The sequence below is a fragment of the Nycticebus coucang genome, chromosome 7 (genome assembly GCF_027406575.1).
Source record: "Nycticebus coucang isolate mNycCou1 chromosome 7, mNycCou1.pri, whole genome shotgun sequence".
NCBI lineage: Eukaryota > Metazoa > Chordata > Mammalia > Primates > Lorisidae > Nycticebus > Nycticebus coucang.
This window is the reverse complement of record NC_069786.1, coordinates 67805674-67877762: the sequence shown is the minus strand read 5'-3', so window position 1 is coordinate 67877762 and position 72089 is coordinate 67805674. Positions and strand designations below refer to the sequence as shown.

Sequence of the window (72089 nt, the reverse complement as noted above, 5' to 3'; positions counted from 1 at the left end):
CACATGATAATTAGTCTTCAGGTTGTTCTAGGTCATCGTCAAGACTGTATTGTACCTGTTGTTAGACTAGAGGGTCTTGTGTATCTTTTTGCATTTGGCATGCTGAGCTCTGATTGGTAGATTGGTAGAATGGTCCCTCCTGCCAGGTGTGAGCAATTGTTTGGGCCAGAATCAAAGTGGGCTGCACGAAGATGGGGGCCTAGATCCCGCCCCCAACTTGTCCTCCTTCCCAGGAGATCCCAATTTCTATCTACCTAACATTTTACTTACTATCTAACAATCTCAGGCATACTTAGAACTTTTACATCTCAGAGATGTGAAAGAATCTTCTTTTACATTGAAAATTAAGCAGTATCACTTCAGAGATTCCTGAAGACTACCATCTATCTTATCACCCTTTGGCAGGCTTAGGTTCTCAAAGAGCTTCCAAATCTGGCACAGTAAGGCTGAGTAAACAAACCAGAGCCTAGTTTCTGGGAGTCTGGGGATATTTTTGCCTCTGATTATCATTACCTTAGCATTCCTTTTCACCAACGCCTGGTCTATTAGACAAACCTAACTCTTTCAGCCGATTGTCAGCTAAAGAATCTTTAAACCCACTTACACCTGTAAACCCCCTGCCCTTCTTTGAGATGTCCCAACTTTTCCAGCCAAGATAATGTTACACCTTCTAGGTATTGATTTATGGCTTTAACTGCAATTTCTATCTCCCTAAAATGTATAAAACCAAACTGTAACCCCACCACAGCAAGCCCACTTGCTCAAGGCTTCTTGGGTGTGGCTCTGGGTTATGGTCCTCTAATTTGGCTCAGAATAAACCTCCTTAAATCATTTTACAGGGTATGACTTCTTTTCCTTTGACTGCATTATCACTGAAGACCACAATTTACCTTAGGTTTCCCTTTTTTGTGGTGTACATTCTCTATGTTGGACAAGTGTATAATTACATATATACGTCATTATACTATCCTACGGAGCATTTTCACTGCCCCGAAACTCCTCTGCTACACCTCCTCGTCCCCTTCAACTTCCCCCAACCCCCATTCCTGGCAACCACTTCTCTTTTTGGAGGCTGTGGGTTGGCAGCCGTGGAGTTGCTGCCACCTCGTGGATATTATAGGTAGTGCAACCAGCAAGGCTGCCCCAGCAGCGCCCAGCGAGTCTAGTCTGTCACTTCACTGCGGTTTCAACTGAGCTCACCTACTACCCGAGATGACGGGTCTGCACAGTTTATTACGGGTTGTGGTGTTTATTAATCCACAACAGTTTTGGTTTTGATAGACTACCTAAAATGAAGGCTAATAAAAGACTCTGGGATGTAGACTCGGTAATTTTGTTGACTTGAGAACAAAGAAGGAAGTCAGTAAATAGTACCTGGATGCTCTGGTAATTACTCCATCTTATAAATTACTGTTTTCTCTTATTCCAACCCACAGACTGTCATTCCAGGAGGTATGATATATTAATTTTTAGCTAAGCAATATCCGCAGGGAGTAATCAGAGTTGGCACTGTACAGGTGTTTTTCCAATGAAAAAGGTTACTATTGGAATTATTTATAAACAACATCAGAGCCCTGAATATTAACAAAGTGATTTTCATCTGATTACTAAGTATCAGATGAAATGTGCCTCAAATCATCCCATTCTGACTGACATTTGAAAGGTCATACGTTATCCAAGAAAGAAACTACTCTGCCCCTCAAGGTGCTGTTAACCTTCCTTCCTGTCCTTTTTCTTTTTCCTTTTAAATGTTATTATTATGAGCCAGGCATAGTGGCTCACACCTGTAATCCTAGCACTCTGGGAGGCCAACATGGAGGATCAGTTGAGCTCAGGAGTTCAAGACCAGCCTGAGCAAGAGTGAAATCCTCTCTCTACTAAAAATAGAAACATTAGCCAGGTGTTGTGTTGGGTCCAGTAGGACCAGCTACTTGGAAGGCTGAGGCAGGAGGATCGCTTGAACCCAGGTGTTTGAGGTAGCTGTGAGTGAGGCTGATGCCACAGAACTCTAGCCTGGGCAACAGAGTGACTCTGTCTCAAAAAAATCTTTTTATTATTATAGAATAGTTAAGTCCTGCACACTGGTATGAACCTGATATTGATCATGCTTGCCCCTACCGCTCAGCTTAAAAAGCACATTAACCACACAAGCCAAGCTCTTGTGCCTCCCACCCAATTACTTACAGTTTCCACTACCCTAAATTTTTTGTTTATCATTCACATGTGTTTATGCTTTTATCAACACCCATGTGTCCATAAACATACAAAGTATTGGTTTCATGTTTTTAAAACTTCAATTAAATGGTATTTTTTTCTGTAGCATGAATTTTTTCATTCATTGTTATGATCCTGAAACTCATCCATCATGTTAGTTTCCTAGAGCTGCTGTAACAAATTACCACTTGAGGTGACTTAACACATCAGAAATTTATTGCCTCACAGTTCTAGAGGCCAGAGATCTGAATTCAAGTCATGGCCGGGCTCCCTCTGGGGCTCTCAGGGAGCATCTATTCCCCACCTGTCCCAGCTTCTGGTGGCCCCAGGCTCGTGACTACGTAACTCCAGTCTCTGCTTCTATCTTCATGGGACCTCCTGCTCTCTGCATCTTCTTCTCTTATAGCAGCGGTTCTCAACCTGTGGGTTGCAAGTCACAGGAACTGCATTAAAGGGTCGTGGCACTAGGAAGGTTGAGAACCACTGTCTCATTGGATTTAGGGCCTACCTATGAAATCCGGGATGATCTGATCTTGAGATCCCTCATTACATCTGCAAAGCACCCAGGCAATAGTGGCAGAGGCAGGTTTCTGACTCAGCATTTTGACCAACTCTCCCAACCACTGGAATTCACCACTCCAGCCTCAGAGAGCTGTCATTTCTGGTTATGATGGGCATGTACTGTGGCAGTGGAGCTAACGTTTAGCTTACATAAGTGAGAACTAGCTAGTACTGGGGGGCTACAGAGTGAGGAACGGCACGCAGGCTAGGGAGGCAGGAAGTGTGGGTTCTGGAGTCAATCATCTCCTGACCCCCAAGCTCCAAGAAATAGGGTGCTACTTTGTCCCTGTTCTTCAAAGTCACTTGCCCTGATTTAGCAGGCAGGGTGTAATTACACGTGTATTCTCTCTCTCTCTTTTTTTTTTGACCAGGGCTGGGTTTGAACCTGCCACCTCCAGCATATGGAGCTGTTGCCCTACTCCTTTGAGCCACAGGCACCACTAAGACAGGGTGGCAGTAAGAAGAGTAACTGGGTTTGAGTTGGGAATGCACAGTGGAATTTTTTTTTTTTTGTAGAGACAGAGTCTCACTTTATGGCCCTGGGTAGAGTGCCGTGGCCTCACACAGCTCACAGCAACCTCCAGCTCCTGGGCTTAAGCGATTCTCTTGCCTCAGCCTCCCAAGTAGCTGGGACTACAGGCGCCCGCCACAACACCCGGCTATTTTTTGGTTGCAGTTTGGCTGGGGCCGGGTTTGAACCCGCCACCCTCGGTATATGGGGCCGGCGCCCCACCGACTGAGCCACAGGCGCCGCCCACAGTGGAATTTTTTAAATGCACATATTTTTATTACTAAATACTATTAAAGAAAATTTGAAAATAAATGCTCTTAACCTGGTTAATCTACTCCCTTTATTTCTCATCTGCATATTTTTACAGTTGTAATCCTTGGACTCTAGCTTTGTAACCTACACTATGGCATCACTTTCCTCCTTGCTACATGGCTTTCATGAATGACTTTTTCAAATGACAGGTACTATAGTTCATAATACTGTATTGTCTACATGAGATTTACTAAGAGAGTCTATCTTAAGTGTTCTCACCACACACGTTTGTAGGTGACAGATATGTTAACTCACTTGATTGCAGTAATCATTTCATGATGCACATGTATATCAACCATCGGTGTGTACTCCTTAAATATCTATGATTTTTGTCAGTTCATATAATAATTCTTAATAAGTCTGGAAAAAATAAAATTACACGTGTATTCTCTCTCTCTCTTTTTTTTTTGACCAGGGCTGGGTTTGAACCTGCCACCTCCAGCATATGGAGCTGTTGCCCTACTCCTTTGAGCCACAGGCACCACTAAGACAGGGATTCTCATCTTCAGCTTACAGTTGCAGAAACAAAAGCTCAGGAGACTGACTTGCTGGAGTAAGTGAGAAAGCTGGGACCATAAGCAATTGTAATTTACAACGTGCAAAATGTTGCAGATGCTACCATATTTTATTTGGATACGTGGATATTTTTAGTAGGCATTTGAATATCACATCTGGTTAACTGTTGCTGCACATGAAACCACCCCTAAACTTCATGCCTGCAAACAATGACTATATTTATTTTGCTCAGGAATCTGTAATTTGGGCATGGTTAAGAGGGGCAGTTTGTCTTTTCTGTCCATGGTGGTGGCTGGGACCACCTGAAGACTCACTTGCCCGCAGTAATTGGCACTCCTTGATGCTGGCTTTCAGCTGGGGCCCAAACACCTACACATGACCTTTCTGTGTGGTTTCTTGGCATCCTCACCACGGATGGGTTCCAAGGGTTCCTTAGAGAGAAGAGAATAAGGCAAAAACCATGTTCCCTTTTATGACTTCTCTGAGAAAACACACAGTATCATTCCTGCCATATTCTGAGCAGGTCAGTAAGGTTCCTGCTATTCCAGGGAAGGGGAATTAGGCTTCTCCTTTTGAGGGGGAAGAATATCAAATAATTTGTGCATTTTGAAGCCGTCACTATTCACCCATAAATACATAAATTATTTACATTCTCTCCCATATGCAAAATATACTCCCTCCCTGCCCCAGGCCCCTTAAACATTTTATCTCCTGTGGCATAAGGTGCAGGATCAAAGTTGAGAATCTTGATGTATAGGTCAGGTCCAGGAGCAGAGAGCCCTTGAGTCCTGTTCCCCAGGTACAGCTCCTTGAGTGTAGCTCCGCTCCGTGTGAACACCTGTAAAGCAAAAGACGAGCTGGCTGCCCTGCTGCGCTCAATATGCTGTGTGATGGTGGATCAAGTGCAGGGTCACTGCTGTAGACACTTCGGTTGAAAAAGAGGAGAAATGGGGGACACAGAAAAGTCACTGGTGCACAGAAACTCTGAAATGCAGCTGTTCCTTTATGGGGCTCAGTCCTCCTTCCTGGACGTTGCCCACCGCGGCTTTCGGCTTCCCTGGGCTCTGGGTCCCACCGTGGCAGCCACTCTTCCTTTTCCATCAGAAGCAGCTCATCTTTGCCGCTTTGTAGCTTTCTGCTTCCTGCTATTAGAAGTCTAAGAGCTGGAGGTTGCTGTGAGCTGTGTGACACACGGCACTCTACCCGAGGGCGGTACAGTGAGACTCTGTCTCTGAAAAAAAAAAAAAAAGAGAAGTCTGGGATCTGAAGGCCTGAATGTCCCTTCAGTCCACGCTGATTAAAATTCTTTTAAAAAATGTAGCAGCTTCTCAAAAGTCAGTTTATAACTAACTCCATTAGGCAAAATCCACAGCAACAAACCTGCTTTAGCCCTTTTCTACCTCGTAGTCTCCTAAAGCTACTGATAACGCAGGCTTTTTGTCTTCATGAAAGGGTCTGTGAAGCAACATCTTAATCTTTCTCAGGTCTCAAAAACAAGTTTTATAGTCACACCCTTGACTTAACCTTTGGGCCGTGTTCCCCTGACAGCATTCTGAATTTGATCTTCACCTGGAAGTCAGTTCATTTGCCGTATGAAGAGGCTAGGAAGGACAAGCTGCTTTATGTTCAATTCCAGCACTCCCCGGGTTCTGTATATTTACAGTTCTTTCTTTCGTTTCTCTTGCCTTTTCCTATACTCAGTGACAAAAACCAGGAACCTTCGACACGTCCTCAAAGTCTCCTTGGAGAGGTCATTCAGTTAAATTGGTATATTTTCTATTCTTTGTGTTACCACAGGTGACAGTGTTGCCAAACTTTTTTGCCACTATATGACAGCTCCCAATAACATGTTCCTCACTTTCCTGTAAGCCCCAACCAATAACTTCTTCAAGAGCTGTGAAGCTTCCACTAACAGTCTCCTGAGAACCCATCCAGCCCTTCAACCACTGTCACATGTTTTAGGACTTTTTTTTGTTAATTTTTTTTTTTTTTTGCAGTTTTTGGCCGGGGCTGGGTTTGAACCTGCCACCTCTGGCACATGGGGCCGGCACCCTACTCCTTTAAGCCGCAGGTTCTGCCCAGGACTTTTTTATGATATCTGACTCTGTTGCTGCATAACAAACTGCTCCCACATTTAATAACTTAAAATAGTATCAACATCCATTTGTTCACAAATCTGCAAGTTGGGAAGAAGTTGAAGGGGAGAGTTTATCTCTGTTTTATTTATTGTCAGTGAGGGTGGTGCAAAGCTAGAGGCTAGCATAATCTGAACACTCACTCATGTGTCTGGGGGCTGAAGGTGGTGTCAGCTTGGAGTTCATCTGGAACTTTTGTCTGAACACCAACATGTGACTTTCCATGTGGTTGCTTGGTTGTCACATCAAATGTTGAGGTGGTTGTACATCCCAAGAGCAAGTATCCAGAGGGGCGGGGAAGAAAAAGAACCAAAAAACCTAGTCTCAGCAGCCCAGCTTTCCATTCTTTATAAGTGATTCACTAAGCCAGGCCCACATTCAAGAAGAAGGATATTGGGCTCCATCTTTTGAAGAGAGGAACGTCAAAGAATTTGAGGACCTGTTTTAAAACCACCAATGATAAGGTATTCCTTGCTCCATTTTACAGATGTAGAAGCTGTCATTCAGAGAGACTTACTTGCTGACGTTCTCACAGTTAGTATGTGATAAGGCTTAGGACCACAGAGTGATTGTAATTTAGTTATTTATTTTTTTCTGTTGGCTCCTTGATCTTGGAAATTTATATATTACGTAATACGTAGTGTACATTCTATAAAGCATTATAATGCTGGACATATTACTTATGATCTCGGTTGGGCTTTCCTTGATTCAAGGAAGAGAGCTCATCAGGCAAATGGGTTATGAATCAAGGAACTTTTAAAATATATATTAATAAAGCATGGGTTTATTTTGCTAATAAGTGTTAATGAACAAATCAAACTGTCCTAATGGTCAGAGACATCTTTGGCCCTGATTTCAGAGCATCTATCTGGGTTCTATATTCCTATCAACCCTCCCTATACTTTGACATACGATGTCCTTTTACCTCACCAATTGGCTAAGGCAGTTGAGCTCAGGGAAGCTCTTAGACAGAGGGCTCTTTGGTGTCTCACAAAGATGCAATGCATGTGTTGGCCAAGTTTTGCCCAAAGGTATTTTTGGTTTTATAGCCTTACAGGAGCATGTTGCCAAATAGTTTGTTTTTTAGCTGTTTATTACTAACAGATCTTTTAATTTTCTTAATAGCAATTTGTTGTACATTGAGGAAAAATAATCAATTCCACAAAACTGTGCAATGTGTAAAGATAATCAGTTATGATATACCAGGACAAACCATTGTGCCCAGAAATGTATCTAAGTATCTTCTGAGAAGCATGAAAACAACTTTCCCTGGCAGTATCATGTCCTTTATGGTCGTGTTTAGTTTCTGTCATTTTCCCAATGGAACTACACACCAGTCTTTCTTTTTTTTAGACAGGTTCTCACTTGGTCACCCTTGATAGAATGTCGCGGTGTCTTAGCTCACAGCAACCTCAAACTCTTGGGTGCGAGTGATCCTCTTGCCTCAGCCTCCCAAGTAGCTGGGACTACAAGGTCCCCACCACAATGCCCAGCTATTTTTTAGAGACGGTGTCTCACTCTGGCTCAGGCTGGTCTCGAACCTGTGAGCTCAGGCAAGCCACCACCTTGGCCTCCCAAGTACTGGGATTACAGATGTGAGCCACTGCGTCTTGCCGCCAGTCTCTATTGATTTGGCCCATATTCCCTATAGCTGTTAAAAATCTAGACCTTAACCATTCTGTACATGCAACATCAGATCTTCAAGGACAAAGCCATTTAGCCTAAGCTCTCCCTCTCTTGCAATAATAGCAAACACAGAAACATTATCTGGCATAAATAGTTGTTGCTTGACAAGATTAATGAATCTTTTCATTCCACATTATAGAAAACAAGGCATTTAGGCTGTCATGCCTGAGAATTTACCACCATGATCGGCAGTTTCGCTTATTGTTTTTTCTCTGAGTTTCTCTCTCAAGCCCCACCATCCAAGCTGCTCTGGACCAAGTGGATTCTGTTCTGGCCCATCTCTCTTTACCCGGTCTATTACTCATCCCTTTCTTGACTCTTTTGTCCTCTTTACAAAACCCACTTACCTTTTATCTTCTCTGGAGTCTTCAATACCTAGGTTACAGAAGGTTTTTTCCACTTGGAGGCCATGAGAATTCTACATAATTCTGTGCTGAAGGATGGAAATGGTGATATAAATTAAATTGGGTGTCCTAGTCTTTAAAGTAACAGGGTCATGGTATTCCAGCATGAGCTCAGGGCAGTGTCTCTGAGCAGTCCTGTGCACACAGGGGATCCTTAATAACTAATGGTGAGTAAATGGGAAAGGAATTGCTTTTATAAAGGATGGAGAGACTAAGTGACTTGTCCAAGGTTAATTCTGGATCATGATAAAGTTCTTATGAGAACCCAGATCTTCCCATTTTGTCCAGGTCTCACAATTTTATCTTGCCCAGCTTCTAGCAATTTGTATTACTGTTGGAAAACTTGGGAATGTTTATGCCTCTGCCAATCTGGAGATTAACAATGCTGCAAAGCCAGTAAGTCCTCGGGCCAATCTGGTATCTGACTAATGCAGACTCTTAGCAAATGCTTTGGTTCCTCTTTCTTGGACTTAAGAAAGCATTTAGTCTGATTTAAAAGGTGTTCTTGGGCTGGGCATGATGGCTCACACCTGTAATCCTAGAACTCTGGGAGCCAAGGCGGGTGAATTGTTTGAATTCAGGAGTTCAAGAGCACCCTGAGCAAGAGGAGGACCCTATCTCTACTAAAAATAGAAAAACTAGCTGGACTTTGTGGTGGGCGCCTGTAGTCCCAGCTACTTTGGGAGGCTGAAGCCAGAGGATCACTTGAGCCCAGGAGTTTAAGGTTGCTGTGAGCTGTGACACTAAGTCACTCTACCCAGGGTGACAGAGTAGACCCTGTCTCTAAAATAAATAAATAAATAAAAATAAAAGGTGTTCTCTTCAAATTCTTTTTTTTTTTATTTTTGCCATTTTGCTTTTATTATTTATTTTTTAGATTTTATTTTATTTATTTATTTTTGTGTGTGTGTGGTTTTTGGCTGGGGCTGGGTTTGAACCTGCCACCTCCAGCATATGGGACCAGTGCCCTTCCCCTTTGAGCCACAAGCGCTGCCTCAAATTCTTGCTAAATTAGACTAAACAAAGATTTAGAAGAGGTCAACCAGGAAGATGGGTTTCTGATAATACATATTTTTATAGACTTTTGATATTTTTCTTAGTACAAAAGTAATACAGAAATTATGGAAAGTACAGGTAAAACAAAAAGAGATGTAACATGCCCAGTATTCTACTCTGTCCCAAAGACAACTATTTTTAACTAATTGCCTATTTTCTATATTATACTTCCAGTTATGTGTGTGTATGTGCACATTCATATTTACAAACTGTTTTACAGACTGTTTATTTTACTTAAGAATATTTCATGAACTTTCCATATTGCTAATTACAATATAATTTAACATTTGATGACATAATTTTCATATACTGTAACATCGTATTTGGCCATTGTCTTTTAGACATTGTTTCCAAAGACAAGAAATCTTTAAAAGACTATCTGCCGGGCTGCACCTGTGGCTCAATGAGTAGGGTGCCGGCCCCAGCCCCATATACCAAGGGTGGCGGGTTTGAACCCAGCCCTGGCTAAACTGCAACAAAAAAACAGCCAGACGTTGTGGCGAGCTGAGTAGTCCCAGCTTCTCAGGAGGCTGAGGCAAGAGAATTGCCTAAGCCCAAGAGCTGTAGGTTGCTGTGAGCTGTGACCCCATGGCACTCTACCGAGGGTGACAGAGTAAGACTCTGTCTCAAAAAAAAAGACTATTTGCCACACAGACCCAATCACTGCAGCAGTGATTCTCAGTCTCTATTTGTACCCCAATCCAGTGGTCTAATGGGAGAGAGAGAGAGAGAGAATGGAAGTAGGAAGTTAGGTAAGGAAGGGATGATTTTTTTTTTTAAACAGGGACTTTAGTTTTATTTTGTCTGTTCATTTGCAAAACACTTAGGACCAACACAAAAAAGGGAATATCTCCAGTGGGAAAAAATTACATTAAATGGGGGCAGGGCTGTAAGGGATTAGTGCCTTAGCCCCAAGAAGCTATAGCAACTCTAGTCCAAGGACTTGAAAACATCTTGAGAGGGTATCATAAGAGAAAGGAGAATGCAAATTTACTGAGGCAGAGGGCCCCGGAGCGGGCCACAAGGGGGAACTGGAGGCCAGGGACTTGGTCTGGGTGAAGGGAGAGGTCCCCTCTGGTAGCCATAGGGTGGGGGCATGAAGGGCCAGTGTGTCTATGAGGGGCCATCAGTGAGGAGGTCCACGCATACCATGTGCGGGTATAGGACCTGGGTGACCCATGGGAGACCCAAATGGAGGCCCTCGGGGTGGGGAGGCATGCCCATTGGAGGAGGTCTAGGATGAGACATTCCAGGTGGTAGTCAAGGTGATGGCTGTCACCCAGAGCCTGGGTGCCCTGCATGGGGGCATCTTAAGCCATGAGGGCCGTGGTGTGCCAGTTGCATCTGAGACATCCCTGGATGGGGCATCCCACCTCGAGGAAATGGGTGAGGATGTGAGTGTCCATGGCCAGGATGTCCTGCTCCTGGGGTTCCTGCTGATGGGGGGCCATGTCCTCCAGCTCCAGGAGGCACAGGTGGTGGAGCCATGGCTGGGGGTATCCCAGGTGGGAGGGCTCCAGGAGGTGGCACTGGGGGTGGGAAGGAGCCAGGAGGAGGCATGCCTGGTGATGGAAGCCCAGATCCCAGTGATGATACCACAGGATTGGGAGCAGAAGGTGGAGGCAGTGCATCTGCAAACAGCTGATGGGGGGTGGTCAGCCTAGGAGAGTCGTTCAGCTGCTGAGCCATGACGCTCTCCCTTCTCGAAGGCATAAGACACAGTGACAGGGTGGTTACAAAGATACTGCCCATTCATAGCCTCAATTGCTGCAGCCGAAGCATCAAACGAAGCAAAAAGATAATAAAAAAATGAATTAAAGCATAACCCTTGGAGTAACCTGTGTCAGGGTCCCACATAATCTTGGGGGGTTGTAAAATGACTCCACAGGCACTGAAAGTATCATAAGGCAGCTTCTCATCAATCTCTGGGTCCAGGTTCCCAATGAAAATGTTGGCCCCTACATCCAGATTTTTGCTGTGAGCTGATGCCTTGTTCACACATATTGGTTTCCCATAGAGTTTTATCATGTTCACGATCTTAATGGCATAGTCAGCATCCTCCTCACTCAAGAATTCCACAAAACCATATTCTTGATGCTGACCTGTGACTCTATCCTTTGGCATGTGGGTGTTGACTACTGGTCCTGCCTGGAGAAACAGTTCCCACAGCAGTGGTTCATTAACCTTCTCATCCAGACCCCATGTATACGGTGGCATCCTGGTTCCGCTGGGAGATCGCCTGGCAACCATGGCGAAAGAGCTCCCACCGTCTCCCAGAAGGGATAATTTTCTTTCCAGGGAGGCCCAAATCATCATCACCACCATACACGTCCTTGAGTTAATTTTCACTTTGGCTTGCTCTTGGTGTGAGTAAGGTCACGCTTAAAGTTGTCGCTGCTCTCTTGCCTCAGTGCTCTTTTATTTTCCATCCTCCACCTGGGTGTCCAGTGGGTTCACTGTGCCCAGGAGCTCCTAAGTCTGTTCAAGACCCCCAACTTAGGGCAGTGCCTGTGGCTCAAGGAGTAGGGCACTGGCTCCATATGCCAGAGGTGGTGGGTTCAAACCCAGCTCCGGCCAAAAACTGCAAAAAAAAAGCCCCCAAAAACAAACAAAAAAAAAACCAACTTAGACACTAGAGGGGAAACAGTGAATTCTGATAAGAGGGGGAGCTGGGTCGTGTGATGGAGGAGGACAAAGATGCTTCCTACTCTCTCCTTCATGCCAGGTAACCACACAAGGGGAGAAAAGAGTCCCCAGTGAGCCCAGGACCCAGCCCTGCCTGTCTGTGTGTGCCAGGGCTGAGCTGGGTCCTGGTCCTCTGGAGTTCATCCCTCCAGCCCTGGGCCACAGGACAGGGACCCATTCAGGAAATCTCATCAAAATCCTAACTTTAAAAGGAATTTCAGACCTCATTCAGTTCAACTTTCATCCAATGTTGTGTTTTCCTTTTCACTTTCATTTCACAAGAAAGAAATTCATGACAGGCCTCGTCTAGCCTTAATATTATAGATTTATATATATAATATTTATCTGGACTAGACTGCAAACTAAATTTCTACTATCACATTAACCAAACTGACAAATTACTTTATCTAAGATTCAGACCCTGAGGCTGAGGACCAGATAGATATTCTTCAAATTGAAGCAGAAAAAGCTCAGCCTAGAAATCTCCCAGTTACATAGCAGTAGATATTGAACCAAAGATTGCCAAATGCACTTGACACGGTTTGGACATTTGTCCCCTCTAAATCCCATGTTGAAATTCGATCTCCAGTGTTGGAGGTGGGGCCTGGAGGCAGGTGTTTGGCTCCTACAAGCAGATCCCTCATGTATGACTTGGTGCCATTGCATGGAAAGGATCCTGGCCATACTCTTCTCTCCCTTGCCAGACAACACACCTGCTCCCTTTTTCCTTCTGCCATGACTGGAAGCCTCCTGAAGGCCTCACCAGATGCAGAAGCTGATGCCATGCTTTGTCTATAGGCTGCAGAACCACGAGCCAAATAAATTTCCTTTCTTTATAAATTACCCAGCCTCAGGCATTCCTTTATAGCCACGGTTCTCAACCTGTGGGTCGCGACCCACAGGAACTGTATTAAAGGGTTGCGGCATTAGGAAGGTTAAGAACCACTGCCTTATAGCAATGCAAATGGACTAATACAAAAATCAATCAGAAATCCTCCTCCCCTTCCAAAACTGCCACCCTAATGATTCACCAATCAGATCCTGTCAGAATGCTTTTCCTTTTATTCTACAGAACTCTTTCTCCTGTCACACCGCTTCAAGTACTTTCCAGAAGGAAAGTGAGGATAGCAAACTTGCTGACTATAAGCGAATCTATAGATGTCCTTGGTCTTTTTCATAAAACAAAAATGTAATCTTATCCAGACTGGCAGTGTAAATGAGCATTGCTCGGTGGGCTACCTTCAACATGGACAGAGGTTGGTGCAACTGATAATCAGAAAAGAAAGTCCATGTCACTCTAAGAAGAACGGTGTGTCACCCTGGATCTTGTCTAAGAGGGCTGCATAAAGGGCTGACAGCTCTTTGAAAGGAGAAAAACTGCAGGTAACCCCAGATGTCTAGATGCTGGCTGAGGCCCAAGAAAGGGAGCCAACCTGGGCCTTTTGCTCACCCAACCTAGCCTGGTGCAGGGGTAAGGAGAGGCAGGGGCCTTAGATGGCTTTTTTTAGGTGATGCCTGATCTGCGTTTTAGAGAAGATGCTGAATTTAGCAAGGTGGAGAAAGCAGGGTGAGACATTGAGCTATGTTTTACCAGATCCTGACTACCTTGTGAGTTATTTCAGGACAGAGATTGCTCCTAACTCTAGCAAGGAACCTGCTCAGAATTATTTGCTATGCCAGTATAGTACGGTGGCTAGGTAGTATGGACTAACACTTTAGGTACTATGTGTACTCTGGACTAATAACTAATATCAGCATCACAAGATCTCGTCCTTTGGGGTGGTGCCCGCGGCTCAAAGAGTGGGGCACCAGCCCCATATACCGGAGGTAGTGGGTTCAAACCTGGGCCCGGCCAAAAACCGCAACAACAACAATTAAAAAAAAAAGAAAGAAAGAAAAAATCTCGTCCTTTCTTTTCCCTCTGCTTCCTTTTTCTGTTTCACCATCTTCTTTCCTGAAAGGGAATCGATTTTTGTGCTAAAGAGGAAAATTATTCCAAAGACATCACAAGAGACAAGATTCATATGCGCCAGTAGGTACTAGATGGTTATTGTACAATTAATTTACTCCTAGGAGATGCATCTAAAGTAACTGTGGGTGAAGTCTCGTCATGTCTGCAACTCACCTTAAAAGCTGTGTGGGAGGGCCGGGCGTGGTAGCTCAGGCCTGTAATCCCAGCACTCTGGGAGGCCAAGGTGGGTGGATTGCCTGAGCTCACGAGTTGGAGACCAGCCTGAGCTAAAGCGAGACCCCCACCTCTAAAAATAGCGGGGCGTTGTGGGCACCTGTGGTCCCAGCTACTCAGGAGCTGAGGCAAGAGAATCACTTGAGCCCCAGAGTTGGAGGTTGCTGTGAGCTATGACACCATGGAACTCTACACCACGGGGTTGACACCGGGGGCAACAAAGTGAGACATTGTCTCAAAAAAAAAAAAACAATTGTGTGGGAGGGAGGAAAGAGAAAGCAAACATGGAAAATGCAAAATGTAAATAATTATTGAACCTGATGGAGAGTGTATATATTTATTATACTACTTTTCAATTGTTCTACATTTTAAAATTAAAAAATGAAAAGTTGAGAAAATGCAAATAAATTATCCTGGAACAAAGTACTGACGCAGTGAGCAGCAGATTCCTTGTCAGAGTGCAGACAAAAAACGCCTTTGCCTTTATGTGATACATTTTGCTTCACGTAACTATTTTTGCATAAATTTGTTTTGTCTGTATCCCCATCTTAAAGTGTCAACTGCCCAAATACAACCTCTTATATGGAATTTTTCTACTGCCAATAACAAACTTTGAAGCGCAGACATTTTTAAGAGAAGATCACAGGGCGGCGCCTGTGGCTCAGTGAGTAGGGCGCCGGCCCCATATGCCGAGGGTGGCGGGTTCAGGCCCAGCCCCAGCCAAACTGCAACAAAAAAAAAATAGCCAGGCGTTGTGGCGGGCGCCTGTAGTCCCAGCTGCTTGGGAGGCTGAGGCAAGAGAATCGCGTAAGCCCAAAAGTTAGAGGTTGCTGTGAGCCGTGTGACACCACGGCACTCTACCCGAGTCTCTACAGTGAGACTCTGTCTCTACAAAAAAAAAAAAAAAGAGAAGATCACAATCATTTAATTTTCCCTTACCATCCTCACCTTATAATGAAGGGCAAACTCTCACCTTTAATTATAAGGTATTCAAGCAGGTATGATGTCCCTAGCATTTAATAAGGTGAACATTATATTTAAGTGGATAATAAGCAAGGTCTGCAACTTGGCAAAAAGTTGTAAGGGTACCTTGGGTAAGGCTAGTCTTTGACCAGCTTTTCCCAAAGCAAAGCAGTCATTCTGCAGCTGTTCCAAGTCAAACAACAGAAAAGAAGCTCTCTGGTCAAGTAATTTAGGGAAATAATATATATAATGGGCAGCACCTATGGCTCAAAGGGGTAGGGCGCCAGCCCCATAGTCCGGAGGTGGCAAGTTCAAACCCAGCTCCGGCCAGAACTGCAAAAAAAAAAAAGAACATACTATATACAAAATGCTGTATATTATATTCCCTATCTCAAAGAATCACATTATATATTGGCAATTAAAAGTGCTGCAAAGTTCAAGCTCCTGATAATGGAGGCACAGTTTTTATTGGACAAACCCTCACACAAGATAACAACTAAAAATTCTGAGTAAATTTTTTTTTTTAAAGGACATGAAAACTGGGCAGAGTGGCCCACAAATGTAATCCCAGCACTTGGGGAGGCTGATGTGGTAGAATAACTTGAGGCCAAGGGTTTGAGACCAGTCTGGGCAACACAGCAAAACTCCATCTCTGAAAAAAATAAATTACAAATTGCCACTGAAGTCTTCTTCATAAAATCTTTTCCCAGGCCAATATCTGCAAGCATTTTCCCCACGCTTTCTTTGAGGATTTTTACTGTTTCATGCCTTAGATTTAAATCTTTTGTCCATCTTGAATCAATTTTTCTGAGCGGAGAAAGGTGCAGGTCTAGTTTCAGTCTTTCACATGTTATCCAATTCTCCCAGCATCATTTATTGAATAGGGATTTTTTTCGCCCATGTATGTTATTTTTTATTTTTTATTTATTTATTTTTTTAAACAGAGTCTCACTTTGTCACTCTTGGTACAGTGCCATGGTGTTGTAGCTCACAGCAAGTTCAAACTCTTGGGCTCAAGCAATCCTCTTGTCTCAGCCTCTACAGTAGCTGGGACTACAGGGGCCTGCCACAATACCTGGCCATATTTTAGAGACAGGGTTTCGCTCTTGCTCAGGCTGGTCTTAAACTTGGGAACTTAAGTGATTCACCAGCCTCGGCCTCCCAGAGTGCTAGGATTACATGCATGAGCCACCACACCCAGCCCTCAGTTCTTGTTTGATTTATCAAAGATTAGGTGGCTGTAAGATGTTGTTAGTTTCATCTCATGGTTTTCTACTCAGTTCCAAATGTCTATATCTTTTTATGCCAATACCATGCTGTTTTGACCACTATGGCCTTATAGTACAGTCTAAAGTCTGGTATACTGATGCCTTTGGCTTTGTTTTTATTACTAAGAACTGCCTTAGCTATATGGGGTTTTTTCTGGTTCCATACAAAATGAAGAATTATTTTTTCCAAATCTTGAAAGTATGATGCATTGAATCTGTAGATTGCTTTGGAAGTACAGACATTTTTAACAATGTTGATTATTCCTAGCCATGAGCATGGTATGTTCTTCCATTTGTTAATATCTTCTCCTATTTCTTTTCTTATGGTTTTGTAATTTTCTTTATAGCAGTCCCTCATCTCTTTTGTTAGGTATATTCCAAAGTATTTCATTTTCTTTGAAGCTACTGTGAAGGGAATTGTGTCCTTGATAAGCTTCTCAGCTTGGCTGTTATTGGCATATACAAAGGCTACTGATTTGTGGACACTGATTTTATATCCTGAGACATCACTGTATTTTTTGATCACTTCCAGGAGTCTTACGGTTGAGTCTTTGGGGTTCTCTAAGTATAAGATCAGATCATCAGCAAAGAGTGAGAGTTTGACCTCCTCTGCCCCCATTTGGATGCCCTTTATTTCCTTCTTTTGCCTAATTGTATCAGCTAAAACTTCCATCACTCTGTTGAATATAATGGTAATAGAGGACAACCTTGTCTGGTTCTAGTTCTAAGTGGAAAAGCTTTCAGTTTTACTCCATTCAGTATAATATTATCTGTGTATTTATCATAGATTACTTCAATCAGTTTAAGAAATGTGCCACCTATGCCTATATTCTTCAGTGGTCTAATTAGAAAAGGATGCTGAATTTTATCGAATGCTTTTCTGCATCTATTGAAAGGATCACTTCTGCATCTATTGAAAGGATCACATGGCCATTGTTCTGAATAGCTTCTGTACAGCTAAGGAGACAACAAACAAAGCAAATAGACAACCTTTAGGATAGGAAAAGATATTTGCATATTATGAATCAGACAAAAGCTTGATAACTAGAATCTACAGAGAACTCAAATTAATCAACATAAAAAGAGCGAATAATCCCTTAGATCACTGGACAAGAGAGATGAATAGAACCTTCTCTAAAGAAGACAGACGAATGGCTAACAAACATATGAAAAAATGCTCATCATCCCTAATTATCAGAGAAATGCAAATCAAAACCACCCTGATGGCCCGGCACCTATAGCTCAGTGGCTAGGGCACCAGCCACATACACTGGGGCTGGAGGATTAGAACCCAGCGGCCTGCCAAACAACAATGGCAGTAACAACCAAAAAATAGCTGGGCGTAGTGGCAGGCGCCTGTTGTCCCCGGTACTTGGGAGGCTGAGGCAAGAGAATTGCTTAAGCCCAAGAGTTTGAGGTTGCTGTAAGCTGTGACGCCATGGCACTCTACCAAGGGTGACATAGTGAGACTCTGTCTCAAAAAACAAAACAAAACAAACAAACAAACAAAAATACCACCCTGAGTTATTACCTAAGCCGACTGAGAATGGCCCACACCACAAAATCTCAAAGCTACAGATGCTGGCATGGATGTGGAGAGAAGGGAACACTTTTATACTGCTGGTGGGACTACAATCTAATACAACCTTTTTGTTTTTTTTTTTTTCTTTTTTTTTTTTGGCCGGGGCTAGGTTTGAACCCGCCACCTCCGGCATATGGGACCGGCGCCCTACTCCTTGAGCCACAGGCGCCACCCTAATACAACCTTTTTGGAAGGAAGTATGGAGAATTCCCAAAGAACTCAAGATAAACCTCCCATTTGATACTGCAATCCCATTACCGGGCATCTACCCAGAAAAAAGAAAATCATTTTATTATAAGGACATTTGAACTAGACTGTCAATTTACAATCGCCAGATTTTGGAAATAACCTAAATGCCCACCAATCCAGGAATGGATTAACAAGCTGTGTTGTATGTATACCATGGAATACTATTCAGCCATTAAAAGAGACGGAGACTTTACATCTTTTGTATTAACCTGGATGGAGGTGGAATGCATTCTTCTTAGTAAAGCATCACAAGAATGGAGAAGCAAGAATCCAAAGTATTCAATTCTAATATGAAGGCAGTAGATGAGCTAATACATGGTGGGGAGTAGGGGACTGAGGGAGTGGGGAGGGAGGAGGAGAGAGGAGCTTGAGAGGTCATGGTATATGACTCACCTCCTGGGGCATGGGATACAATCATAAGAGGGAATTTACCTAACAAATGCAATCAGTGTAACCTAATTCTTTGTATCCTCAATGAATCCCAAGCAATAATAAAAAATATAAGATCAAAACCAAAATAAATAAATAAATTTCAAAAAATAGCTGGGTCTAGTGACACATAGCTGTAGTCCCATCTCAGAAGGCTGAGGCAGGAAGATCTCCTGAGCCCAGGAGTGTAAGTTTGCTGTGAGCTATGATTAGGCTACTGTACTCCAGCTTGAGTGACAAAGTGAGACTATGCCTCTAAACAAACAAAACAAAGCAAGCAAAAAACTACCTGGAAACCAACGAAAGCAGAGAAGCTGAAACACCCTGCTTTCCTCAAGTGTATATTAGATGACAGTATGCAATATTTTATTCCTAGGAGATGCACGCTGAGGTATCTGTGGGCATAGTGATAATATGTATGACAAGACTAAATAAGTATGGAATAAATAATATGCTATTATATTGAAAATTTTGCTATGAGGTTAATTCTAAGTAGATACTAAGAGTATATTGTAATGCAAGAAGGAACCACTAAATATTTAATAAAAAGAAATATAGCTAAAGGCTCGGTGCCTATGGCTCAAGCAGCTAAGGCTCCAGCCGCATGCACCAGAACTGGCAGGTTTGAATCCAGCCCGGGCCTGCCAGTTGACATATCAACATTAGTTAGTTTAGAAGTCAAGAAAAATAATAATACCCGAGATAAGGAAGAGTATTTCTTAATGAAAAAAGGAATAATCGACTGCCCAGCCCTCCCAGGACAGCTGATGTCCAAGTCAAGGGATGACAGCTGGAAGAGTGAGTTCAAGTACATCCTTTTAAAATGTTGTAGCTGTGAAGCTTTCCTTTCTTTGCGAGCTCATTGCATTTAACGTAAAAGAAGTCTAATAAGTGAAGAAGAAACCAGTAGAAGAAAAGAAATAACCAAAATTTGAGCAGAATTAAATGAAATTGAAAACAAAAGAATTATACAACAGATCAATAAATCAAAAAGTTGGTTTTTTGAAAAGGTCAATAAAATAGATAAACCTTTGGCCAACCTAATCAGGAAAAAAGAGTAAAATCTCTAATCTCATCAATCAGAAATGACAAAGACAAAATAACAACAAACTCCTCAGAAATTCAAAAAATCCTTAATGAATATTACAAGGAACTTTATTCTCAGAAATATGAAAATCTGAAGGAAATTGCCCGATACTTAGAAGCACGTCACCTTCCAAGACTCAGCCAGAATCAAGTGGAAATGTTGAACAGGCCTATATCAAGTTCCGAAATAGCATCAACCATACAAAACTCCCTAGAAAGAAAAGCCCGGGACCAGATGGCTTCATGTCAGAATTCTACCAAACCTTTAAAGAGGAACTAGTACCTATATTACTCAACCTATTCCAAAATGTAGAAAAAGAAGGAAGACTACCCAACATGATCTATGAAGCAAACATCACCCGGATTCCCAAACCAGGAAAAGACCCAACAAGAAAAGAAAATTATAGACCAATATCACTAATGAATATAGATGCAAAAATATTCAACAAGATCGTAATAGAATCCAGTAAAACATCAAACAAATTATACATCACGACCAAGTCAGTTTTATCTCAGGGTCTCAAGTCTGGTTCAATATATGTAAATCTATAAGTATAATTCAGCACATAAACAAATTAAAAAACAAAGACCATATGATTCTCTCAATTCATGCAGAAAAAGCTTTTGATAATATCCAGCATCCCTTGTGATCAGAACACTTAAGAAAATTGGTGAAGGGACATTTCTTAAACTGACAGAGGCCATCTACAACAAACCCACAGCCAATATCATATTGAATAGAGTTAAATTGAAATCATTTCCACTCAGATCAGGAACCAGACAAGGCTGCCCATTGCCTCCACTGCTCTTTAACATTGTAATGGAGGTTTTAGCCATCGCAATTAGGGAAGAAAAGGTGATCAAGGGTATCCGTATAGGGACAGAAGAGATCAAAATTTCGCTCTTCACAGACAATATGATTGTATATCTGGAAAACACCAGGGATTCTACTACAAAATTCTTAGAAGTGATCAAGGAATACAGCAGCATCTCAGGTTACAAAATCAACATTCATAAATCGGTAACCTTTATATATACCAACAATAGTCAAGCTGAAAAAACAGTTAAGGACTCTATTCCATTCACAATAGTGCCAAAGAAGATGAAATATTTGGGAGTTTATCTAACAAAGGACGTGAAAGATCTCTATAAAGAGAACTATGAAACTCTAAGAAAAGAAATAGCTGAGAATGTTAACAAATGCAAAAACATACCATGTTCATGGCTGAGAAGAATCAACATTGTTAAAATGTCCATACTACCCAAAGCAATATACAATTTTAATGCAATCTCTATTAAAGCTCCACTGTCATACTTTAAAGATGTTAAAAATAATAATACTTCATTTTACATGGAATCAGGAAAAAACCTCGAATAGCCAAGACATTACTGAGAAATAAAAACAAAGCAGGAGGAATCACGCTACCAGACCTCAGACTATACTATAAATCGATAGTGATCAAAACTATCATGGTACTGGCACAAAAACAGAGAAGTAGATGACTAGAACAGAATAGAGAACCAAGAGATGAATCCAGCTACTTACCGTTATCTGATCTTTGACAAGCCAATTAAAAACATTCCATGGGGAAAAGATTCCCTATTTAACAAATGGTGCTGGGTGAAATGGCTGGCAACCTGTGAAAGACTGAAACTCGACCCACACCTTTCACCATTAACTAAGATAGACTCTCACTGGATTAAAGATTTAAACTTAAGACATGAAACTATAAAAATACTAGACGAGAGTGCAGGGAAAACCCTTGAAGAAATAGGTCTGGGTGAGTATTTTATGAGGAGGACCCCCCCAGGCAATTGAAGCGGCTTCAAAAATACACTACTTTGACCTGATCAAACTAAAAAGCTTCTGCACAGCCAAGAACACAGTAAGTAAAGCAAGCAAACAGCCCTCAGAATGGGAGAAGATATTTGCAGGTTATGTCTCCGACAAGGGTTTAAAAACCAGAATCCACAGAGAACTCAAATGTATAAGCAAGAAAAGAACAAGTGATCCCATCTCAGGCTGGGCAAGGGACTTGAAGAGAAACTTCTCTGAAGAAGATAGGCACAGGGCCTACAGACATATGAAAAAATGCTCATCATCCTTAATCATCAGAGAAATGCAAATTAAAACTACTTTGAGATATCATCTAACTCCAGTCAGATTAGCCCATATCACAAAATCCCAAGACCAGAGATGTTGGCGTGGATGTGGAGAAAAGGGAACACTTCTACACTGCTGGTGGGAATGCAAATTAATACATTCCTTTTGGAAAGATGTTTGGAGAACACTTAGAGATCTGAAAATAGATCTGCCATTCAATCCTATAATTCCTCTACTAGGTATATACCCAGAAGACCAAAAAGCACATTATAACAAAGATATTTGTACCAGAATGTTTATTGCAGCCCAATTCATAATGCTAAGTCATGGAAAAAGCCCAAGTGCCCATCGATCCATGAATGCATTCATGAATTGTGGTATATGTACACCATGGAATATTATGCAGCCTTAAAGAAAGATGGAGACTTTACCTCTTTCATGTTTACATGGATGGAGCTGGAACATATTCTTAGAAAAGTATCTCAAGAATGGAAGAAAAAGTATCCAATGTACTCAGCCCTACTATGAAACTAATTTTTGGCTTTCATATGAAAGCTATAACCCAGTTATAACCTAAGAATATGGGGAAGGGAGGGAGGGAGGGGAGGGGGGAGGATGGGCGGAGGGAGGCTGATTGGTGGGTACACCTGCAGTGCATCTTATAAGTGAAACTTAGTAAGTGTAGAATATAAATGTCTTAACACAATAACTAAGAAAATGCCAGGAAGGCTATGTTAACCAGTGTGATGAAAATGTGTCAAACGGTCTATAAAACCAGTGTATGGTGCCCCATGATCGCATTAATGTACACAGCTATGATTTAATTAAAAAAAGAAAGAAAAAAGGAATAATCATAATTGTAGCTTGTGGAATATTTAATTTTAAAATATTTAAAATATTCCTCTCTCAGCAAATGCTAAATCAATGAGACAAAAAAAAATCAATACAGCCAATCTCAACACTGTCAACTTCCTTGACTTAATTGACACTTACAGAACACCACACACAACTTCAGAATTCATATCGTATGTGACATGTTCAGCGCAACAGTCCATATTCTGAGGTTTAGAACCAGTCTCATTAAATTTATAAAGATTGAAATCATATAGGATATGCTCTCTGATTACAACAGAATCAAATTGAAAACAGTAAGATATTTCGGAAAACCCCACTATTTAGAAATTAACACACTTCTAAGAGAAATTAGGAAAAAATATATAAATGACTTAAGCTTCTACTTTCCAATGTTAGAAAAAACAGTACACAGTAAACCAGGAATAAGAATAGGTAGAGAGAAAAAAAGAATGAGGATAAGCAAAAATCAATGAACTAGAAAAAAAATAAAGAAAATGGACAATGCCAAGTTGTTCTTTGAAAAAAAAAATTAATAAATTAATAAATCCCTAGACCAAATCAAGGGGAAAAAAACAAGTCACCAATATCAAGAATTTGAAAGAGAATGTTATATGGCTCTTACAATTTTTAAAAAGCAAGCAAAATTTAATAATTTTATCCCCCACGATTTTTCTTGTTTTTAATCCCCCAAGATTTTTCAAAAATATTTTTATTTCAGATTAATATGAGGGTACATATGATTGTTTGCATTTGTAAAGTAAAGTCTGATTCGAGGCCATCACCTGGAAAGTGTGCACAGTTCCCGTTGGGTGGGAACTTGCCAAACCCTCCGCTGCCCTTGAATTTAATTGAGTTTTTCTCTCACGTGAGCATGTAATTGTTAATGTACTAGTTTCAAATTAGTGTTGAGTACATGTGATGCTTGTTTTTCCATTACTGTGATACTTAGGAGATTGTTCTCCAAATCCATCCAGATCATTACAAAAGACAAAATCTATTTTTTTTTTTTGAGACAGAGTCTCACTACGGAGCGCTTAGTAGAGTGCTGTAGCCTTGCAGCTCATAGCAACCTCAAACTCTTGGGCTTAAATTATTCTCTTGCTTCAGCCTCTCAATAAACTGGGACTAGCACAACATTTGGCTATTTTTGTTGTTGTTGTGGTTGTCACTGTTGTTTTTAGCAGGTGCGGGCCAGGTTCGAACCCGCCAGCCTTAGTGTATGTGGCCAGCACCCTAACCACTTAGCTATAGGCGCTGAGCCAAATCTCCATCTTTTTATGGCTGAATAGTATTCCATGGTATACACGTATCACAGTTTATCAATCCATTCATATGTTGAAAGGCATCTGGGTTGTTCACACATCTTTGTAATTGTGAATTATGCTGCTATGAACATTCAAGTGCAAATGTCCTTACGGCAAATTGACTTTTTTTCTTCCGGGTAGATACCTAGTAATCTATCCCCAAAATTGGACCACTTAGTTAAAACAAATTCCTTGAAAAATGCAATTTACCAAAACTGACAAAAGATGAAACAGAACATCTGAATAACTATGTTTATTAAAGAATTTAGATTCATTACCAAAAAATTTCACATAAAGAAAACAGCAGGTTTTACTGATAAATTGTCAATTTAAAAAATACCAATATTACACAAACTCAGAAAAAAAAGGAACACTTCTCAAATACCTTTTGTAAAGCCAGCTTTACCTTGAGCATAACCTAACAAAGATACTAGAAAGAAAGGAAACTGCAGACTAATCTCTCTCAAGGGCATAGAAACAAAGCCCTTAACAAAACATTAGCATATCAAATCCAGCAATATGTGAAAAAGGATAATGCAGAACATTCATGGGAAGTTTAATGCAGGAGAACAAAGTTGGTTCAACCTTCATAAGTCAGTGTATTTCACCATATTAACAGAGTTTTTATTGTTTATAGTTGGGGATTCATTGAGGGTACAAAGAACCAGGTTACGCTGATGGTGTTTGTTAGGTAAAGTCCCTCTTATAATTATGGAGAAAACCCAATGATTATTTTGGTAAATGTATAAAAATCATTTGACACAATTGAATACAATTCATGATTGTAAAAAGCTCAGCAAATTAAAGTCAAGCTAATGAAGAGCATACATAACATATTTAATGATAACATATTGAATGCTTTCCCTTCTATGATAGTAAACAAACTGAGCATGGCCACCTGGCCAAATTAATGATGTTTGCAACATTTTAAAATGTATCAAAAATTTAAGATGGAGTATTTGATGAATAAAGGGATGTATTCCCTTTATTATAGAAATATAATAAAGCAAATATAGCAAATTTTAGACTATAGGTATTACATATGTGCACATTTACTAGTGTACCTACAAATTGTATGAGTTAATATGTGCAAAATTCTATAGTAATCTGCTTAAGCCATATATTTAAAAAGTGTTAAAAATACTTGCTAATTAAGAGAAATCTGAAATGAAATACAGCACTCCTGAAATTAATATAAATCAGTGACAAAATATGATATTGATGCAGGACAAGGCAGCACCATGACCTCTGCCTTAGCCCTGGAGGTGTTAATGCTCCTGGGGACAGAGGAACAGGAACCAGCTTGCTGCAAGGGCGGGACATCTGCGGGGGAGATGCTGGCACCTTACTGTCTCCTCCACGTTTACTTCTGACTGGTCAGTTTCATGGATGGCCCCTTGCTGTCTCCTCCACAAGCACTTCAGACTGGTGGATTTCCTGGCAGTTTCCAAGGCTTGAGAGTTCATTGGACAGCTGGCTGTAACTGACAGGACTCACACCCTAGAAGAACAACCCCCCTGCCACTATATAAACCCCTGAGCAGAGAGCCCAAATGCAGACCTGGAAGAGGGAGCAGGAGAGCTTGTTCCCCTCCTGGGTTCTCTCTGCCAGGAGGTTTGGTTTTTGTAGTTGTTATAATTTTTGGTTTCTGCAAATAAATCCTGACTTACCACTGATCCTGTGGTCCGTCGATTTATTCTTCAAATCGCCGAGACCAAGAACCTGAAATTCCGGTATCAATATAACTTACAAAAATTCAACTCATACACAATATTACAGCTCTATTGCATAATAGGGTATGTAGTATTATGTTGTTACTACAGCCACATGACATAAAATGCCATGAACATTTCCCAGAAGACAAAAAGTAGGTGACAAAAGACTAAATGAGCAGTCATAATAAGATTGAATGAGTTTTGGCTCCACTTGCATGTTAATGATTCTTCTCTTTTATTTGGGGAAAAAAAACCCAAACGGTCCTGGTAGGGTGGCTCATGCCTGTAATCCCAGCACTTTGGGAGACCATGACCAGCCTAGGCAACATAGTGAGACCTCATTGCTACAAAAAAAAAAAAAAAGTTCATTCATTATAAATTATATACCTTCTCAAGAACAATAACTGCAGTTTCCTGTCTTGGCATCCGTGCTCAGTGGTTAGGGAGCCGGCCACATACACTGAGGCTGGAGAGTTCAAACCTGGCCTGTGCCTGCTAGACAATAATGACGATTACAACGACAACAAAAAAGTAGCCAGGTGTTGTAGCAGGCACCGGTAGTCTCAGCTACTTGGGAGGCTGAGGCGAGAGAATCGCTTGAGCCCAGGAGTTTGAGGTTGCTGTGAGCTGCAACGGCACAACGCTCTATGGAAGGCAGCATAGTGAAACTCTGTCTAAAAAAAAAAAAAAATGCAGTTTCCTAACAACTAGCACTTTTAGTAGGTTCTTATCCCATGATTTTGCAACTGCATCTGCTTGGGTTGCACACATCTCTGGCACCCTCCACGGTGACAGAGTGTGGCTCTATTCAGACACTGCATGCAGGGGTACACTATTACAGTTTTGAGACAGTCCTCTGATATCTTCAGCCACATAAAAGGTATGGTATCAGAATACACTTTATAGAGAAATCTGATAGCATTTTCAGTAAAGGCACTTACAAAAATTATCTGCACTGAAAAAGAAACAAACAAATAAGAAACCATGAGAAAGAAACTTTCAGAACAAGGCCTGTAATCGCCCGGACAAATTGATAACACACACACACAGAGTTTCCAAAATAACTTTTATTACTATATAAAAAGATAAGAAAAAATAGATACATTGTTTCTCCCTACAAAATTATAAAATATTCAGGATATTTTGATATTTTTCCATAAATGTATTAAGATAAAAAGGCAAATTTAAAGATAGAAAACTTTTCCTCATAAGATTTTTAGGTACCTTGTGAGGATAAATAATACTAATTCTCTTTCTTTCTGTACTTTCCTATAAGACACAGCAGTTACAGTTTTTGGTGAGAGCTATCTACGAAAGGACATGCTAAGATAAAAATTCCATTATATTGAGATAAAATTAGCATAAAGCTTTACTCCTTCCTTTGTGTTTTCAGATTGGCAGTGGTCGTCAATCAGGGCTGCACTGGAATTTCCAGCTCAACAGGGGAATGAGCCTAATTAAAAATGAGACACACTCTTCATTTTGTCCTTTAGAAAACAGAAGGTATTTGTCAGTATCCCCTCAAAAGTGTAATTGTCTTCTTTGTCATTTCATGGTAAGGGCTGAGATGCTGTTTCTAAACATCACAGCTTAAAGCAAACTATGCAAATAAAGGCAGGAAAGCCGGAGGGTGGATTTGGTTTGACACAAGAAGCACAGGAAGCTGTGCGCTTTTGATGACATTAATTCAAAAAATGTATTCACTGGAATTTCTCAATAAATGCTTTGAGAGAAAAGGCTTTCGTGTTGATTCAAATGAGTGTTAAAATAAAGCTTTCTTTTCTGAAATTAGATTATGGGGTAAGCCAAGCCAGATTACCTGTGCAGATGATATAAACTATAATTATTTGGGGAGGTCTCAATCACTGTTTTGGAATTGATACCTAAGGCTTTGTTCTCCCCTATTCTTTGGGGACTTTTTAATGAGATATTTTGGGGGGAGATGCTTTTGGTAGGAAATATCGCCTTCTGAAAGATAAAGGTATAATTATCACTGCGATAAAAAGCCCATTATAAGAAGAGTCTAAAACAAAAGGGTTTTCTAGATATATTTTACTATGTATTATTTATAAAGGCTGAAAAAGAAAGAAGTTCCTATAATATCTGTAAGATTACCCTTGCATTAGCCTACCTAAAAGATAAAATAAAGGGCTGTGATGAGGGCTGCTCAAATCCTTTGCAATAGAGCTATTCTAGTGCCAAATCCATAATTAACTTTTCACTCTTAACCTCTTTCTTGGCCTATATAAAAAAGAACAGCAGCTTCAATTCTTGGGGCTTAGTCACTGTCCCCCCCCCCAAAAAAAAACAATCCCTGGAATTTTGTGCACCTCTACATAATGAAACATCCATTTATCAAATGGTATGTGACTATGCAATTCCTTTGACTTAGCACCAAGATTGTACCATGCTGTGCCCGTCCTGAATTTAACTGTGCTACTTAACTATATGCCAGGCTTTAGGTTGGGCACTGGGGATGCTTCTGTCACTGTTACCAATTTTGGAAGTAGAATTAATTAAATGAGAAGAAATAGTGTTACAATAGGAGAATCTTGAATGGTTCTCCATGAAGTTTAAGGGAGATGATAAAGTATAGCTCATATTCAGTCTTTGGAAATAATCAAAAGGAAATACACTAAGCACCAAAAATGTTAAGGGCATTTGGTATAAACTATAAGGTTTTTATCCACATTAGATGCTTCCCTGTAAGATTTCATGGAAACCAAAAATAAACTGAAAAATGAAAGGTATCATTTCAGCATAGGTACTATTCTAGGTTTTCATTTAAGTCATCCCAGAATCCAGACAGAGATCTCCACACATGAAAAGTTCTTATCTCTAAGTCTCAATCCACTGATAGGAACCCAAAGCTCAAAATATCCTCCAAATTCCACGAAAATCAGGAAGAACTTTTACTATTGTCCCAGAGAACAGCTGACCATGAGATAGGTCTCTTCTAGTACAAACTCGAAAGTTATTTGGCCCCTAAGATCAAGAAGAACAAAACATTGCATATAATTAATCTCAAAAGCTACAGATGTTCTTTCTGTCTCTCTCAGCTGCTTGAATCAGAGGAAAGCTACAGATAGGCTTGCCCAAATCTTTCTGTTACAAAGACACAATTTAAAGATCAAAGCCACCACCCTGGCTGATTGGCAGTGGCAGGGGCTCCAGGATCCACTGGAGGTGTGGGTGGCCCTTTCCTTAGTTATTTGGGAAGAGAGCCAAAAGGTAAGAAGCACCTCTTTAAAAATAACTCCATTCCGATTTTTACAAATAAAGATGGCTATTATAACGGAAAAAAAAATAAAATAAAAAATAACTCCATTCCACACTGGTCAGTTGAGGTTTATTCAGGGGTAAGTTGATGTAAGTGCAAATTAGTACAAGACAGAAAAGTAGTAGCATAGTGATGTGGTTACGAACACAGACTAAGCAGCCAGATCACCAAGGTTTGAATCTCAGTTCAGCCATGGATGAGCTATGTGACCTTGGGTCCAATTATCCATCTCTCCAGCCTTCAGATGTCTCGCCTATAAAATGGAATAATAACATCTACCTCATGAGGTGTGTCTGAGGACTGAATGACCTAATATCTGTAAGGCACTTAGAAGAGTGTCTGGCATATAGTTCCATGTAAGAACTTCTAAAAATAAGAACAGAAACTTAGGGAAAAGTGCTTTTTAAGATTTGTAGAGCAGTTTTGCTGCTTATACAGGTGTATTTTTATTCTAAGCGGTTTAGAATCTGGGTCCTAAAGCACCCCAACCTCAGGGAAGTCTTGGAACTAAGTTGAGTTTTAGAAAATCTAAGTCAGACTGACCAGAGATCTCTTCAACAACCTATGGTGTGGGCACTGCTCCTACACAGGTGTAGGTTTATATCCTAATATAAACCCTGGTCTTCAAGGCTAATGCAAACCCAAACAAGTGGGGAGGGAACAGAAACCAGGCCCAGAGAGAAAGGAGCCAGATATTTTCCTAATTTTTTCCCCTATATTCTAACCATGATATCTGTGTAACAACATGGTTTAAACTCTGTCCCAATCCCAGATTGTCTCACAATCTGATTTTAAAATTTCGGCACAAGTTATACCTGGTTCTGAACTCACTGGGCTCTCAGAATTAACAGGAAATGACTGCATGAGAAGAGGCTAGGGACGCTGCCAGTTCATCAAATTAACCAACTAATAGACACATTTTGAGCACCTGTTCTGTGCAAGGCTTTGGTTCTCAACGAGAAACAGGTAACTTAACCCCAATTTGTATCTGCTGTTGTTTATATTGATCACAACCTTTCCAATTTAGGTAAGTTCATAGGCCTCAATCAATTCAAATCTTCCAAGAAATCTTTCTTTATAATTAAAAAAAAAAAAACAACGACACTATGTAGCTTGATTACCTTATGGCTAAATAGAAGCAAAATACACTGCTACGTCTCCACACCATTTTACATGGTGGATCTCAGTCCAGCCTCATCAAGGGCTAAATTTCTTTTCCTTGCCGCTGCTTCATTGTTTAATTCTGAATCTGCTTTGTCCATTGTGTGGCCATAGTTGGTTGTCATGGAGACTCCTGCTCCCTCTACAGGGTCTCCATTTGGCTGAAGACGGGTAGAATTTGGTTCTTTAGGACGTTTCCACTGTGGTCTGGAAACTATCCAAAAAACGAGGGCCCCGAACACCAGAATTAGAAGGCCGAGGGTATTTGCGAAAACACCTTCTGGTGGGAATGAACTGTATGGAGGATTTTGCCTATGAAAACAAGAGAAAGTATGTTCAATTACAAATAGGGTGATACAACAACATGCAAAACGGTCTTGAATTTATCTGCTCAAAAAACACAGTGGTATAGCATAAGTGTCAATTTCCTTAAAGCTTGATATTGAGGAGAAATTTAAGTTACGCTATAATTCACTCAGTTGTATATCATAAAATGGTTAAAAATCATAAATATGAAAATAATAGCATCTATAACACCTATATCATTTAAAAATCGTAAAGGATATGAAACAAAAATGTGGGTATGCTGTAACTGCAATTAGTATAAAAACATGTACATTAGGCAGGGGGTGGTGGCTCATGCCTGTAATCCTAGCACTCTGGGGCTGAGGTGGGTGGTTTGCTTGAGCTCACAGGTTTGAGACCAGCCTGAGCAAGAGTGAGACCCCGTTGTAATGCCCTAACTCCATTTTGTACATAGAGCCAGACTTACTCTATTTTGCTAAGGGCTTTCAACACTCCCCCTTTAAGCTCAGCTGAAAGCTGCAGAGGTTAGCAAAAAATGCAAAATCCTGTGAAACCACAGCTCCCCCTTGTAAGCACTCCCCTTACCCTGTAGATCTAACCTTGCAGGTGTTGGCTTTTTTTTTTTTTTTAGAGACAGTTTCACTTTTTGGCCCTTGGTAGAGCGTGTGGTGTCACAACTCACAGCAACCTCCAGCTCTTGGGCTTAGGAGATTCTCTTGCCTCAGCCTCCTGAGTAGCTGGGACTACAGGCATCCACCGCAAAGCCCAGCTTTTTTATTTATTTTTTTGTTACAGTTTGGCCAGAGTCAGGTTCGAACCCACCACCCTCGGTATATGGGGCTGGCGCTCTACTCACTGAGCCACAGGCACCACCCGCAGGTTTTGGCTTGACTCCCCTTCCCCTACCAAAAGCACGGTATAAAAAGCTTCTCCGCCTGCTTCTGGTGGTCGAGAGACTTTGTGGCGTGAGCCTGCTCTTGATCAAGGGCCAGTAAAGGACCCTTGCTTAATTTGGACTCAGTGTGATGGTACTTCTCTATTCCACTTGCTTTGGGTATCACACCATCTCTAAAAATAGCCAGGCATTGTGGTGGGCTCCTGTAGTCCCAGTTACTCAGGAGGCTGAAGCAAGAGAATCACTTGAGCCAACAAGTTTGTGGTTGCTGTGAGCTATGACGCCACAGCGCTCTACTGAGGGTGACAAAGTAAGACTCTGTCTCAAAAAAAACACAAAAAACAAAACCAAAAAAAACCATGCACATCAAAAAGATTGAAAAGGAGTACATAACTTCAATAGTTGTAAGAGTGGTACAATTTGTTGGACTTTTTGATTTACCTTTAACATTTAGTAATATACATATAATATAATAATTTTAAAAATTATTTTAAAATTTTATATTGTTAATACTTAAAAAGATTTTTCTGTGCTTATATTAACATTTTCCCATCAGACAAGTATTTAACATCATATAGGTTAAGCATTACAACTAGGAAGACTGTGCAACTTACAGGGAAAAGACCAGTTTCTCCGTCACTCCCATAAGTGTTGTTACAATTGCTGTTCCAAAGAGGAGAAGTCCAGAATAAACATGTATGGGCATGAAAAATGCTCGAAGAGAAAGTGGAGCCCAAGGAAGCAGAAAGATCAAAATACCTAGGAGAAGCTAAACACACACAAAAATGCAAAAGTTATCATTTAATTTTAAGTTTCAACTACCTTTAAATTATTATTTAAAAAACAATATGTTTACAATGAGAAAACCTTTCATGCAGAACCAAGGAGCATAAAATAAAAAGTAAACTTCCCTATCCCCAGTTCCACTACTTAAAGGCAACACCTATTATATCACCTTTTCATATATTCTTCCAGAAACTTTCTATGGCTATACAAGTATATCATATGTGTTACATATAATTTTTTGTATAAATGGTATCTTACTATATATATTATTCTGCATCTTGGTTTTTTCCACTGATGATATATCTTGGAGATCTTTTCATATCAACAAATGTTTTCCAGTTTATTATCCTTGGCTAAAATTCCAAGGATGTAACATTTATTTATATTGTTTTCTATTCATGTACATTTTTGTTTCCAGGTTTTTGCTATCATTAGCAAGGTACAGTGAACATTCTGGTACTTGTTTGTTTTTATCAATTTCCTAAGGTTGCCAGATAGGAAAGGAAGTAGGAGATTTTTTTTAAATCACTAAACCCAAATACATTAGGACATGTAATTTAGTCAGTTCAACCTAAGAAGCTATGTGGAAAGCAGCTGACAATTTTGTTTCGTGAGGAGGAAATGAATTCTGCAAGAAAGTTATCCTCATTTCCTTGATAATTAAATCCCTAGTGGGATACATTTTTGCAAAGAAGATAGCAAGATTCCTAAATGAACTGAAGTCTGTTATACTTTGACAGTTTCGTTTTGTCGCCTCATGTCCCTGTCCATTAAATAGTCTCCTCTCTTTAGGGAAATAACGATGACATAGTGGCTACTGAATTATTAAGTTTAAAGAATGTTTTTTTCAGGTATCTATTTACAATCTCTCACCCTAACAAAACAACTATTAGAAGAGAGGATAATGGGAGAAAAGCACTGACATTAGTGTTAATTTTTCCTAATTGAGATCCAGGGATAAACAGGGGGCTACCAAAAGGATGGAGGCAGGAGGAGGGGTCCAAAGCTCTCATACACATTCAGAATCAGCTTTTGGTAATGAATGGATAGGCTGGTTTGCATATTTTATTGTTCACCTAATACGAAAAATGCCTGTATGTGGCTGGGTGCCTGCAGGTCAGTGAGTAGGGCACTGGCCACATACACAGAGGCTGGCAGGTTCTAGCCCAGCCCGGGTCTGCTAAACAACAATGACAACTGCAACTGAAAAATAGCCAGGTGTTGTGGCGGGCACCTGTAGTCCCAGCTACCTGGGAGGCTGAGGCCAAAGAATCGCTTAAGCCCGAGAGTTTGAGGTTGCTGTGAGCTGTGACACTACGGTACTCTACCAAGGGTGACATAATGAGATTCTGTCTCAAAAAAAAAAAAAAAATGCCTGTATATATTTGAAATAGTTAAGAGGGTTTCCCCTTAAAGGTTCAGAATATTCTTCAATGTCCTTCATTGAACTTCAGTCATTCTACTAGCAGCAAAGGGCCAGCCAGCTTCCTGATACCATACTGTGTTTTCAAAAATGTGGCTTAGGCAAGTGGCTTGTCAGGGATTTCCGTAAATAATACGTTTCTTACCCATAAAAATATACATTTCTCATATTCCTGTTCTCTTGACCATTTTTATTCCTCAGATTCTTACTGTTTTCTCTCATTTCTTTCATAATTCATCACGTGTTGCTTATAATTCATCACATGTGTCTCTTATAATCTTGTATAATCTTGTAAAGATCTAAGCCAGTGGTTCTCAACTTGTGGGTCGTGACTGTATTAGAGGGTCATGGCATTAGGAAGGTTGAGAACCACTGACCTAAGCAGATAAAATGCCAGAAATTTGCTTACAGGATCCCCAAGCAATTTAACTCCTCTAAATCTACCTTTTATCACTAAAAAAAATTCTTTCAACAGGCTGGGGCGTGGTGGCTTACTCCTGTAATCCTATATCTATAGTAGATATGAAAAATGCCATCTTCAGGTTATATTTTATTTATTTATTTTTTTGTAGAGATAGTCTCACTTTATCACCCTGGGTAGAGTGCCAGGGTGTCATAGCTCACAGCAACCTCCAACACCTGGGCTTAGGCGATTCTCTTGCCTCAGCCTCCCAAGTAGCTGGGACTACAGGAGCCTGCCCCAAAGCCCAGCTATTTTATTGTTGCAGTTTGGCTGGGGCTGGGTTTGAACCCACCACCCTCGGTATATGGGGCCGGCACCCTACCTACTGAGCCACAGGCCCCACCCCATCTTCAGGTTATAAAGGAGCCTACCACAAGATTTACACTTCAAATAACAACAGCTAACTTGTATCATTCTAGTGTGCTAAGCTGAGGGCTAAATCTTTCTGTGCATTATTTGGCTTTGATTCTTATGGTTTTGTAAAGGATCATAGCTTTCATTTATACCTAAGCAAACCAAATCCAGATAAATTAAATAACTTGTTCAAGGTCACCAGCTACCAAATGGATGAATCTAATTCCAACTGAATTCACCTTGATTGCAAACCCTGCTTTTTAAACACTACTTGCTCTCTGAGTTGGAACAGGAAAGAAGCAAGGGGACAAATTTCCTCCCACTAAGCAAAGCCATGAAGATGTGAAATGGTATTTCTGAGAAGCCCAGTTAGCACAAAGAAAACAATAGGAAATAAGAATCTGGATACTTCAGAGAGGAAAGAGAATCTTTAGACAATTAAAAGTGCTTTTATGCCTATAATCCTAGCATTATGGCCTCTGGGAGGCCAAGGTGGATTGATTGTCTGAGCTCAAGAATTTGAGACTAGCCTGAGCCAGTGTGAGATCCTATCTCTAAAAACAGCCAAGCATGGGCAGCGCCTGTGGCTCAAAGGAGTAGGGCGCCGTCCCCATATACCGGAGGTGGTGGGTTCAAACCCAGCCCCGGCCATAAACTGCAAACAAACAAAAACAGCCAAGCATTGTGGTGGGCATCTGATCTGTAATCCCAGCTACTTGGGAGTCTGAGGCAAGAGGATGACTTGAGCCCCAGAGTTTGAGGTTGCTGTGAGCTATGATGCTACAGCACTCTACTAAGGATGACAAAGTGAGACTCTGTCTCAAAAAACAAAAATTAATAAATAAATACGCTTTTAATTCACTCAAGTTAAAAAAATCGAATATATTGACATAATTGGCTAATAATAAAGAAGAGAGAGAATATATTTAACAATAATTTGTTATATATTTTGAAATGCCTTAAAGAGAAGAATCGGAATGCTCCCAACACACAAAAAAGATAAATGTTTGAAGTGATAGATATCCCAATTACCCTGATTTGTTCATTACCATTGTATACTTACATTGAAATATGACATGTATCCCCAAAATATGTATAACTATTATACAGGGTGGACATAAAGGTTTGTGTAACGTAAACCTTTATATGAATAAACATTAATTACTTAATTAAAAGAGGAAAAGCAATATTCATTTCAAAAGATGTAGAAAAGGCATTCAATAAAATTCTACACCCACTCATTTAAAAAAGTAAAATAAAAATTTTCCACAAACAAGGGTAGAAGGAAATGAGAAGGATATATGCACTAGTATTAGACATATTCTTTTCAAAATAAGAACAAGTTAAGTATTCTTATCATTAATTCTATACTTCTTTCTTCTTCTACACACTTCTACATACTTCAATACTTCCACACTCTTCAATCTGGCTAGGAAGGAAAAGATACTGTTGACAATATACTGGCCTTGCAGATAAAGGGCAAGAGCAGAGACGGCTCAATAAATGATGATGGGAAAACAGCTTATACATTTCATAAAAAGTGCAGTTGCATCACATCACATCATACGATAAAGTTAATTCTACATGAATTAAGCACTTAAAGATAAACCTTTAATACTTTTAATAGAAAGCATAAGAGAATGTTTTGACCTCAGGGTGAAAAAAAGATTTCATGAACAAGTCATCCAAAGAAAACAAAACAAAACATGAAATCCTAGAGGTAAAGAATGAATTAATTTGGTTGCATGAAAATTGAAAATTTTTCGTGTGGATGGGGTTGTTGCAATAATAAAATAAAGTGAGATTTTTTACTTATCAAAAATATTAACAAAAGAGCAAACTTAAAACTGGAAGAAGATATAGCACAACGTATAAATGATAAGGAATTTAATACAGAAAACCTACAAATCTTTAAGGAAAAGAAAAACAAACTTATTTTTTATTTGGACAAAAGATACTAAGAAGTATTTCTAAGAAGAGAAAACCCGAGTGAAATGAACATTAAAACATGAAAATGGGCAGCGCCTGTGGCTCAACAAAGTAGGGCGCTGGCCCCCTATGCCAGAGGTGGCAGGTTCAAACCCAGCCCCGGTCAAAAACTGCAAAAATAAAACCATGAAGACATCATTATAGACCCACTATTTTGGCAATAATTTACCAGTTTGAAGAGGATGCAGCTGGCAAAGATATGCCATATGAGAACTCTTATAAATTGTGGGCAGGAATAGATGGAGTCAATCACAGTGGAAACCAATTTGGCATTATCTTTTCAGGTTAAGCATCCAATTCCACTCCTAATTATATGCCCAGAAAAACCCTTACATATGAGGACCAGAAGATGTGTATACGAATGTTCAATGCAGCATTGTTTATAACAGAAAGCAGTTGAAAATAACCCAAATGTCTAACAGCAAGAGAATGAGTCAGTCAGTCTGTGGTATATTTATATAGTGGAATATAAAAGCAAAAATGAATGGACTACAGCTAGAGGAATCAATATAGCTGAATCAGTAGTGTAAAATAATTGCAATAGAAAAAAATATATATATATACATATATAGTACGAGACTTTTTTTTTTTTTTGCAGTTTTTGGCCAGGGCCAGGTTTGAACCCACCACCTTCGGTATATGGGGCCGGCGCCCTATTCCTTTGAGCCATAGGTGTTGCCCAGCAGTATGAGATCTTTTAAAAAAGAAATTCAGTTAACAAAGCAAAATTATTGTACTTAGACCTTTAACTTGAAATAAGCAAAATTAAACACTGCACTATTTAATCAATATTTAATAAGACATTTTTGGTAATTAAACAACATCTTTAATTGTTAATGAGCATCATTAATTAAACAGGTATTATTCAATTAATCACTATTTAAATCATACAACATATTGTTTAATTAATCAATTTATCTAATTATACAACATATTTAGTTAATCAATTTGTTTAATTAAACAACATATTATTTAATTAATTAACAAATGTATTGATTCACAGTATGTGGTAAAAGTATAAAGAGATTCAGAGAATGAGAAAAAGCACCAGGAGAATGGTTCTCTCTAGGGACTGGGGTAGGCAGGGAATTGTGAGATCAAGGTGATGTGGGTAGGTGGCTGGAGTTCTACGCTTTCTAAATAAAAATGAATGTGGAATCATGGGAGCTGATTTTATTAGGTTTATCCATAACCTTTATATACATAAAACAGTTTTTTTTTTGTTTATTGTTGGGGATTCATTGAGGGTACAATAAGCCAGGTTACACTGATTGCATTTTGTTATTTTTTTTTAATGCCCCACAGGTTAGGTCTCAGAAGTTGAGTAAAATTTTACACTTAAAATGCTTTAAGCACGATGTTGGAAGGGTGAAGACCTTTTAGCTTTTTTTGCTTATATTGTTTTATTGTTTGATGCCTTTTTTTTTTTTTTTTTTTTTACTGAAACAACCCATGGATTGGCTTCATTTGTCAGGTAAATCCTGATTTGCTACACAGTGGCTAAACCAAACCCCAGCAGTGCTAAGGTAAGAGGATCTAATCTTGAAAATCTCTCCCATCCCCTTCACGCTATGCAGTAGGTTTGTTTCTGGAATTAGACTGAAAAGGAGTGCAAACTAACCTCCCAAACCCAGGTGAAAGGTCCGCATACAATTACACTTTGTAACTGAAGTGCACAGCGGGGTAGGGTGAAGGATCCCAGAGGGCAGAGCTTCCTGCTCTCCATTAACAAAGTGGCAGCCTCAAGAACCCACAGGTGGAGAGAACTGCTCTTGACTCAGAAAGTGAAACTGCTTCTCCTCTTTTAACTCAAGAAATCTGACACAAAAACATCTCTGTCAAAGCATTTTTTTGTGGCTCATATATTTTTACAACTAAGAACACGAGGGCAGGAATCTTTAGAAATCATAGTAAGGAAAGAGGTTAGCTCCTATCAAAAACAAAGAGCAAGCTTAGAAGTGGTTTCTTTCCATTAGGAAAGAAAAGGTTCTTTCATTTAATTTCTTTTTGAACACATCTGGGTGATCTGTCACTTCTATGGAGAAGCAATACAAACGACTTAAAAATAGCTTTTATATAATAAAAGAATACAGCTGAAATGTCATCCGTCCAACAAGAGGGATAAGAAACTGTTCACCTCATTCCTGAATGAACAGCCAGAAGGCACCAAGAATGACATTCACATCTGTGGGTGAGGGATGCAGTTTGCTGAGTTTTAAAAATTATATATATATTTGTATATAACATATGATTTACTTATATTTAAAACAAAAGAGCAACATGTTCAAGCAAGTCAAACAAAATATGTCTTAAAAATTAATAATTCTCCCCAACCAATCTCATCCTTCTATTGGAAGTAGTTCAGTAGATTCTTCTACAATTTTCCTTATACATCTATACATCTGTGGTTTTCCCTTTCATTTCTTTTTCACAAAAAATGACATTTTAGTATACATAATTTTTTCCAGTTTTTTTTAATGCTGAAAAACATGGATTTCACCCTTGATCAGGAGGTATAGCTACATTTTTTGTAATAACTGTATAATATCCAACAATATGGACTTACCACAAATTATTTAACATTTCCCTATTGATAAATATAGGTTGCTTCCCATTTCCTGCCTGTAAAACAATGATGCTTCCTCTACCTCAGATTAAACAAATTATATACTTCATTTCTTAATTTTCTTTTTCTCTTTTCATTGTCTTTAGTTTTTATGTTTAGACTTTTAACCTATCTGAAATCTTTCTTTTCCTATTGTGTGACATACTGAATAGTTTTGTTTTGTTTTCTTCCAAATAAATAGCTTTTTTTTTTGAGACAGAGTCTTAACTCTGTTGTCCTGGGTAGAGTGCTATGCTGTCATAGCTCCCAGCAACCTCATACTCTTGGGCTTAAGCAATCCTCCTGCCTCAACCTCCCGAGTAGTGGGAGTACAGGCACCCGTTACAATGCCTGACTGGTTTTTCTATTTTTAGTAGAGATGTGGTCTTGATTTTGCTCAGGCTAGTCTCAAACTCCTGACCTCAAGCAATCCACCTGCCTTGGCCTCCCAGAGGGTTAGGATTACAGGCATGAGCCATGCACCTGTCCTTAAATAACATTTATTAAATAAGCATCCTTTCTCCACTAAATTGAAACACCGTTGTGTCACAGAAAAAGTTCTCCTTCATACTTGGACTATTTCTGTACTCTCTATCCTTTCTAATACTCTGAATGTATTTGTTTGTTCCTGGGTTAATAACTTGTTTCGAATAAGGCAGGTCTCCCTTCACTTCTTTTTCAAGCTTTTCTTAGTTATTTTAGGATATTTGTTCTTCTGTATAAAGTTTAAGACATTACTGCATTTAAAATTAGAAATACATTAAACATAACTATTAGTTGAAGAAGAAAAGATATTTCTATGTTAATTTTTCTCTTTCAGTAACATGGTATTCTCTCTGATCATATCATGTTTTTTGTTTTCCAGTAAGATTTTATAGTACTTTATATATTCTACATCTAGATCTTTTACACTCATTGTTCAGTTTATTCCTGGTTATGTCAGAGTTTCTTATCTGTATTATAGAGTCTACTTCTTTTTTGAAGTGGTTGTTCCTAGTATAGATAAAAGTACTTTTATTTTATTTTATATTTATTTTTTTTTTGTAGAGACAGAGTCTCACCCTATGGCCCTCGGTAGTGTGCTGTGGCCTCACACAGCTCACAGCAACCTCCAACTCCTGGGCTCAAGTGATTCTCTTGCCTCAGCCTCCCGAGTAGCTGGGACTACAGGCGCCCACCACAACGCCTGGCTATTTTTTGGTTGCAGTTTGTCTGGGGCTGGGTTTGAACCCGCCACCCTCAGTACATGGGGCCGGCGCCTTACGGACTGGGCCACAGGCGCCGCCCCTACTTTTATTTTATTTTAATTTATTTTGTTTTATTTTATTTTATTATTTTATTTTATTTTGAGACAGAGTCTCACTTTGTTGCCCTGGCTAGAGTGCCATGGCATCATAGCTCATAGCAACCTCAAACTCTTGAGCTCAAGTGATCTTCTTGCCTCAGCCTCCTAAGTAGCCGGAACTACAGGTGCCCACCACAAAACCCAGCTAATTTTTAGAGACAAAGGTCTCACTTTGGCTCAGGCTCATCTCAAACTCCAGAGCTCAGGCAATCCACCTGCATCGGCCTCCCAGAGTGCTGGGATCACAGGCGTGTGGCACATTGCCTAGCCTGACAAAAGTTATTGAATTATTCATGGCTGTTTTATGTCCAGCCACCTTTCAAATTCTCTCATTACTTTTGATAATCTCTTGAATTTCTAGACAAATATATGGTCTGAAAACAGGAAAAAGAGCCACAAATTTTCTATTATATGAATTTTTTTCATTATTTTGTATATTAGCTAAAACTTCTAGAACCAAGTTGAATGACAATAGTAACAAGTATCAATGTCTTATTTATGATTTTAATGAAAATATCTTCAGTATTTCAGTCTAACCTGAGGCTTGCTATTGAATGTTAGCAAAGCTGTGTGTAATGAGAGCCACCACCTGCAGAGGTGCAATGGGGCCATACCTAAGAGAAGTTTGCCTTCTTCCAGTGTATTGAAATACCTTAAAGTACTTGCTCTTTAAAGGACAAAGGTATAAAATAATGTGGTTCCCTTTTTTAGTGATAGATTTCAAATGACCTTCCTAATTTCTTCTACTGTTTTTATTTGTCTGTTTTGGTTTTCAAGTTCTTCATGGATCAAGTTTGGTAGATTATATTTGGCAAGAAAATAATCCTTTTTACTTTTTTAAAGATATTAAGTTTTATAATTAAAGTTTTATATTAAATTTAATAATCTAATTAGCATATACTAAAATTTAATAATCTATCCTAATTTTAAAATATTATTTGTATCTATGATTATCTTTCTCATTCTGAATGTTGTATATTTTGGTTTTTCTCAATCAAACTCGCCATTGTTTATCAATTTTTATTTTATTTTTTAAGGAACCTGTTCTTCATTTCATTTATATTTTCTTTTCTTTTTTATTTTTATAGTTGTGGTAGGCCACATCACGGACCCTGTAGAGTATAAAGGTGTTCACACTCTAATCTCTGGATCTTGTGAATGAATATGTTATATTACAAAAGATACTGTAACTAAGGTTACAGACCTTATGATTGGGGGATAGTCTTAGATTATCTGGGTTAGCACAATCTAACCAGGTGTATCATTTTAATAACAGAGAATTCAAGAATGTGGAATCAACTCAAGTGCCCATAAACCCATGAATGGATTAATAAACTGTGGTATATATATATATATATACCATGGAATACTAGTCAACTATTTAAAAAGATGGAGACTTTACATCCTTTATAACAGTGGTTCTCAACCTTCCTAATGCCTCCTAATGCTGCGACCCTTTAATACAATTCCTCATGTTGTGGTGACCCCCAACCATAAAATTATTTTCATTGCTACTTCATAACTGTAATTTTGCTACTATTATGAATCGTAATGTAAATATCTGATATGCAGGATGTATTTTCATTGTTACAAAGGGGTCGAGACCCACAGGTTGAGAACTGCTGCTTTATATCAACCTGGATAGAGTTGGAGAACATTCTCTTTAATAAAGTATCACAAGAATGTAAAAGCAAGTATCTGATGTATTCTATACAAATATGAAGCCAGTAAATGAACTAATACCTGCCCACACAAGAGAAAAATTCAATGTAATTTAAGTTGGGGGGAGGGGGGAGGGGAGACAGGGAAGGAAGGAGAAGGATCGCTGTGCTCCCGCCTGATGGGCACAGTGTAAGGGTACACCTCACACCTCCTGGGTGTGGGACACAATTACAACGGGACCTTACCTAACAAACACAAACAATGCAACTTAATCATTTGTATCCTTCTACAATTAGTCTGAAATTAAAAAAAAAATAGAGTGACATACAATTCTAAAAAAAAAACAAAAACGGCAGAGAACTTTCTCTGGTTGAGGAGAAGAGACCAGAGGGAAGGCAGAGGAGAAGTCAAAGCAATTCCATGGCAGTTAGGTGGGTTTGATTCTCCAGAGCTAGCACTGAGATGGAGGGAGCTGTGTACAGGAGCAGAGAAGGGCCCAGGGCAATCCCCAGCTGACAGCATGAAGAAATGCGGCCGTCCTAAAATTACAAGGACCTAGATTCTCCTAACAATCTGAATTAACTTGGAAGGTGATTCTACCCCAGAGGGTCCCAGTCAGAGCCCAGGTGGGCTGATAACTCGATTTTGGCTTTGTTAAACCCAGAGCAGAGAAATCAGCCATGCCAATCTAGATTTTTTTTCTTTTTTTTTTTTTTTTGTAGAGACAGGGTCTCACTGTACCGCCCTCTGCAGAGTGCCCTGGCGTCACACAGCTCACAGCAACCTCTAACTCTTGGGCTTAAGCGATTCTCTTGCCTCAGCCTCCCGAGTAGCTGGGACCACAGGCGCCCGCCACAATGCCTGGCTATTTTTTTGTTGCAGTTTGGCCGTGGCTGGGTTTGAACCCTCCACCCTCGGCATATGGGGCCGGCGCCCCACTCACTGAGCCACAGGCGCCGCCCTCTAGATTTCTTTTGTACAGAAATTGTGAGATAAAAAAATTGTGTTGTGGGCAGCACCTGTGGCTCAAAGGAGTAAGGCATCAGCCCCATATACCGAGGTGGTGGGTTCAAACCCAGCCCCTGCCAAAAACTGCAAAAAAAAAATTGTATTGTGCTAAGCCATTAAGTTTGTGGTAATTTGTTACAGCAACAAGAGAAAATGAATAGAATTAGTCATGATTCGGGCGGGGGGGTTCTTATTAATTTACTCTTCCTGGTGTATTTTGCTGCTCTGTTTTGGTTTAAATGAATATGTATTTTCAGTTTTTTTCCCCAAAAATAATAAAAAGCATTTAAGTCTATATTCCTATGAGAACTATTTTAGATAAGACCCATAGATTTTATAAAGTACTCTTTTTTTGATAATTCCTAGATAATTTCTTAATTTTACATATTAAGATATAGAGCAGAGTGTAAATTGGTTTTTAGAGAATCTAGGTTAAAAGGCATACCTGGCGCAGGAAATCTTTTATTATAATACATATTCTGTATGTATTTTATTATGTTATTTGTTATTCTGTAAATTCCATAGTTCTGGTGTCCCCTGATGGGGGAATAGTTATAACGGAAACACGTATAAAGAATGTTAAGTAGGGCGCCGGTCCTATATGCCGAAGGTGGCAGGTTCAAACTCAGCCCAGGCCAAAACCCACAAAAAAAAAAAAAAAAAAAAAAAAAAAGAATGTTAAGACCACATTTCTAGTCACTGAATTTTTTTTTCTTTTCTTTTTTTGAGACAGGTAGAGTGTATAGCAGCGTCATCATAGCTCACAGCAACCTCAAACCCCTGGGCTCAAGGGATCCTCCTATTTTGTGTAGAAATAGGGTCTCGCTTTTGCTCTGGCTTGTCTCCAACTCCTGACTCAATTGATCTTCCCACCTGGGCCTCTCAGAGAGCTAAGATTGAAGGTGAGAGCCATCGCTCCTGGCCTGTTTTACCTTTTATACTTAGTTTATAAATACACCAAGACACTGACTGACCTGTAAGACATAGAATATGACAGCTGCCAGTCCCACCCAGCCGTGCAGACTGTACAGATGGGGGATATTCCTGGCATTGCGGTTCTCAAACACAGCCACCAGGGAGGTAATTGCAAGAATGGCAGCAACAGCATTTAACCCTGCGTGGATGGATTTCATCAGGAGCTTGCTGCATTTCCAGGTCCATGGCAGTCTGTACACGATGATGGCTAGGAGGAGATAAAATGGGACAGAACATGGGTTTTTAAAAATCAACACCAAATGGGCACTCTTTTTTTATGAAAACCTTTTCCCCTGCCTTCCCCCCTCCCCTCCTTCCAGTGTTATTCCTGTCTCCCAGTGACTCTTTTTTGGAGGTGGGAGGTTGGGTAGGACTCCGTTCCTGGCTGGCATTTTCTTCACTCCCAATTGGTGAAGGAACCTTGGTGCCTCTCAGGCTCAGTCCTAAGGCTTTTCCTTCCTAGGCACTCTCTTTGTGCGTGAACATTCCCTCTTTCACTGATATCTACATGGCAGGGACTCCAAAATTTATTTCTCCAGCCCAGCACTGTCTTCTAAACTCCACACCCATGTAACCCAATGCCTTCTTGACATTTCCATAATGCCTTTTAATCATATTATCTGTTATCGTATTAACAGGTTCATGCCTATTGTTGCTTTTCTTCTTAAAAATGTCTTTGTTTAATAAGAAAAAGAAAGACGGGCGGCGCCTGTGGCTCAGTGAGTAGGGCGCCAGCCCCATATGCTGAGGGTGGCGGGTTCAAACCCAGCCCCGGCCAAACTGAAACAAAAAAATAGCGGGGCGTTGTGGCGCACGCCTGTAGTCCCAGCTGCTCAGGAGGCTGAGGCAAGAGAATCGCGTAAGCCCAAGAGTTAGAGGTTGCTGTGAGCCGTGTGACACCACAGCACTCTACCCGAGGGCGGTACAGTGAGACTCTGTCTCTACAAAAAAAAAAAAGAAAGAAAAAGAAAGACTAAGGAACAGAAAACATGCAAAAAATTTAAATAGACATTTCACAAAGGAGTATATCCTAGTGGCTAATAAACATAAGAGATCGGCTTCCTTAGTCATCAGAGAAATGCAAATTGAAACCAAATGAGAATTCCTCTACCGTACTCTGAATGATTAAATACAGACAATACTGGGTATGGAAATGAATGTACAGCAATTAGAACTCTAATGTTCTGCTGATGGTAGTTTAAATAAGAACAAATACTTTGGAAAACTGGCAATATTTACTTAAGCTAAACTTATGCCTACCTATGAGATAGCAATTTCACTCCTGGGCATATGCTGAAGAGAAATATGTACATATGTTCACCAAAGACACGTCCTAGAATATTATTAATAACAATATTTATGGCACCAACATAAATATTCTGGAAACTTCCCAAATGCCCATCATCAATAGAATGAGTAAATAAATTCACAGCCTGGAATAATATACAGCAAAGAGCATGAATGAGCTATAACTAGAATAACACTCGACAATATGGATCAACCTACAATGTCCAGTCCCCAAAAGCCAAACACTAATAAGTATATAGTCTGATTTAATGCATTATATATGAAGTAAAAAAACAGGCAAAACTCATGTCTGCAATGCTAAGAAAGGATAATAGTTGCCTTTGTGAGAAAGGGATATTGCAACTGCAAAGAACACGCAAGGGATTTCAGAGGCTCCCATCAATATTCTGTTTCTCAACCTGGGTGGTGGAGACACAGGTGTTCACTGGGAGAATATTTATCATTCTGTGTGTGATTTAATGTCAATAAAAAGGCTTCTAAAAATGACTGTTTTTTTAAGAGACCACCAGAGGCAGAGAGGAGCAAACACATTTCCACACTTAGTCGCCTCCTGACTCTCCTGGATTCCATTAGGGAAGAGGAAGTGCTAGTTCGCTGCCAACCCAGGAGTAGGCCCTCAGGCTGCAGTAAGAAGAATCCCAGGAGAAGACTAACGGGTAAAATTGGAGAAAGTGAGACAGCAAGCTAAAATTACTAGAAACTCTCAGGAAATCAGGAAGTAAAGAAAGAAGAAGAAACAAGAAACCAGAAAAACCCATCAGATCAGTTAATTAATGCTTGGAGTGGCCAGGAGATTCACAGCTTCCTAAAAGAATGCACATCTCTTGAATTTGAAGAGTTGAACAAAAAAAAATCATGAATGGTCTAAGGTAATTAGCCAGTGTCTTGAATGGGCAGAAAGAGGGACTGGCAGGACCTGTCTCCACACCATAAGTTTGCAGGAGGCCAACCCTGTCCTCATGAAGAGGCCCTACAAAGGCTAGGGACATAGATGGAAGGCTAGCATCTTTCCAGGTCCTTCCGCTGCAGAGACACCTGACTTCCCAGCTCCCAGGTACCCAGCGCTGGCCTATGCCATTGACTTCAAGAGGCCACTGTGGGCTCCTCTACCCCAGAGCTACGTGCAGGATCCTTGGGTACCCAGACGGCAGCCCTGGAGCATGACCCTTCCATGCCTTCAGCTGGACCCTTCCATGGACCCTTCAGCTCCATGCCTGTCCCCGACCTTTTTCCTGGCAGCCCAAACATCCCACCCCTGCCCAGTAGTGGTTACCCTCTTCTGATTTTGATCCAGGTCCTGTACTTACAGTTAGAACTTGGATCCTGACTCTGAAAACCCATCCAAAAAATAGCACAATCGATGTATTGGTACATGGCTCCTTCCTCTCCCAGACCAATGTAATCAGAATAAAAACGTGAACTAAATGAGTGACCATGACCTCAAAACAACATAAATAAATAAATAATTTTTTTGTATTGAGTGTCCTAGTTTAAGCTCCTATCCATCCCTTCAGCCCATGTCAGAGAAAATTTAGGTATCTGGAAATATGTTATAGATTGAAAAAGTTTAAAGAATACTTCCTTGGAAGATGAATTCCACTGTATCAACAGTATATCATGTACACTTCTTAACTCTGCCAAAAAAAAAAAAAAGAAACAGCCTCCCTCCATCAAAGACGTTTATAATATGAATATATAAAACTTCATGGGATCATAACAACATACGGGGTCATCTCTTCCTTTTTTAAGCAGAAACACAATCTACAAAGACAGATATGAATTCAGCCTATTTAAAATTTTCAGCACAAGGTGTCAGTCATCCTTCCTGCTCTTCAGCCCCACTCCAGCACTCAACAGCCCCCACCTTACGGAGGGTATTCCTTTCACTCAATCCAAACCTTGGAGGATTGCTACTTACTAATTTTAGTGTGTATATGAGTATCTTGTAAGTGTTGATTGATTATCCTTCCTTGAGGACACGGAGACTTTTTGGATATTCACTTCTGTACTCAATGAATAGAAATATTTAAACATTTAATACAAGCTATCTAATGGAATACCTTAAAGAGTATACTTTTAAAGCAAGCTCAAGGTACCCTCTTGTCCCCTACTTCATCTTCTCTGTAGGCATTAATGTGTTTTGCTGTTTCTCCTTGTATCCTCAGAGCCTAAGACAGCCCCAGGCTTACAGTATGTAGCTCTATAAGTATTTTTTTAATTTGTTGATTTTTTTTTGATTGACATATAATAATTGTTCATGTTTATGGAGTAATAGTGATGTTTCAATGCATACAATGTATAGTTATCAGTTCAGGGTAATTAGCAATCCATCATCTTAAGTATTTATCATTTCTTTGTGTTAGGAACATTCCATTCTCTCTGCCAACCCAGGATTAGGCCCTCAGGCTGCAGTAAGAAGAATCCCAGGAGAAAACTAAGGAGTAAAAATGGAGAAAGAAAGACATTTTATGTGTCCACAATAGTGTAGCTATTTTAAGGTATATATTATTGTTAATAATAGTCATTCTGTTGTGCAATAGAACACTAGACCTTATTTTTTAAACTCTTATTTTGAGATAATTGTACATGCATATGCAGTTGTAAGAAATAATACTTCTCATCCAGGATTCCCCAGTGGTAACATCTCAACTATAGTACAATATCACAACCAGGAAATTGACATCTATGTAATTACTGACCTTATTTAAGAGTTCATCACTTTTACTTGAGAAAGAGAGAGAGAGAGAGATCCATCAGTATTTTTAATTATTATTATTTTTTTATTTTTAGAGACAGGGCCTCACTCTGTTGCCCAGGCTGGAATGCAGTGGCACAGTCATAGCTCATGGCAGCCTCTAATTCCTCACCTCAAGAAATCCTCTTACCTCAGCCTCAAAGTGCTGGCATTACAGGTGGGAGCCACCACATCCAGCCCATAAGTACTTTTTAAATAAACAAATGCAAAGCACTTTCTGCAGACTGATCAAAATGTAAAACCAAATTGCTGTCAACTCAAATACTGCGGTTTCCCCTGCTCATGCTTTTTCTCCTCTGAGCATTCAGTGGCACACCCTATATAATTCTCTGGTTTTCAGGGAATGCAAATGCCTCTTTACGCAAAGACTCAGTGACCATTTATCCATAAAGTGGTCCCTTTTGCAATCCGTGTGATTAGGCAGTAGTAAAATAAAAGTGCGCAATATGTGAAGACCTAATAAATACATCTCTCCTGCTGGTTTGGCCCCACTTATTACACACACATGTGCATGTACACACACAAGCCCTTGCTAGGTAGTAGGTACCATGCTAAATGCTTTATATGCTTATATATATATATATTTTTTTTTTTCTGTTGCCCTCCATTTAGTGCCATGGCATCACAGCTCACAGCAACTTCAAACTCTTGGGCTCAAGTGATTCTCTTGCCTTAGCCTCCCAAGTAGCTGGGACTACAGGCACCCACCACAATGTCTGACTATTTTGGGGTTGCAATTGTCATTGTTTAGTAGGCCCAGGCTGGGTTTGAACCCACTAGCCTCGGTGCATGTGGCTGGTGCTGTAACCAGTGTGCTACGGATGCCGAGCCTATATGCTCACATTTTAATTCTCACTTCCACTCTGTGAAGAAGGTACAAATATTATTACTATTGTTCAGAGGAGGATGCTGAAGCAGAGAAGTTAAGTAGTGTGCTCCTTCTGAATTAGTGGGTTTTTTTGTTTTGAGACAGAGTTGCACTTTGTCGCCCCCAGTAGAGTGCCCTGGCATCATAGCTCACAGTAACCTCTAACTCTTAGGCTCGAGAGATTCTCTTGCCTCAGCCTCCTGAGTAGTTGGGAATATAGGCACCCGCCACCATGCCCATCTATTTTTAGAGATGGAGTATCTATCTAGCTCAGGCTGATCTCCAACTCATTAGCTCAGGCGATCACCCACCTTGGCCTCCCAGAGTGCTGGGATTATAGGAATGAGCTGAATTAGTGTTTTAAAATTAATATGATTAGTCAGGGGCAGTGGCTCACGCCTGTAATCCTAGCACTCTGGGAGGCTGAGGCAGGTGTATTGCTTGAGCTCATGAGTTTGGGACCAGCCTGAGCCAGAACAAGGCCTCATACGGGGACTTCTCTAAAAATATTTGGGTATTGTGACAGGCTCCTGTAGTCCTAGCTACTTGGGAGGCTGAGGCAAGAGAATCGCTTGAGCCCAAGAGTTTGAGGTTGCTGTGAGCTATAACACCATGCACTCTACTGAGGGTGACAAAGTAAGACTCTCTCGCCAAAAAATAAAAATAAAATTAATATGATTACTGTTGTTATTGTTATCATTACCACAGTCATGTCACCCATGAACCACTGGAGGAGGGTGGAGGAATCTTAGATGAGTGAAATATGAAAAGGAAATACTCAGTATGTATTTGCTCAAAAAGCAAATTATGAACAATAAACCACAATAGCCTTTTCTCTCCACCACCCTGGATCATATTATATCAAAAATTTCCAAAATCAAAAATAATCATTTTTATGAAAAGTCAGGACTGATAGGAATGTTCCAAGCAGGGGGATTCTGGAGGGCCTAGAATTGATCTGGGCCCACAGGTGTATTCATGTTATAAAAATATATCCATCTTGATTTAGGTACTTTTCTGCATGTTTGTTTTTCTTTTCTTTTTTTAACTTCAAATTAATATGAGGGTACACATTTTTCGGTTACATTGTTCTTACTTCCAGGGTAAAGTTCCAGTTGTAGAAGAGCCCCTCACCCAGGGAGCGTGTTATACACCCTCACAGTGTGCACATCAGGTGAGATCCCGCCTCATGCCCTCCCTCCTTCTACCAAACATCCTAGCCCCCTCCCCACTCTTGCCCCCCTCTACCTCCATACCAGATTATATTTGTGTTTTATTGTTTATATGAGTGTGTAATTGTTTATATATTGGTTTCATATTAGTATGGAATACATTGGATAGTTATTTTTCCATTCTTGTGATACTTTACTAAAAAGAATGTATTTCAACTTGATTCAGGTAAATGTAAAAGCTATAAAGTCTCCACATATTTTTTTTGGCAGGGGGAGACAGAGTCTTACTTTACTCTTACTCTACTCAGTAGAGTACGGTGGCATCTAACTCATAGCAACATCCAACTGTTGGGCTCAAGTGATTCTCTTGCCTCAGCTTTCCAAAGTGCCCACTACATCACTGGCTATTTTTGTGTGTGTGTGTTTGGTTGCAGTTTTGGCTGGGGCCGGATTTGAACCCACCTCCTCCCATATATGGGGCCGGCACCCCACTCCTTGAGCCATAGGCACCACTCAACACTGGCTATTTTTTTTTTTAGAGATGGGGGTCCTCACTCTGGCTCAGGCTGGTCTCGAACCTGTGAGCTTGGGCAATCCACCCACCTCCGCCTCCCGGAGTGCTAGGATTACAGGCGTGAGCCACCACACCCAGCCCAAGTCTTCATATTTTTTAATGGTTGAATAGTATTCCATGGTATACATATACCATAGTTTGTTGATCCATTTTTGGGTTGATGGGCTCTTAGTTTGCTTCCATGACTTGGCAATTATGCATTGAGCTGCAATAAACATTCTGGTGCAAATGTATTTGTGGTAAAATTATTTTTGTTCTTCTGGGTAGATACCTAGTAATGGGATTGTAGCATCAAATTGAAGGTCTACTTTTAGATCTTTGAGGATTCTCCATACTTCTCTCTAAAAAGGCTGTATTAGTTTGCAACCTCACTATTTGTTGTTTTTCAATAAAAGTCAACTTTTTGGCCAGGCATGGTAGCTCACATCTGTAATCCTAGCAGTAGTCCCAGTTACTCGGGAGGCTTAGGCAAGAGGACTGCTCAAGTTCAAGAGTTTGAGTTGCTCTGAGCTATGATGACATGGGACTCTAGCCTGAGCAATAGAGTGAGACTGTCTCAAAAAAAAAAAAAAAGTTAACTTTTTAAAAATGTTGCCAAAAATTCAAAAATAACTGTGTTTCCAGTGGAGACTTTTTACTCTTCCTAATACTATGGAGCATCACAGAGGAATGTTTATGCAAATGTTTCTCAGATTACCTGCATACTAGGTCTTCCTCGCCAGCAGTAGCATCAATGGAACATGTTAGGAGAGGTGCTCACTCGTGGTCTAAATGGGCAAGACAGTTGTGGTTTGAGAGTCCATAGGTCTATTTAACGTGTTCCCATCTCTTCTGTTAGTTTTGCATCTATCTGCAGCTTCTCTCCTCAATCATCCTGCCTCACTCTTGATTCCTAGCAGCTCTAAGTTTAGGCTTATAAAATTTTATGTTGCCAAAAATCTTAACTAACATCTGTTAAAGCAGAGTGGTGAGAACATGGGGGTCTATTATATTAATTTCTTATGTTTGAAAGAGTTCATTCTAGTCTAAAGTTAGAGCAATATTTTCACAAGTTCACAAACTCATAGCCAGTTAGTCTCCCCTACTCAATAGGCAGCTTGTGGAAGGGTGATGGGCTCCCGTCTGAATACAGCCTGTGACCTTCAGCGCAGGAAGTTCTCAGCATCGCTCCTGGCTACATAGAGTCTCTGCTGCAGAGCTGACTCAGCTGCAAAATGTTCTCCTGATAACTGCAAAATGTTACATTTGCATGAGCTGTTTATATGCTTTTAAAAATGCATAAATAACTGAAATGTGGTGGATTTGAGGAGAAAAGGGCAACCTTAAATCAAACCACATTTCTTAAACAAGAAGTTATTCTCAACAGTTTTAACAACTGCCTGGAGAGTGGAATTTATATTTTTCTTGCATCTTTGGCTCAGCACTTACCAGACACCATTCCTGAGGTTCAGTGAGAAGGAAGAAAAAGGTCTCCTAAACCTACAAGAAGGAGAAATGGTGTAACACAGCTACTTGTGACTCAAACAAGGGTTTGCTGTTAGAGGCTCTAGAAAATGAGGGGGAAAGAGGAACACATATATTGTGAAATATATTTTAAATCCTTTAAAAGGAAAAGATATTGGTGGAATATGCTAGTGTAATAAGCTAAAAAACAGAAGGGAGGAAGATAGAAATTAATACTGATTATTCTTTAGACAATGAAATAGAAAATATAGTAACTTGGATTTTAATTTAATTACTAGAAAATTTCCTACTTGGATCATCAAATTCAGGAATAGGTGAAAATATATATTCTATAAGATGAGCTCTCTGGTTTGACACCAGCTTTCTATCCATATACGATTACAGAACGATCTCTATACCCAACTTTGTCTTACAGGAGGCAACGCAAATTTAGGATCTGTCAAAGTGTGTGTGACAGAGGAGTTGTTCTTGGAGAGAGAGAAATGTCCTAATATTTGGAAAACATTTTGACTCTAATACTTCGGAGTTTAAATCTTGTGATTCATAAGAAGGCAAACACATCTATCTTGTTCACTGTCAGATCCCAACATTTAGCATAGCCTGGCACGTAGCAGGAGTTTAGCGAGTAGATGTGAATAAGTAAATCTCAATAATGCACAGCAATTATTCAGTATTCTCAAATGAGTAAATCCTCTGGTTTTCTGAAATTTATTTTTAAAAATAATTTTTTTGTATAGCTGACAAGTAAAAATTGTATACACTTACAGTGTATGTGAAGTTTTGAAACATCACTGTGAAATGGTTAAATCAAGCTAGTTAGCATATCCATCACCTCACATACTTATTTTTTGTTGTAGCAGATCCTCTTGCAAAATGCACAAATCAAAAACTCAATATAGGCTGGGCGTGGGGCCCATGCCTGTAATCCCAGTACTTTTGGATGCTGAGATGAGAAGACCATTTTAAGGCCAGGAGTTCGAGACCTGCCTCCACAAGTTTCTTTCTTTCTTTTTTTTTTTTGTAGAGACAGAGTCTCACTTTATGGCCCTCGGTAGAGTGCCGTGGCCTCACACAGCTCACAGCAACCTCCAACTCCTGGGCTTAAGCGATTCTCTTGCCTCAGTCTCCCGAGTAGCTGGGACTACAGGCGCCTTTTTTTAAAATTAGACAGGTGTGGCTCAGAGCCTGTAGTTTAGTGGTTAGAATGCCAGCCCTGTGTACCAGGGGTAGCGGATTTGAACCTGGCCAGGCCTGCTTAACAAAAAGTTAGCCAGATGTGGTGATGTGGACCTATAGTCCTAGCTACTCAGAAGGCTAAAGCATGAGGGTCATTTGAGCCTAGGGGTTCAAGGTTATAGGGAGCTATGATTACACCACTGCTCTACAGCCTGAGCAATAGAATGAGACTCTGTATCTAAAAGAAAAAACAAAAATCCCACAAAACTGCAGACAAATTGTACTGCTGGGCCAAGCATTAGCTAATATAAAATCAAATGCTCCTTTCAAAGAAGTAAAAAGTATTGTGCTCTTGGCCTCACTTAACAGCTTTGAGTGAATTCAAAAATAAAATAACAGTAAGTTATTGAGTTTGAAGTACACTGGAATTGTAAAACACTTAAAAATTCTACTTAAACACAGTGTGCCCATTACACTTCTCTTCACTCTTCAAATAAAGTAAGTATTATTTTGCCTTCCTTGGGAGAATGTTCAGAACAGGGTTATCAATCTTTATAACTCATTTCCCTGTGCACCCGAGAGTTGACCAGATTCTATCCAAAGGACCTCAGGTTTAAATGAAAAAGCAGAGAATCCTCTTTAAATAAAGTTCTTGAAAATATTCCTGCAGCAACTGTCAAAGAGAATCAGATCTTTGAAATATGCCCCTGCATTCACACTGTCTCACAGCAGGAATATCATGAAACCAAAGCCTCTGGACAGTCAAAATGAAGGAAGTGCTTTGGATGATTGGGAAGATTTTTTTTTTAAGCACTAGACATATCTCTTTGAAGTGATTAAAATCCTCACAAAGGCAATTACTTGGTACCAAATATGTGTATGAAAGGGAAAAGTTCAGTTAATTGGCTAGACATTTGTAAATATCCAGAAAGTTTGTGTTGTTGGAAAGATCAGCTGATATTTTCTTGTGCCTCATGTCACTATAATGCCAGATTAGAAACAGTACTGGCTCTGATATCACCCAGTTGTCTGACCCAGGCCAGATGTTTGATCTCTACAATGAGGAGTTGAACATAAGGTCCCAGCCAGCTTTAACTTTTTTTTTTTTTGTAGAGACAGAGTCTCACTTTATGGCCCTCGGTAGAGTGCCGTGGCCTCACCCAGCTCACAGCAACCTCCAACTCCTGGGCCCAAGCGATTCTCTTGCCTCAGCCTCCCGAGTAGCTGGGACTACAGGCACCCGCCACAACGCCTGGCTATTTTTTGGTTGCAGTTTTGGCCGGGGCCGGGTTTGAACCCGCCACCCTGGGTATATGGGGCCCGTGCCCTACTGACTGAGCCACAGGCCCCTCCCAGCTTTAACTATTTAGGGATCAATATAACCTACATTTTAAAAGTAAGCCATAATTCATCTCCAACCAACTCAAATACATCTTACTCATTTGTTTTACACAGTGTCTGGTATGCAGTAAGTGCTTAATAAATGTACGCTAGTTAAATGGATGGGATAATATGTGAAGGAACTGAATGAATGAATAACAACAACAACAACAAAAACTTAGAAAAGTGCAGCTGAAGTCTATACAGTCACTTCAAAGCCTGTTTGATATTTTAAGAAAGTTTCTATATGAAGAAAAAAAGTTACAACAAAAATTTCTGGCCTGTCTAGGGAAGAATGTTCTACCTTTTTTTTTTTGAGACAGGGTCTCACTATGTTGTACTTGGTAGAGTACGGTTGCATCACAGCTCACAGCAACCTGAAACTCTAGGGTTTAAGCAATTCTTTTGCCTCAGCCTCCCAAGTAGCTGGGACTACAGGCGCCTGCCACAATGCTCGGCTATTTTTTTGTTGTTGCAGTTGTCATTGTTGTTTAGCTGGCCCGGACTGGGTTCGAACCGGCCAGACTGAGTGTATGTGGTCTGTGTCCTACCCACTGAGCTATGGGCACCTCCAGAATGTTCAGCCTTTTGAGAAAAAATTTGAAAACCTTTCAAGGTCAAGACAGAATACCCCAGCAGAAGTGACCTGTCAACTGGAAGCTATGAACTGGAATTTGGTCCGCAGATGTTGTTTTTTTTGGTCACAGAGTCTTAGGGGTGTGGTTCTGTTTTTGTGGCTGGTTTCAGTTTGAAGCCGTTTTTAAAAAATATGGGTTCTCTTGGCAAATGGGAAGGTCTGGTGATCTTGATCTGGCATCCACTGCAGCGAAGAAAAAGTTTCCTGTTTTGCCAGTCTCCTACAGTTCCCACCTCTCCACATGTATATCTACGCCTGGCTGCGTGAAGATCTGACTTTTGGTTTATTGCCCTAGTAAACAGATAAAATGGTTTGTCATCAATGTGATTAGGCAACGTTGCATATAAGAAAAATTACCCAGTTGGTAAACTATGGCTGGACTGGGAGAAAAGGAAAAAAAACTATACATAGTCAATGAGAATGTCAGTACTTTGGTACCTATTTGCAGTGATAACTACTCTACTTGTATTCACTTCCTAGGACTAGCAAAACAAATGACCAGAAACCTAGTGACTTAAAACAACAAATCTCTCACAGTTTTGCAGGCCAGAAAATCAAAATCAAGGTCTTGGCAGAATTGGTTCCCTTTGGAGCCTCTGAAGGACATGCCTCTCTCCTGGCTTCTGGTGTCTCTGGCAATTCTTGGTGTTCTTTGGCTTGTAGACACATCACTCCAGTCTCTGCCTCTGTCTTTACATGGTCTTCCCCTCTGTGTGTCTTTGTGCCTCAAATCTTCTTCTTTCTTTTATAAGGATGCCAGTCATTGGACTTATGACCCACCCAAATCCAAGATTATCTCATCTTGAGATCTTTAGTTACATCTGCAAAGACTCTATTTCCAAATAAGGTCACATTCCCAGATACCAAAAATTAGGACTTGGACATATCTTTTTGGGGGCCACTATCCAACCCACTACATATCCCTGTAGGGATCATAGGTGCTATGACTATGGAGGATTATAAGAGATAGTAGTTCCTATGAGAAATGGGGGTTGAAGCCCTGATCCCACCAGGGTGGATCTTATCTCTCCCGGTGCCTGAGCTGTCACCTGGGGAGAGGAAAGTTCATTGAAGGCTGTGTAGACTGCTGCTTCAAGGATGCCCCCGACACCGCCCTGCCAGCAAGCTCTGGTTTCAGTCCTTGCCCTTCTGAGTACACCAGCACCCAGTATGGCCTCCATAGTCTCTCATGTCTGAATGTTTAGTTGAATCCAGGAAGACAGCCTGGTGGTGCTACACACCCAATCAACTTCACTTCTCTACTTTGTATACCTGATCCTTGTAGGCGTGACACTTGGTTTAAAGGATTGGCCAAACGTGTGTTAATTTAGTAAATACTTACTGAATGCCTACCACAGTGGTGAGGCAAACAGACAAACCCCTCCCCTCAGGGAGCTTACATTCTAGTAGGAGTAGACAGACAATAAATGAATATTCAGTCAGTGGTCAGAATGTGGGTAATACTGTATTTTGAATCTGGGGTCTATAAGATTTTCTGATGGAATTGATAAGAAGTATGGAAGGGAAGAATCCAGGATGACTACAGAATTTTATCCCGACCATCTAGAAAGATTAAGTTGCTATTTACTGAGATGGTGGAGCCTATGGGAGAAGTGATCTTGCAGGCAGATCAAGAGCCGGGATTCGGACATGTTTATTTGACATCCAAGTAGAGAGAAAGTGAGTAAGCAGATGGATATTGGGGTCTGGAGTTCAGGGGAGAGACCCAGACTGAATACAGGACTATGGAAGGGTCAGATAGTATTTATAGTCAAGAGACTGGATGAGATTAGTGAGGGAATGAATGTAGACAAAGAGGAGAAGTGTCAGAAGACGGGGCCTTGGGCGCTTTAACTTTACTCGATCGAGGAAGGTGAGGAAGAATCAGCAAAGGAGGCTGAGAAAGAGCAACCAGGGAAGAGAGAAGAGCTGACAGGGTCAGGTGTCCTGGAGGCCACCCCATTCACCAAGTGAAGAAAGGGAAGCCAAGTGCAGAAAATGTACCACGGAAGAGGGAGGGGTCATTTATGTCAAATGCTGCCTTCCTGTCCAACAGGAAGAGGCCTGAGAATTGTCCATCAGAGTTAGCAACATGGTGGCCATCGGTTACTACCTTAAGAGCAATTTTGGTGGAGCAGGTATTGAGAAATATTTCAAAAGATTCTGTGATAAGGCCAGCAGAGAATTGGGGAAGTAGCTGGTTGGGGCATGCAGGGTCAAGAGTGGTTTTTGTTTTTTTCTAAATTTAAGATGACAGAAATTATAGCATGTTGGAAATATTCCAGTAGGGGGAGAAGCTTAATGATGCAGAAGAAGAAAGGAGAATTGATGAAGGCGAGAGGAGGCAGGGACTACACTTATGCAGTAATGTTCTAATGAGTTGGTGGCCTTACAACAAAGCTGCACTTCCAGTGCAATACAATGTCCATTCTTCCCCGAGGTAGACAAGCCAGTGCTTCTAAACAGCTAACAGGAGAACTGTTAGGGGGAAGGGAAGACAAATTTACTTTAGATATGATTATTATTGTCACAAATGAGTGGCTGTAAAACTGTATTTTTTTTGAGACAGAGTCTCACTTTGTCACCCTTGGTAGAGTGCCATGGCTTCATAGCTCACAGCAACCTCAAACTCCTGGGCTCAAGTGATTCTCTTGCCTCCGCCTCACTACTAGCTGGGACAATAGGTGCCCACCACAACATCCAGCTATTTTTTTGTTTGTTTGTTTAGCAGGCCCTGGCAGGGTTCGAACCCACCAGCCCTGGAGCATATGGCCGGCGCCCTCACCACTGAGTACTGGCACCCAGCCACTGCATTTTTTTTTTTTTTTTTACTAACAATTTAATGGTGATACAGAAATAATCACTCATTCACATGACAATTGGTCTATCATGTGCCAGTTCTAGTCATTACCCTAAGGGCTGGGGATATAGTTGTGAGCAAAACAATCATATCCAGAACATTTATATTAGTCACATTATTAAAGTATGTTTATTTATTTATAAGAAAAAATATGTTTTAGAAGCCCTTTGTGTATGGTTTTTTTTTACAGTTTTTGACTGGGGCTAGCTTTGAACCCGCCATCTCCGGCATATGGGGCTGGCGCCCTACTCTGTTGAGCCACAGGCGCCACCCTTGTGTATGTTTTTTTGATGCACAATTACTTTGAATTAACTGTTCATGCTTCATAAAAATGCTCATTTCCCTAAGATTGACAGGTTTAGATGATCCTGAAATTTAGTCACTTTCAGATATATTAATGGCCTTTTAGGAGCTGTTCTTAATTTCTTTTTGTTTGTCTTTTAAAAGTTACTTAAATGTCGTTAAATCCTTTCACAAAATCAAATCGGGATCAGTAAACTAATTTCTCTCCCTTCAGTTTATACGATAAAAAGAGTTCTACATGTGGGAAAGCAAGGACTATAGAATTTCTCTTTGCTAAATTCAAATACCTGATTTTTCTACTAAAAAACACATTCCACCTTGCTGAACCTTTTAAAAGGTCAACTGTCACTTTAAGAGCCTTAATTTGTTGCAGTCTATTCTGTGGCCTTCTATTGAAGGTTTGTTTCTCTGATTTCCCAGCAGTATACTTATTTCATGGGAAATGTTCCTTTCAGAGAAGCACAAAGCCTCTTCTAAACGCTTCCTCCATTCATGTCAGAGTTTGTTAGCTAGATTTCCCACTAGTTAAAATTTTTCTTTTAGTTTTAGATTTCCAGTAGTCTGTCATACTTTATTTTAGAATATATCTATACATTTTCCAAAAATCTACTTGGAGTGTGTTGGAGGAGGATGGAAGGGGAAATGGAGAGGGAGAGAAGGAGAAAGATTTACTTCGTAACTTCTCTGTTAGCCTTGCTTCTTCAGCACTTATTGCTCAAAGGCGTCTCAAAGAAGACTTGAACTCACATAGTCTCAAATAATGTTTACTGTTTGCAGATTGCATTTGTAAAGCATTTTATGCTTAGAGTAATAACTGTACTTTAACCTTCCCTTTGTCATCTCCAAATATTTGTGTATTACAGAAGAGAACTCCATTACATCATGTTCATTAGTAGAGATCTAAAATCTCACAGCTTAACTTTTCCTCCTTGCAGAAATTATATGGTAAAAAAGTCTGTTATAATGCGGCGAGCCTGTAACGTGTGTTTTCCCCACGGCCCACAGAGTCTATTTGAGTCTTATTTATTCCTTGCACTGAACCTTTCCCGCTGCTGCTTGGAGTGAGGCGTTAGGGTGGGTGGGCCAAGGTATGGAAGAACTGGGGAGAACTCTGTGTATATCTACGTATATGAAGACATTTATGTTCATGGCAGTTAAAGGCATTATGTGACTAAAGTGTTTTGCAAAACTAGTAAACAGAATGGGTAATGTTGACAGGACAAACCCTGGGACTACAATTATACTAACTACGCCTAAAGAAAACAAAGTTTTCATAAAAGCAGCAAATGAAAATTTCCAAAATTATCACGTACACATTTTTGTCCCCAGTAAGCGCGAACAGATTAAGAGAAGTACTAAGTGAAGAGAAAATCAGAATCTTTTAGAAAAATTGTGTCATGGACCATAATATGAATATAGAGTTTCAAAGTATATTTTAGATGAAGCTTTTTGATTCTCTAAAAAGAAGATTTTGCAGAAAATAAGCATATTGCTATAAAAGCAGAGAAATGAACTTTGACAATAAGGACACCGAAAAGACTTAAACAACTTTCAAACATTACTTAACTCCTCTCTGCCTCAGTTTGCTCCTATATACCTGTGAGATAAAGCACTTCCTGGACACACAGGCACTCAATAAATGTTAGCCATTGTGACTTTTTCTCCTCTTTGGCAAGTCAGGGAACAAGTAATATTACTTGTGTTTCCCTTACCCTAAATTATGAAAAGACATTCCGAGACTTTGGAAAAGTTTCTTGGTATTAGGAGCTGCTCTAAGGGTTGGACGGAAGAGAAGAAACTGCTCCTTCCACTTGAGCAAACAAGGTATTGACGCTCTGGCAGAAATTAAGGGCTTGACCACGAAGACTGCTGCTGGTGACAGGAACTTGAGAATGTTTTTCTCGGCTTACTGGCAAAACAGCTGGGAATTATGCAACGAAATGACAGGCGGCCAGCGGTACTCAACGCCCAGATGCCGATCTCATAGCAGGGCAGCCTTTGAAAAGCTGAGGGTTGGGATTTAACAAAGCATCCAGCACATCCCAGAGCGGGGACCACACTTAGGAGGAAGGCTCTCGCACAGGTTTAAAATAAACAGAAGGGGGACGAGGGAGGAACCCCTTTTCTTTAGGAATGAAGTCAGAGTTGCATTTTGCATTTGTAAAGCATTTTATGCTTAGAGTAATAACTGTACTTTAACCTTCCCTTTGTCATCTCCAAATATTTGTGTATTTGGGGATTTGGGGAAGTTTGTTTTTGTCTTTGGTTGTTTCTTGTTTCTGTATTTTGGGTTAGCGTTCTTTAGAAGGCTTGTTAGTGAGAGTTAAATAGTGAAGAAAAGGCAGCTTGCTCAGAGGCGAGGCTTGAGGTTTCGAACAGTGGTTATCTCTCCACGAACACTTTCTACTCGGCTAGAGCATTTCCTGCGACGAAAACCCAGTCCACCACTTTCTACAGGTCAAGGCCTTGACTTCACTTTTTAGAGAGTGGCTACAAATAAATGGTGCTTGCGCCACTACCTAGAGGTTCCTCCAGGCACACAGCGACGGGAGGACACTGTCAGGACACCGAGAGAGGCACCGCACGACGACGGTGAACACGGCCACAACTGAGCCCCGGCCCCGCGCCAGCCTGGTCGCAGGGAAGGCCCGGAGCGGCGCAGCCACCCGCGGCCGCCGGAGAGCGGCTTCCTCGGAGCCAGTCAGCGCCTCACACCCCAATTTTGGGGCCAGAGCCCAACAGGAAGCTCCGCACGGAAACTTTCGCCACGCAGCAGCCACATAAACAAATAGGGCTCGAGACTGTCTAATGACTGCTCGGGGCAGCGAATCACCCTTTGGAGCACGGCAGCTTCCCGGGCTCAACTGAGTTTGACACTCTAGGAGGAGTGACACTCGGAGCAGAGGCTTCTCTCGCCCTGGCCACTGGCTGACCAGCCCGCTTCACCCGGGGCGCGGGACGTTGCAAGAAACACCCAACTCTGGCCCTCCCTGCGTCCCCGCTGCCCTCCCCTCCTAATCCGCAGGCTGAAGCAGGTTCGGCCAAAAGGCCTCGCCCAGGGGTGCTTGCGCGCCGGGATTGCGCAAGTTCCAGGCGGCTCCCCCGGGGCGGGTGGCCCCGCGCGTCTGCCGCCGCCCTTGTGGTTGGGGTCTTCAGGCGCCTGAAAGGCGTCCTAGCGGATCGCTGCAGAGTTAACCAAACGCCGCCAGCCCGGCTGGGCTCAGCCGCCCGGCGCCCGGCGTCCCCGCAGCGCAGTCCCGGCCGCACGCGCCCCGCCCCAGCTCCGCTCGGCGCCTGCCCGCTCCGCCCCGCCGCAGCCCCGCTGCCTCCCGCCCTCCGACTGGGGTCCCGCCTCGCTCCCCACTCCGCTGCTCCCGCACTCTGCTCCCCTCTGCTGGAGCTCCGTGGAGGACCCTCGGCCCCCGCCGCCCTCTCCCCCGCCCCCCAGGAGGCGCCCAGTACCGATGCCCTGGACGAAGATGAAGCCGGTGACCATGAGCACCGGGTGCCAGTTAAACTGCAGGCTGCTCCCGTCCCAGCCGAGACCCTCCCGGTAGTGGAGGACCCAGACGAGGGTGAAGATCACCGACAGGAAGCCCACGAGCAGGGCCGACACCAGCAGCCCCAGGAAGCCCCAGTAGCCTTCCATGGCCATCAGAGTTCCATTCCCCGCGCCGCGGCGGCCGCAGGAATTTGACAAGGCGGCCGCCTCTAGGTACTGGCCCCCCGGCGGGGCCCGGGCGTCGACTTCTTGAGGCTGTCTCCGCCTGCAGGGAGGGCCTTCTTGGCGCCTGGCCCTGGACGTGGGGCCTCCTAGGGGTGGGCAGCCAGCTCCGGCTCTGAACCGGGCCCCACCCCCGGGATCACGCGGCCGCGGACAGCGCTCTCTACGCGGTGGCCGCCCCCGGGCCGGCAGAGTTCGCAGGCGACTTCAGTCACCGAGCCAGATCGTTGTTCAGAGAGCGGGGAGGATTTCAAACCCACCGCTTTCTTTGAACTCTTCCCCTAACTCTTCCTTGTTTGTGGGGAACCTGAGAAGAGCAGTGGCGTGAGCTCTTGGTTAACAGAAGAGAAGGCTCAGTGGGATGGAGTTTTTGTGTGTGCTTTTAATTCACAAAGCCCATTTAGCCCCCGTACTACAGGTTTGGCTGTCTCTGGGGGCAAGGAAGTGTCACGGAGGAAACTTAGGGTGGTGTGAGCAGCAGGTGGCGTGGTCTTATCTGGAAATTAAACTCCTTGCAGTTTGCTGAGGGAAGAGGGAAGATTGGCACCTTCCGGCCCCTGGACTTGCCTATATAATGTGATAAAATGGATAAAATAGATTTTAAAGCTGCCCACCCACCTAAAGCCTCGCCTTGATGAGGTGAAACTTGCAGGTGCCCTTTGTCCAACTGTCAGCGTTACCTACTGCTATCTCAGAAAAGGAATCTAGAGTGCATTTGGGGACGTTCGCTTGTAGCCCTCCTCTGTAGCTCATCAACAAAGACTAGTTTACCGTATTGCCCTGTTCCCATCTTGAAAGACCTCAGAATGTGTAGTTAGTGTATGAGGGTGATTTTCAAAAGGTGAGTTGTAGGCCAAGGAAGTAGGAGTGTCCAGCTCTGGTAGTAGGGCAGGATTAAAGGCTAAGGTTAAGAGGCTGCAGACTTCACCTGCCTCATTATTCTTCCATTGGTGAGGAGAGTGAGCAAATGGAAGAGAAGGACCCCTTTCCCAGTACAAGGCTTTCTTTGACTCCAGCCCCATCCTCCACTCTTATCCCTCACCACAACCTAACTGGTCCTGGATGTCCTTGGCTGTGAACTTTTCTGGAAGTCCCTGCCTCTAAACTTGCCCGATCCTTACCTCCACCAAGAAACCATCCCGGCGTCTGCCCATATCCCCCTTTCCCACTTATCAAGATGTGGTAGCCATAATGACCTGTGGCTATCTCCACTCTCCAGACTGCCCCCTCAAAGGCTTTACGTATCCAATTTATCATTTTATTCTTGCTTGGCATATAGTATTATAGTTACTCAATAAACATTTGTTGAGAGAGAGATTAATGGGACTGAGTATATCAAACAGAGTCCTGGCAGAAAACAGATGGCACATTCTAACTGGGTAATTAATAAAGAACAGAACTATTTATATGTGACTTGTGGGCAGCATATGGGAAACCACATGGTCACGCAGTGCCCCAGGCCTAAAGGGGAGAGAGTTCCTGGAATCCACAGGAAAAACCATGTGGAGAGGGTTGTCTGACAGAGGTCAGAGACCAGGGAGCAGGACTGGGGAGGGTGTGTAAACTTACTCTTCTAGCCTTTTGTCTTCTGCCTGGGGTCCGCCAGTGGCCAGTCAGAGGCTAATCAGAAGCCAGTGTGCAGCCAGTGTAATTTGTTACAGTTCAGCTTCCCAGGATACACAGCAGAGGGGAGAAGGGTGAGAGGAGAATGGAAAATGATCACTGACCTTCCAGTTTCAGTTTTTCAGTCGTTTTTTGTTCCTGAGTACAGCAAACATTCCGTTTAATTTTTGTGTGTGTGTGTGAAAATAGCTTTCAGCACAGAAACTGACTTCTTTGTTTTTTATTTTTTTCATTGTTAAATCATAGCTGTGTACATTAGTGCAATCAAGGCGTACAATGTGCTGGTTTCATATACAATCTGAAATATTCTCATCAAACTGTTCAACATAGCCTTCATGGCATTTTCTTAGTTATTGTATATAGACATTTGTATTCTGCCTTTAGTAAGTTTCACCTGTACCCATTCTAAGATGCACCGTAGGTGTGGCCCCACCCATTACCCTCTCTCCACCCTAACGTCCCCCCTCCCTTCCCCTCCCTTGGACCTTTCCCCATATTCTTGTGCTATAGTTGGGTTATAGCCTTCATGTGAAAGCTATAATTTAGCTTCATAGTAGGGCTGAGTACATCGGATACTTTTTCTTCCATTCCTGAGATACTCTGCTAAAAAGAAAATGTTCCAGCTCCATCCATGTAAACATGAAAGAGGTAAAGTCTCCATCTTTCTTTTTTTTTTGGTTTTTGGCTGGGGCTAGGTTTAAACCTGCCACCTCTGGCATATGGGACTGGCACCCTACTCCTTGAGCCACAGGTGCCCCCCAAGTCTCCATCTTTCTTTAAGGCTGCATAATATTCCATGGTATACATGTACCACAATTTGCTAGTCCATTCGTGGGTCGATGGGCACTTGGGCTTCTTCCATGACTTAGCAATTATGAATTGGGCTGCAATAAACATTCTGGTACAGATGTCTTTGTTATATTGTGACTTTTGGTCTTCTGGGTATAAACCTAGTAAAGGAATTATAGGATCGAATGGCAGGTCTATTTTTAGGTCTCTAAGTATTCTCCAAACGTCCTTCCAGAAGGAACGTATTAGTGTGCATTCCCATCAGCAGTGTAGAAGTGTGCCCTTTTCTCCACATCCACGCCAACATCTCTGGTTTTGGAATTTTGTTATGTGGGGTACTCTTACTGGGCTTAGGTGATATCTCAAAATAGTTTTGATTTGCGTTTCTCTGATGATTAAGGATGATGAGCTTTTTTTCATGTGTTTGTAGATCATGCGTCTGTCTTCTTTAGAGAAGTTTCTCTTCAAGTCCCTTGCCCACCCTGAGATGGGATCACGTATTCTTTTCTTGCTAATACGTTTGAGTTCTCTGTGGATTCTGGTTATTAGACCTTTATCGGAGGTATAACCTGCAAATATTTTCTCCCATTCTGAGGGCTGTCTGCTTGCTTTACTTACTATGTTCTTGGCTGTGCAGAAGCTTTTTAGTTTGATCAGGTCCCAGTAGTGTATTTTTGAAGCTGCTTCAATTGCCTGGGGAGTCCTCATAAAATATTCACCCAGGCCGATTCCTTCAAGAGTTTTCCCTGCACTTTCTTCAAGTATTTTTATAGTTTCATGTCTTAAGTTTAAATCTTTTATCCAGTGAGACTCTATCTTAGTTAATGGTGAAAGGTGTGGGTCCAATTTCAATCTTCTACAGGTTGCCAGCCAGTTCACCCAGCACCATTTGTTAAATAGGGAATCTTTTCCCCACTGAATGTTTTTAATTGGCTTGTCAAAGATCAAATAATGATAAGTAGCCGGATTCATCTCTTGGTTCTCTGTTCTGTTCCAGACATCTACTTCTCTGTTTTTGTGCCAATACCATGCTGTTTTGATCATTGTCGATTTATAGTACAGTCTCAGGTTTGGTAGAGTGATTCCTCCTACTGTGTTTTTATTGCTGAGTAATGTTTTGGCTATTCGAGGTTTTGAATGCACACAAAACGAAGTATTATTTTTTCAAGATCTTTAAAGTATGACAATGGAGCTTTAATAGGAATTGCATTAAAATTATATATTGCTTTGGGTAGTATAGACATTTTAACAATGTTGATTCTTCCCAGCCATGAGCATGGTATGTTTTTCCATTTGTTAACATCTTCGGCTATTTCTTTTTTTTTTTGTGGTTTTTGGCCGGGGCTGGGTTTGAACCCACCACCTCTGGCATATAGGACTGGCGCCCTACTCCTTGAGCCACAGGCACCACCTTATTTCTTTTCTTAAAGTTTTATAGTTCTCTTTGTAGAGATCTTTCACGTCCTTTGTTAGGTATACTCCCAAATATTTCATCTTCTTTGGCACTACTGTGAAAGGAATAGAGTCCTTGACTGTTTTTTTGGCTTGGTTATTGTTGGTATATATGAAGGTTACAGATTTGTGAGTATTGATTTTGTAACCTGAGACATTGCTGTATTCCTTGATCACTTCTTTTTTTTTTTTTTTTGTAGAGACAGAGTCTCACTTTATGGCCCTCGGTAGAGTGCCGTGGCCTCACACAGCTCACAGCAACCTCCAACTCCTGGGCTTAAGCGATTTTCCTGCCTCAGCCTCCCAAGTAGCTGGGACTACAGGCGCCCGCCACAACGCCCGGCCATTTTTTGGTTGCAGTTTGGCCGGGGCCGGGTTTGAACCCGCCACCCTCGGTATATGGGGCCGGCGCCCTACCGACTGAGCCACAGGCACCGCCCCTCCTTGATCACTTCTAAAAGTTTTGTAGTTGAATCCCTGGGATTTTCTAGATCCCTTAAGTCTGTGCCTTTGTAAATGGTCCATTTATTGAATTTACTGCAATTAAATCCTTTGGACTTAATTTGTCAGGACTCTGACAAATAAAAGTGTCAATACTCTGATCCAATACTACTGTTTTCCTAGCCCTACCCACTGTCCATGACTTCTTAGGACACATTATAAATGGAAGACTATATGAAGCAGGAGAAAATCAAAAGTAGGAGGAATGAGCTCATACACTTTCCTTCCTGCCCTTCTACTAAATAAGAGTTTTGGGGATCAGAAAGCTGTCCCAGGTGACCAACACAAAGCAACTCAGTTGAAACTGTGATTCATGTTGCAAGCCAAGCCCAGGAAGTGGTCAAAATCTCCTTCATAAAGCCAGGATTAGTGTTTTGAAAAGAACACAGTGAAACCCATGTTAATGGGAGGAACATGCTTTCCTCGTGTGAAGCTATGGCTTCTATGGTGAGTGATTTTTATGTCAAGGGAACTAAAGAGATTAATTAGCCCCTGTGCTTGTTGTGGGGAGACCGGCTGAGAACCAGCCTCTGCCAGCCTCTCCCTAATTTGAGGGGCTCTCAGAGTCCACCTGCCCCAACTGGGCAGAAGTAGGACAGGGAAAGATTTCATTTGTTATCTGGCCACAGCCAAGGAACCCCAGAAGAGGCAGGAAGTTACTCTCTTACCAAGGGAGCAGGCTAGGACACAGGGTGATGCAGGCACAGGGTAAGAGGAAGGTGCCTGGGGAGAACAGGCGTGAGGAGCACATCTTTGAGAGATGCTCCAGCACAAGGCCTGACTCCACAGAGCCTCTTCCTCGTGCTCCTGGGGAGGAGCGGGGCGAGGATAGGTTACACCCAGGCCCCACTGCTCTTCCTTCCACACTCTGCTGCTTTGTCAGACTACCTGACCTTCCATTTAATTTTTTACAGTTTTTGTTTGTTTGTTTGTTTGGGCTGGGCTTGAACCTGCCATCTCCGGTATATGGGGCTGGAACCCTACTCCTTTGAGCCACAGGCACCGCCCTCCTTTTAATTTTTTAAACACTTCCTTTGTCATCCACTGCAAGTTTGGTTTGGGGAACACTGGTGAGGCAGGAAGCCCTCAGGAAAGAGATTGTAACTCTTGCTAATCATCTGGCAAGATAAAATCGAAAGGACTCCTTCCTGGCCCTTTCTCTCCAGCCCAGACATTAGTAGGTAGAGTCTACTCTAAGTAAAGCTTGGCCTGTATCCAGGCAGAAGAGAATTAGGATTAAATTCCTTGATTCCCCAGTTCTCATCCATCACCTCTTCCCCCATAGGTTAGCAAGAAATAACCAGGTGAGGAAGAAAAGAACAGGGCTTGGTCACACCCAGGTTCTATTTATTCCAGAGCCCTCTCCAGTGCAAATTTATAAACCCTAGGCTCAAATATGAGCTCTTCCAAAATTCTTGTAGATCTTGGAACACAGATTAGGTCTATCTTATTTGCAGCTGCTTTTCCCTGGTCTATGTTCTACACATGTGCATGAGATTTGCTTTGAGCAGGTATAGTACAACACACAAACACAGAAATGATTGCCATGAAAGAAGACTTTTGTCCGTATATTCCCTGTCCCCTAGAAACAGGAGGCAGGACATGCCCTGCCAGGCCTCAGGCAAGCATGGAAGCCAGATGAATGGGCAAAAAGGGCAGGAGCCTTTATTGTGGTTTTTGAGGGAAGGAATGGACAAAGTAAGCAAGCAGAACAAACTTATGAGTTTGAGTAATTTCAGTGGGCTCTGGTGTAAAAGTGGTCCCTAAACATCTACCCTTACAGTAACTAAGGCAGGGAATAATGTCCCAGGCTGTGGAAATCCCCAAAAAAGGAGACTTGGTTGGGACTTAGAACCTTAATTGGTTGGTTTACATCTCAAAGAAATGCTAGCAAGCAAATTACCTATAGGAATTAGTTAACCCTGGGAAGGGCAGTTCCCCAGGTTCACAAGATCCTAAATGGCAAAGATCAAAAATAAGAAAATATAGTCAAGAAGCCTGAAAGGTGTCAGCAGAGAACAGGCATTTTGAAAATACATTCATGTGCTGACTGGTTAGATTAGAGAACCTAAGGTAATGTCAGAGAATTAGCAAGGAAAAGAATGTCCTGGAACATTTTTCTTATAAACAAGCTTCTCACATAAACCAAGTTTTATAATACGTTGGACTATTTGGATGAGACATTATAGTATGTGAAGAACTGGCTTATACTATTATGAGAAGCCAACAACATCATTTCACTTTTGGGGAACTTTTATTGGATACTTTCTTGTTTGGCTATGTAATAACAAGAATAAGGGTGCTAATTATAATCTTCTCTGGTGCTGATGCATTGTTTAAATGGTGTACATAGGCAGAGTGTCTTAGAAATGTAGTTCCAGAAATTTGGCTTACGAATCTCAGGGCCTTATTGTAGCAGGAAGGAGTCATTTATCTCCATTAAAAAAAACTCTGAATGCAGACCAGAGAGGCTCTCTTAGAAGGTCAACTATTTGGCTAAAATTTAAACAACTTAGTGGATTTTGGGAAGACTTGATTGTAATTTCTGTTAGCAGATGAAGTTCTTTTTAAAGAGAAAAAAAATCAAACAGTAAAAGTCTAAATTTTACTTTTTTTCCCAAAATAATTTAGCTTGGCTTCTGCTATTTATATGTTGCCTCCAAGCCTAGATCCTTGAGATTCCAGTCAATAGAAAGCAGCGGTGTATAAGGGAACATACGTCGTTCTAGGGATTCAGTCTGCTGCTGGCTTCTGTGCAGTCAGGCAATTCACAGGGCTGCAGTTTGCTAATCTGTGACAAAACAGCTCTAGGCTAGATTATGGGTCTTAATTTGGTGTGTATGGATAGAACATGGATAGTGAGAAATTGCCTCTTTATTTCCATTGACTTTTAACTGAAATTTATCAATTTCTTTAATTATGAATTCAGACAACCCTGCTAGTATTTACAGTAGCTATGACTTTGTCACCAAGAGCAATTTCTGATATTTTCATGCTGCATTGGAATTGTTGCAGCTCTATCACTGATCTATGCTCAGCCCTTCTGCTTGCAGGGAGGGAGGAGAAGAAAGATCTTACTGACACACAGTGCCCTGGGCGGGCAGACATGGAAAGCTGAATATCTCTCTTGAGTGTTTTCCTTGTGGTGGGGGAGGTGCCCGGCTGAGCCTCTCTGGCTGTAATTCCCATGTCGCCTTGGTAGTCTATTCCATGGCTATTCGTAGTCCCCCAGCTCTGGGTTTTCTGCCTCCTCTTTCCTGAGGCAGGAGCCAAGACACCTGCTCCATGTGAATGCCACGTTCCTTCTTTGTCCTGACAAGCTCCAGGAGGACAGATGGATCTGGCCCACAGCAGATCTTCCTCCTCTGACACCAAAGCAGACCACCTGCTTGCTCTTGCCCCTTAGGTTTCCTGAGCAGTAGTTAGACTCAGTCCTTTGTGGCCCTAAACTCAAAGGGAGCTCTTAAAGTGCTTCGAATCAGTGAAGTGAAGGGGCAGTTACCTTGTATCCCACCTCCACCCCAGCCCACTCACCAGAAGGCAGAGAGCAAACTCACTGCATAGCTCTGCCCAGAGAGAACCCCTTACAGAACAGTCTGTCTCCACGTTCACAATCTTTTCACATCTTTCTTTGGATTTTAGAGCTACATAATGTCACTTTGACATTTGCTCTTGGCATTTTGGCAGCACACGGTGGACTGAGACATGCCCTACTTGGTAGTACAGTAGCTTTCCACAGCTGCTGCAACAAGTAACCACTCAGTGGCTCAGCAAGACCAGTTCATATCTCACAGTTCTGTAGGACAAGAGTCTGACGCCAACTCAATGGGATAAAATCCATGGGTCACAGGGCTGCTGAGTTCCTTCCTGAAGGTTCTTGATGAGAACATGTTTCTGCCCTTTCTGGCTTCTATAGGCCACCCACATTCCTGGGCTCACGGCCCCCACCCCACATCAAAGCAAGCGGACACCCCATCTCTCATCTCTCCGTGGGGATCTTTCTTACATCATTACACCTCTTTCCCTGACCTTCTTCTGCCTCCCTTTCCCACTTTTCTGTGCCCTTAAATATGCCACCTGGATAATCCAGAATAGTCTCCATTTTAAGGTCAGCTGATTATCAACTTTAACTCCATCTGCAACTTTAATTCTCCTTTACTCTGTTAGGTAACAAATGCACTGTTCTGGGGATTAGGGGTGGACATCTCTGAAAGGCTGTTAGACTGTTTTACCACAGCACCTCAATAAAAATTTATATTTACATAATCAGATACAATGTATTATGAACACAGGTTTATAGGCTTAAACATTCTTTTATATCCTTTGTAATACATTCTAATGTATGCATGCATCATCATTTCTTTTTGCCTGTGACAGGGTCTTGCTCTGTCACTGTGGTTAGTGTGCAGTGGCATCATCATAGCTCGCTGCCACCTCAAAGTCCTGGGCTGGAGCAATCCTCCTGCCTCAGTGTGCCAAGTAGCTGGGACTACAGGTATCCTCCACCACATATGGATAACTTTTCTATGTTCTGGGGAGACAGAGTCTTGCTCTTGCTCAGGCTAGTCTTTAACTCTTGGCCTCAAACAGTCCTCCTGCCTCAGCCTTCCAGAGTGCTAGAATTACAGGCATGAGCCATATCACCTGGCCAGATCATAAATTTTTAACCATTTCTATATTGTTGGACAGTTAGGTTGTATACTGTTTTTTATTACAAATAATACTGATGTGAAAATATCTGGGGTTAATTTGTGACATGTCTTCCAAGATGACTTTGAATTGTGTCCATTTAAGTAAGCTAGACTTACGTTTCCCAGAACCTCCTTCCCTGCATAGTCCTGAGTTAATGAGAACCATTTAAAAATTGCACAAGATTTGGGTGGTAGAACAGCAGCAGTCATGCTTGTACTGAGGAGGTTGGTGGAGGGTCGGGCACCGTTGCAGCTCATGCACATTTCCATGGATCTGGGGGCTCAGCCGTCAGAGGGGCCAGCAGCCAGGCCTGCGGCAATTCCAGTTCAGTGCCCAGAGGATAGTATCTGGGCCCAATAGAGCCAGCTGCCATTGGATCCTCTTTCTTAAACTTCTCCAGATTTTGGCCCAAGGCTGTGTGTAGCTCTGTAGATGTATCCTACATGATCTCAACATCTATGTCAGTGAAGTTAGATGTTTAGAAGCAATGAAAGGCAGATGCAAATTCCATTTCCGCAGATGTAAATTCCAGTTCCACTTTATCAGTTTTAGCTCCTCCTGTGAGTTCCAGTCTGTCCTTACTCATTTCCTCCTCCCCTGAATCTTCCTTCCCTCACTGCTGGCCCTGTTGACTTCAGGCTCCAGCACAGACCAAGGGTCACAGTTCTTACAAAGACTATACAACCTACTCCCACAACTGCATAAGTTCTGATTTCTAAATAAATGTCTCTCTATCACT

The 72089-nt window shown here is 41.3% G+C and overlaps 1 protein-coding gene and 1 pseudogene across 2 annotated transcripts; both read right to left on the bottom strand.

Moving 5' to 3' along the window:
- Window positions 1-10385: 10385 nt before the first annotated feature.
- On the bottom strand, window positions 10386-12865 carry LOC128589721 (splicing factor 3B subunit 4-like; annotated as a pseudogene).
- A 14002-nt stretch (window positions 12866-26867) lies between these two features.
- LOC128590683 (plasma membrane ascorbate-dependent reductase CYBRD1) lies at window positions 26868-63613 on the bottom strand. Of its 2 annotated transcripts, XM_053598082.1 has the most exons (4): window positions 62032-63064; window positions 44072-44280; window positions 32077-32231; window positions 26868-30573 (listed from the first exon to the last, which is right to left on the bottom strand). In XM_053598082.1, exons 1-4 carry the CDS (start codon window positions 62222-62224, stop codon window positions 30270-30272), a joined length of 861 nt encoding a protein of 286 aa, XP_053454057.1. In that variant the 5' UTR covers window positions 62225-63064; the 3' UTR covers window positions 26868-30269. The 2 variants fall into 2 exon arrangements, with proteins under 2 accessions (XP_053454057.1, XP_053454058.1); XM_053598083.1 differs by lacking the exon at window positions 44072-44280 and having other exon boundaries at window positions 30448-30573; window positions 62032-63613.
- Between the last annotated feature and the right edge of the window lie 8476 nt (window positions 63614-72089).

Coding starts and splice junctions, on each gene's coding strand:
- LOC128590683 (XM_053598082.1), bottom strand. CDS start 62,224: ATGGCCATGGAAGGCTACTGGGGCTTCCTGGGGCTGCTGGTGTCGGCC. Junction 32,232..44,071: donor TCATATTCTATGTCTTACAG/GTCAGTCAGTGT, acceptor GTGTGTGTTTAG/CTTCTCCTAGGTATTTTGAT. Junction 30,574..32,076: donor GAGAAACTGGTCTTTTCCCT/GTAAGTTGCACA, acceptor TTGTTTTCATAG/GCAAAATCCTCCATACAGTT.